Consider the following 70,089-nt stretch of genomic DNA (forward strand, 5'->3'; position numbering starts at 1 on the left):
CAGAGTTTGTCATGGGCTACCATATGATCAATCCTCTCAGATTTTTCCTTCTGGCTGCTCCAGAATATTGGAGGTTAGAGGGCTTAAATATTTTTTTATCATCACAATGGACTTTTTTCCTTCTTTTTTTTGTGAAAAATAACATATACACAAAAGCTATAAATTTCAAAGCACAGCACCACAATTAGTTGTAGAACATATTTCAGAGTTTGACATGGGTTACAATTTCACAATTTTAGGTTTTTACTTCTAGCTGCTCTAAAATACTGGAGACTAAAAGAGAAATCAATTTAATGATTCAGCATTCGTATTCATTTGTTAAATCCTATCTTCTCGATATAACTCCATCATCACCATTGATCTTTCCATTCCTCTCTTTAAGGGTGTTTGGGCTATGGCAAGTCTAAATTTTTGCTATTGGAAGGGTCTGTCACTAATATGGGGTAGGGAGATGGAACTATCTGATGTTCTGGAAAGGCTGGGCTAGGTTTTAGGACTTATCCGGACCAGGGACCCATCTGGAGGTTGTAGGTTTCTGGAAAGTTACTCTAGTGCATGGAACCCTTGTGGAATCTTATATTGCCCAGGTGTTCTTTAGGATTGGCTGGAATGGTCCCGGTTGAGGGTTGGTAGGTTACGATAGGTAGCAAGGTCTACCCGAAGCTTGCGTAAGAGCAACCTCCAGAGAAGCCTCTCGACTCGATTTGAACTCTCTCTGCCACTGATACTTTATTAATTACACTTCTTTTCCCCCTTTTGGTCAGGATGGAATTGTTGATCCCATGGTTCCAGGTCTAGATTAATCCTTGGAAGCTCTCTCTCACGTTGCCAGGGAGACTTTCACCCTTGGATATGACGTCCCACGTACAAGGGAGGGCAATGACTTCACTTGCAGAGTTGGGCTTAGAGAGACTGAGGCCACATCTGAGCAACAACAGAGGTCCTCCAGAAGTAACTCTTAGGTATGCCTATAGGTAGTCTAAGCTTCTCCACTACCTACATAAGCTTCACAAGAGTAAGACTCATGATCGAGGGCATGGCCTATTGATTTGGGTGTCCCTATAGTTTGACATAGTATCAGGGGATTCCCTGATGGTAAGGTTTAATAGTTTCATAGTCTTTCTCCCTCCCTCAGGGGACTTTGCCAATACTTTTTGATTATCTGCTTAACATACTCTAGGATGTTTCCAGGCATTACAATAATCTATACAGGATTAAAGGACCTCTTTTTTATTCTGCGCGCCCTGTGTTTCAGTTGTTCAAATGAGCTATACAGATAGGTTGAATTAAAGTATACACTACAGAAAATTTCAGTTCCAGACCAAATAAACCTTTCTTCCATTGGTCTCCAGGTATTGTTTTCTTTTTTTTCTTAGAAGAGTTATTTTTCTCACACTTTGGCCTCAGGATGAAAATTCAGGCTTCTTAATTTCCCCAAGGCTTTCCGTGATCTGTGCCTTGTCTTCTTTCCCAGCCTCACCTCTCATCACCTCCTTCACTCTATCTTGTGGTTGCCCAAACTTACCATGCTCCCTCTCACATTCTAGTCTTTGTAAGTATCATTCCCTTGGCCTGGAAGACTTTTCCTTGCCTTTCCCCATTTCTCTCTCCCGTTTTTTGACTGTCTTACTTATCCTTTGGTTTTTTCACCAGACACCACCCACATCCACTCCCAGCGAACAAGAAAGTTGCCCTTTTATATGCTGCCAAGACACCCTGTCCTTCCACCAAAAGGACATCACTTAACACTTAATGTCTCTGCGCTTCCCCATCTCTCCCATCAGAGTGACATTCCTTGAGAGGGGACTCTATCTTATTGGCCATTTTATTGTGAGTGCCCAGAATGTGTAAAATAAATTACTGAACTGATGAATGGATAGTGAAACATTGCTTGGGACCAAACTTGTATGCCTTGAATCTCTTCCTTTAAGAAAAGCTTTCCCAAAGAGGGAACTATTTTGTAGTACACAAAGACTCTTTTTTTAAAATATATTTTTATTGACAATCTTCACACACATACAGCCCATACATGTTGTCCAGTCAATGGCTCACACTGTCATCACATAGTTGTGTATTCATCACCATGATCATTTTTAGAACATTTCTATCACTCCAGAAAAAGAAAACAGAAAAAACTCATATATTCCATACACCTTACCCCTCCCTCTCATTGACTACTAGTAATTCCATCTACCCAATTTACTTTACCCCTTATCCCCCTATTATTTATTTATTTTTTAGCCATATTTTTAAACTCATCTGTCCACACCCTGTACAAAAGGCGCATCAGACACAGGTTTTCATAATCATACAGTCACATTGTAAAAGCTGTATCATTATACAATCATCTTCAAGAGTCAAGGCTACTGGAACACAGCTCAATAGTTTCAGTGCAGTACACAAAGACTCTTGACAGACCTACCCCGCTGGTCCTCTGGCTTGAATCTCAGGGTCAGCCTGGCTTAGCCTTGAGCTAGGATTCCTCCTACATAAGCATCTGGCAAGAATGGCTACAGCAGTGCTTCTTATACTTTAGTACCCAACGGAATCACCTTGGGATCCCACTGAAATGCAGATTATGATGTAACAGTTCTGAGTGGGGTGTGAGATGTGGGCTCTGCTGGTCAGGGGCCCATACCTGGAGTGGTCAGCCACTAAATTTCTTATGCGGTCTCTTTTTGTTTGTTTGTTTTTTGGCATGGGCAGGCACTGGGAATCGAACCCGGGTCTCTGGCATGGCAGGCGAGAACTCTGCCTGCTGAGCAACGTGGTCTGCCCTATGTGGTCTCCTTAAACTCCATTTCTAGGATTCTGGTTTACAAGAACTGAGTGACAAAAACAAGGAAGAAGTCTTTGTCGGAGAATTTTATATTTTGTAATACTTGATCTTAATAAGCACAGAGATTTTCTTTCTTACGCATGTGTGGACCCCGCTGCAGGTTGGTTTCCCCTAGACTAGATCCATCCCTCTTCTTCCTGGTCTGTCTAGTATAGAGGCTGCCAACGCTCTTCCCAGTCCTCCTTGCTGCTTGGCTCAAGCACACAACCCAGAGCTGGGGGTGAGATGCTGCTGAAATCTGACCTTAAATGCCTTAAATGCTAACGGGATAGCCTGAGTGGCTGAACTCACCGAAGCAGATCACAGGTATCAGGGCCAGGGTCACTGTGATTCTCTCGGCGTTTCTCTCATGTTTTTTACCCTGTGGTCACAGGAGAGCCGCTACAGCTCAGTATGATCAAGCTTCCCTTCAGATCACCAAATATCTCCTCAGTTTTATATTTCCTTGATCATAATCTTTTCTACACATATTAAACCTGGTTAAAAATGTCTTAAGCTTCAGACTCTTTTTAGGAGATAAAAGTAACCGCCTCTTTTTGCTTAAGCTGATCTTACTGGAGGTTTCTTGCAACAAAATACATGTATAATACCCTATACAATTTTTAAAAATTTAAACTTATTTTCTCATTAGTAAATTAATGCATACTGTTGATAGAAATCTTTAAAAATTTTGAAAAAAAAACAGAAACAAGGACGAAAAGTCAGAATCTATCTCACCACTGATGTACAATTCCCATTTTGACATATTTTCTTCCTGTGTTGTTTATGCAGTTGTGATAACACGATACTAAAAAACTTGTATCCTTCTACATTTACCATTAAAACATAAGCATTTCAGAAATTTGTTTTTGGAGTGATGAAAATGTCCTCAAATTGGTTGTGATAATAGTCGCACAGCTATGATGAATATACTGAACCGGTTGAATTGTACCCTTTAAATAGGTGAATTGTATGGTATGTGAATAAGGTCTCAACAAAGTTGTTATAAACATTTTTTAAATAAGCATTTTCTATGTTATGATAAACTCATTGACATTTTAAATTTCTGTATAATCATCCAAGTGACTGTACTACACCTTATAAAGCTATTCCCTTATTGTTAGATATTTGGTTTGGTATTACATTTTGGTACCCTAGAAATTGCTATAGTAAACTTTTTGGTATCTAAAACATTTCTGTATTTAAGATGCGCTCCTCCTGTGAGTAGAATTACTATACCAAATGGGTAAGATGGCATCAGCAGTTGGTGAACGCTTACTTTAAGTCAGGTATGGAGCACCCTGAATGCTTTAGATACATTATTTCTTTGAATTGTTCATCACCCTATTCTATCCCTACTTTTGGAAGTTGAAACTGAGGTCAGGAGGACAGCACCCTCACCCAAGGTCACAGACCCAATAAATGAAGAAGTCAGGTGACTCCCCAGCTCTGCCGGCCCAGAGCCCACGGCCATTACACTCCCTCAGCAGCCCTCGGTTTTTCTAAACCCGGCTAAATCTCAAAAGCAAAAATACTGCTTTGTTCTAAATTGTTTTCCTTTCATTCCTGAGGACGTTGGACATTGCTTTGAATTTACTAAACTAGACACGCTCCTCTTTTGTTAAATTACCTGTTGCATCCTTTCCTGTAGTTGCTTATACAATTTGAAGAGTGAATAAAATCTCATCTACTTCTTATCACCATAGCTAAAAAGTAAAATGCCAGGCACAGTTCTTCTTTTAGAAGTCTGCTTGGGTGCTGCAATGGTGGCTCGGTGGCAGAGTTCTCGCCTGCCATGCCAGCGACCTGGGTTCGAATCTCAGAGCCTGCCCATGCCAAAAAAACCCACCAAAAAACAAAAAACAGAAGTCTGTTCAAACTTGGAAGCTCCTTTAATGATGGCAGATGTGACCCGGGGATCTCTCAACCTCCAGGCTCTCTCTGACAGAGGGGCTGGCAAGGGCGGAGCCCGGGCAGGGATCTGTGAGAGGGCACAATGCAGGGCGCGGGGCCGGCGCTCCCCCTCTGAGCCGGCCTTCCGCGGTGCGTGGGGCTTGGAGCTGCACCCAGGCGCGCGCCCCTTACCTCGCCGGGTCTGCTCCACTCGTAAAACATCTACGCAAAGAGAGGCTTCTTTTCCACGGTTATGTAGACAAAAACCACAATGATGAAGATGCCAAGCACGGCAAAGGCCACGGAGAGCCCTTCTAGCCTCCGGCGCCGCAGAAGCCTGGCTAGCGGGCAGTAGTCGTCGTCTTCGGTGGAACTGTCTTCCTTGATCGTAATGGCGTTAGATGATCCTGCGGCACACCTGTGGAGACACCAGTGGCCCCGTGGACACCTGGGGCTGCGTCCGGCTAAACCTGGGCATCCCCTAAGAGTGAGCGGGCCCTGGCGCCCTAGTGGGCAACAAGGGTGGATTTAGAAGCAGCCCTCTCTATTCATGAAAAATGATGCGAATTTAAAGTAAGTGATATTGATAACATAGCGCGGGTGATATCCCACAGAGCATCCATTTGTCCTTTTCACCCAGCACCTGTCAACACTCTCTCTTTCAAGGCCTGCATAAGGCACGACTTCGGGGCTTTACGGAGGCCCCCAGCCCCGCCAGGGGCGGGGGTGGGGGTGGGGGTGGGGGGGGAAGCGTCAGCACAGAGGGAGCTAGTCCTGTCCTTTCTCTCCTTGCAGCACAAACACCATCTCAAACCCTGAGCTTCGGAGTGGGCGTGGAAACAGCTTTTTAAATCAGCTTATTTTGCATTTGAAAGAACAGGAGGGTACCTTGTGATATTTTTCAAAAAAAAAAACTATATTTGTACTAATCTTATCTTGCAAAACTTGCCAAAGTTTACTCTGAGGTTAAGGAACCAGAAAGCTTTGCTTCCTGACCAATAAAATGGCCTGTCTCAGCAATCAATTCAATAGGTTGAGCCCTTGATCTTGGGGCTCACCCCTATGAAACTTATTCCTGCAAAGGAGAAGCTAAGCCTACTGATAATTATGCCTAATAGTCACCCCCAGAGGACCTCTTTTGTTGCTCAGATGTGGCCTCTGTCTCTTTAAGCCAACACTGCAAGTGAACTCACTGCTCTCCCCTACCCCCTACATGGGACATGACTCCCAGGGGTATAAACCTCCCTGGCAATGTGGGACAGGACTCGGGATGCGCCAGGACCTGACATCATGGGATTAAGAAAGGCATCTTGACCAAAAGAGGGAAGAGAGAAATGAGACAAAAAGTTTCAGTGGCTGAGAGATTTCAAACAGAGTTGAGAGATTATCCTGGAGGTAATTCTTATGTTCATATAGATATCCCTTTCTACTTTATGCTGTAGTGGAGAGGCTGGAGGGAAGTACCTGAAACTGCTGTGCTATGTTCCAGTAGCCTTGATTCTTGAAGATGATTGTATTATGATATAGGTTTTACAATGTGACCGTGTGATTGTGAAAACCTTGCGTCTGATGCTCCCTTTATCCAGGGTATGGACAGATGAATAAAAAAATAAGGATAAAAAATGTATAAATAATAGGGGGGATAAGGAGTAAAAAAATATTGGGTAGATGGAAATACTAGTGGGCAATGAGAGGGAGGGTAAGGGGTATGACATGTATGAGTTTCTTTCCTTTTTCTTTTTCTTTCTTTTTCTGGAGTGATGCAAATGTTTTAGAAATGATCATGGCGATGAATACACAACTATGTGAGGATATTGTGAACCATTGATGTATACCATGTATGGACTGTATATGTGTAAAGATTTGTCAATAAAAATATATATTTTTAAAATGGCCTGTCTCGGACTTTATTTTAAATTACTGCTCCCCCCCCCCTTTTTTTTTGCCTCTTTCCCTATCTTCCAAGACAAATAGGGATACGTGTCTCCCAGTGACTACAAATCAGGAAACTTGGGTTCTGTTCTCAGACCAGGGTGACTTTTAGCAGCCCCTAACCTCTCTGGCCTGTTTCCTTATCTTTAAATGGGAACAGTGAACTAAGAGACCACATAAAGCCACTCCCAGCTTGGAAATGAGGAGATATCATGTATTGTTCTCCTTTCTCACCAGAGTCTTTTCAGAAATCTGAATAATTATTTTCCAGTTATTACATAATACAACAATTATCAGTCCATGTCATTTGCTAAGAAAACCATTACCTTATTTCCTCAGAAGTTTTAGAATCCAGGCAGGAGCTATCTAGGGCTTTGGGTCTTGCGGTGGGAGCCCCGGGTCTCTAATAAACAGAAAGAAAATGTCAAGAGGAATGTATTGTTTTCAATGTCTTGGCATTTTTTTATTCTAGGAAAAGTCACATAACCTGAGAACTGATAAAAATGTTTGGCACACCAGGTAGTCTAGCACTTCATAACAGAAACTTTAAGTTTTCCTTTGTTCAAGATTTAGCAAAAACATCCAAGTTCTGTGGAGTAATATTTTACTTTAGTGACTCACACAAGAACAATAGACGAGGGATTGGAGTCACAAGGTAAATACAGCATTTTCTTCTTAAAGATCAGCTCTATATTTTGCTCTCTCATTTGTACTTTTTATTGCTTGGAGGTTTTTTTTAATGATCATGCTTCATTCCTATACAAAGAATAAAGTTATTTAAGAAAGCAAGTTGACTCTGAACAAGGACTAGAAAACAATTTAGGAAAATGAAAATGGTGCTCTATAAAAGATAAGGAGTTGGAATAGCCATAGTATTTTTTCTTTTTCTCCAAAAATGCACTTCATGTTGTTACTTTCTCAATAAAGTAAAAAGGCATAGCTCTCTCTGTTTCTTCGCTGTGAAACAGGGTTGCTGTAAACATCAAGTGAGCTTATACAGGTAAGGTAACGCAAACACCTCCTGGTACATAATAGGCATTCAGTAAGTGTTGGCAATAACGATGGTGATGATGATGAATTTCAGATTGCTGTTTTTCTTCATCTGTCTGGTTTTCATTGAGAGCTCATTCATATTTCATATTTAAGATTAAAAAAAAAGATTCAAGTCTTATCTCAAATGCCTGCAATATCCAGGTAAAGGACCCAGTAAGGAATATAAAGAGATGAAGTCAACAGGTGATATTGTTAACCACCATTTATCTAGTGCCAGGCCCCATTCACCCAGTAACTCAATGAGGCCTCCTGGACCAGGCACCTAACACGGTAGGCACCATCATTGCTCCATTTTAGAAAGGAGGAGTCTGAGGCCCAGAGAGTTTAAGGTACTTGCCTAAGGTCACACAGTATTATCAATAGAACAATATGCTTGTAATATACTACAGTTTAGAAACCTGTCAGTTTCTAAAAATAGCACCCCTCCTGCAGGAATTCTTTCCTGATTGTTCTCCTCCACTCAGATCACCCCCGTTCTATAAATCTTCAGTCCTAACGTACACATTTTGGGTTGTACTTTATTGACTCATTCAACAGACATTTGTTGTACACTGCTGAGTGCCAGGCCCAATGCAGACTAGGAGGATTTCAAGAGGCACCACCACCCAATCCCTGACCTAAACAGCTTACCGCAGAGCAAGTATTTTCGCTGGCTTCTTTCCTCCCTAATCACACCATCTGCTGGCTCTCGTGCATCTGTCTTCTCTGTTCCTTTAATCAAGTCACACTATGTAATGTTTGGGGCCACTTATAACTTGGTGAGAGGGAGATGGGACTCAGCCTCAGACAGGAAAAGAACTGACCGACCACCAGCACAGCGTCAGAACCAGAAGGAAAGTCAAAAGGAGACATCCCAACAGCAGTGTCAAGAGACACTGTCAACAAGAGGGCAAAATGGGGCAGGAGAGGGGGCATGTGGGCCCCTGTGTGAGTCACAGGGTTACCAGGAGAGCCCAGGGCTCTCAAGTTCATTTCCGAGCACCAGGACCCTTCCTGTGGACCTTAAAAAAACGTGTTTTCAGGACACCCAAACAGGGCACTTAACTCAGTGAGTTGTGTCCTTGACCTCTAGGGTCTGTGGGTAGGTCCTGCGGTCTCAGCCCCACCTGGTAGGGCAGAGGGCATGGTCAGCCGTGCTGTCATTTCCTGCCTGCCCAGTACAGGCCACCGGCGTAGAAACAGGTATAGCATCCTCCCCCTGCCCCATCCTCTTAAAGCTGTTCCCAAGCAGGGTCTTCTGCATATAGTGGGAAGTCGTGCAAGGCACAAGAGTGCCACATAAGGGAGCGCCATCCCCTCCTAAACACTGTAGATCCATGTATCATTTATGCACCACTGCAATTTCCTGGAGGATGGAAATGAGGGCTCTCCAGGAGGAGGTGCTTTAAAAAAAATTCTAACAAAGATGCGTGGACTACTGGTCGTCTACTCACCAAGAGGTTATTTCAAACTACTTCCAAGAATACTGGAAAAATCTTTCATACGCAAATTATTTTTTAACCTTCTTATTATGGAAAATTTTAAGCACATACAAAAGTAGACAGCAGTATAATGAGCCTCCGTGTACCCAGCACATGCAAATTATTTTTAATTCCCTTAAACTTAAAAATAGATATATTAAATATAGCATTTGGGGTAGAAGTCTGTTGCAAAATCAAATTATAGGATTTTAAAGCTCTCAGGCAATAGAATTCTCCCTCCCTTTTTTTTTTTTTTTCTTTTTTCCTTCTTGCTATAAGGAGACTTAGGTCCTTTATTTCCTTTGCTGTCATTCCCATGCAGAGTTCTCCTACAACACACAAAAGATGGACCTTCTGGTTTTCAAAAAGGGAGTAATTATGGCCTATCAACTTGACTGTGCAGCCATCAATTTTAACAATCACGAAGAACTACGTAATAAGGAAATAGAGGTCTGAATTGACATTAAACACAGTGAACAGTCGAAAGTTGTATGTATATTACAGTGATGGCAACTGTGTAAACACATACCGTATATGCACACGAACAAAAACTACAGGGAAGTAGAAAAATAAAATCAGTTTTTGTATCGGTAGAATGTTTGTTTTTGATTTACTTTTCATCGTTTGAACTTTCCTTTGATGCACTTAAAATACAGCTTTCACTATCAACAACATTTATAGTGGAACTAAAAAAATATTGCTGTTTGTTAAACCAATGGTTTAGTGAGGGTACATGGCACCCAGGAGATAGATGATATCTTTGTTCCTTTCTTCCTAAGCACAAGGGCAAGGATCTGCAAAGATTCCTGTTTTGGCCGTTTTCACTGGTAGGAGACAGGAAATGTGTGGTCTCCTCAGCTTCTCTGCCCTCTTCGTTAAATCACTGGCATTCAAGTCAGGAGGTCCCACCAATCCACACTTCTAATATCTGAAGCACCACCCTGCTCATGGCTGTGTTCTCAAATATAGAGATACACCAAAACAATAAACCATGAGTCCCATTCAATAATAACACTAGCTAACAGTAGCATTTTTAGCAGAGGAATTTAGCACTTCTCTGTCTGCCAGGCAGCATTCTGAGCATTTTACATAGCAAACTCATTTGATCCTTGTAACCAACCTATGAGGAAGGTCCTTGAATTGTACCCATTTTACAGATGGGAAAACTGAGGCATAGAGCATTTAGGCAGCAGGCTCACAGTCACACAGCTGGCCAGTGGTGCGGCCAGGAGCTAAGCCAAGCAGCCTAGCCCCAGAGTCTCTGCTCATAACCACCATGCTGCCCTACAGAACACTAGTGCTGCCTTACTAGGAGGGAACTAGAAATTTCACGTTCTCGAAGTCAATGATATTATCTGGGCAGTCAAATGCTTCAATTTATTTAACCTTTCTGACAACTCCAGGAGGTATCCATTGTGGTCACTGTCCTATCGATGAGGATATTGAGGTTCAGAGAGCTAAACTGTTTGCCCTTGGGAACACAACTGGTGAACAGCATAGCTAGAATTTCAACTCAGATTTTCTGGCTCCAAAGCACCCCTGCCCCCCTGTTTTAAAAATTCTTATTAGGAGAACTTATCATTGAGAATTATTGTTGAAATCTATTTCCAAAAACTGTTTTCATTAATTAATAAATTATTAAACCACTACTGAATTTCCTGTGGAAATAAGATTAGTAGGCATTGGTTCTCTTCTGAAATATTTCAGGTGCACTGGCCTTTGATTAAGATTTTTCCTGGTGGATCATTTATGCTCATTCTGGCCGACCTAAGTTTATCATATTGAATCTGAAAGGGCACTGTATATGTGATACTATGTAATAGTATTTTATTATAGTTAACTGCAAAAAAAGGGGGCTAATAACAGAGCCAGGAAAAATAATAATAATTTTGCATCTCTTTAAATTGATACTCATCAAAAAATGTATTTGGGTGTCTAATAATTGTCTACCTTGATTAAAGCCATTATCAGTCGTCCATAAAGAAATGAAAGTCTGCATTTTCACAAGATGGATATTTTATAATATAGACCCAAACATAGCCAGAAATTTCACGGACTGCCACCTAACTTAAGGTATTTAGGAAGACGTGGTGAGTGCTAAGGTTCTCCAGCCTTCCTTCCACTTATTCTATCAAGACTTGCCAAAGTGAGAAGGAGTGTATGGGCTGAGGGTAGAATACTCTCTTCTTTGAAACATGTGTTTTCTAACTCATTAATGCAACACTTTTTAAAAAGCCTGTATGCAGAACCAGATACAAACTGGCAGAGATGACCTCTTATATGCAGAAAAAGAAGAAGAAACTTTTGATTTAGAGCTATTTAAAATTGAGTTAACCTTAAGTCCCTTTATTGAGTAAAAATGGTTATGTTAATAACATGTCTTACAATAATTTCAGACTTAATTGTTTTAACTCAATCTTGATCTAATAAAGCTTACATTTAAACATTGTGTTCTTTTAACCTAAGAAATGGTTTTGAATTAATTAAAAGACTTTTAAAATAAACTGCACTACATTAGTAAAAGAAATGTTAAAAACCTTATGGTCTTCTCCACTCCTGATTTCTAAAAAATCTTCCAGTTAACCAGGAATAAAATTGGAGTCTTCTTGACTTGATAAAAGGTATTTTCCAAAACTACAGTGAAAGTCCTACTCAGATTTTGCCAATTGTCCCTGTAATGTCCTTTATAGCATCCCCCTTTCCCTCTCTCCGTGTCAGGTTGGATCACTCATCGCATCGCTTGCCATTTGGGGAATGTTAAAAACATTCCCTTTAAAAGCAGGACCAGGACCACCACTATCACCTTTATTCAATTTTTCTACTAAAGAAAGTCTTAGCTAGTACAGTAAAACAAGAAAAATAAATTAAAAGTATCCGAATTGGACTGCAAAAGTAGGTACAGGAAAAATATTATAATTGCATAGAGTTCATTCTTATCGATTGATATATAAAAATCAAGTACATTTCTATACATCAGCAATATATAATTTTTTTTATTAATTAAAAAAATTAACTAACACAACATTTAGAAATCATTCCATTCTACATATGCAATCAGTAATTCTTAATATCATCACATAGATGTATGATCATCATTTCTTAGTACATATGCATCGATTTAGAAAAAGAAATAGCAAGACAACAGAAAAAGAAATAAAATGATAATATAGAGAAAAAATAAAAATAAAAATAAAAAATACAAAAATATATAAGAAAAAAAAAACAACTATAGCTCAGATGCAGCTTCATTCAGTGTTTTAACATAATTACATTACAATTAGGTAGTATTGTGCTGTCCATTTTTTTAGAAATCATACCATTCTACATATGCAATCAGTAATTCTTAACATCATCACATACATGCATGATCATCGTTTCTTAGTACATTTGCATCAGTTTAGAAGAACTAGAAATATAACCAAAAAAGATATAGAATGTTAATATAGAGAAAAAAAATAAAAGTAATAATAGTAAGAACAAAACAAAACAAAACAAAACAAAACAAAAACCTATAGCTCAGATGCAGCTTCATTCAGTGTTTTAACATGATTACTTTACAATTAGGTATTATTGTGCTGTCCATTTTTGAGTTTTTGTATCTAGTCCTATTGCACAGTCTGTATCCCATCAGCTCCAATTACCCACCATCTTACCCTGTTTCTAACTCCTGCTGAACTCTGTTACCAATGACATATTCCAAGTTTATTCTCGAGTGTAGATTCACATCATTGGGACCATACAGTATTTGTCTTTTAGTTTTTGGCTAGACTCACTCAGCATAATGTTCTCTAGGTCCATCCATGTTATTACATGCTTCATAAGTTTATCCTGTCTTAAAGCTGCATAATATTCCATTGTATGTATATACCACAGTTTGTTTAGCCACTCGTCTGTTGATGGACATTTTGGCTGTTTCCATCTCTTTGCAATTGTAAATAACGCTGCTATAAACATTGGTGTGCAAATGTCCGTTTGTGTCTTTGCCCTTAAGTCCTTTGAGTAGATACCTAGCAATGGTATTGCTGGGTCGTATGGCAATTCTATATTCAGCTTTTTGAGGAACCGCCAAACTGCCTTCCACAGTGGTTGCACCCTTTGACATTCCACCAACAGTGGATAAGTGTGCCTCTTTCACCGCATCCTCTCCAGCACTTGTCATTTTCTGTTTTGTTGATAATGGCCATTCTGGTGGGTGTGAGATGATATCTCATTGTGGTTTTGATTTGCATTTCTCTAATGGCCAGGGACATTGAGCATCTCTTCATGTGCCTTTTGGCCATTTGTATTTCCTCCTCTGAGAGGTGTCTATTCAAGTCTTTTTCCCATTTTGTAATTGGGTTGGCTGTCTTTTTGTTGTTGAGTTGAACAATCTCATTATAAATTCTGGATACTAGACCTTTATCTGATATGTCGTTTCCAAATATTGATTCCCATTGTGTAGGCTGTCTTTCTACTTTCTTGATGAAGTTCTTTGATGCACAAAAGTGTTTAATTTTGAGGAGCTCCCATTTATTTATTTCCTTCTTCAGTGCTCTTGCTTTAGGTTTAAGGTCCATAAAACTGCCTCCAATTGTAAGATCCATAAGATATCTCCCAACATTTTCCTCTAACTGTTTTATGGTCTTAGACCTAATGTTTAGATCTTTGATCCATTTTGAGTTAACTTTTGTATAGGGTGTGAGCTATGGGTCTTCTTTCATTCTTTTGCCTATGGATATCCAGTTCTCTAGGCACCATTTGTTGAAGAGACTGTTCTGTCCCAGGTGAGTTGGCTTGACTGCCTTATCAAATATCAAATGTCCATAGATGAGAGGGTCTATATCTGAGCACTCTATTCGATTCCATTGGTCGATATATCTATCTTTATGCCAATACCATGCCGTTTTGACCACTGTGGCTTCATATTATGCCTTAAAGTCAGGCAGTGCAAGACCTCCAGCTTCGTTTTTTTTCCTCAAGATGTTTTTAGCAATTCGGGGCACCCTGCCCTTCCAGATAAATTTGCTTATTGGTTTTTCTATTTCTGAAAAATAAGTTGTTGGGATTTTGATTGGTATTGCATTGAATCTGTAAATCAATTTAGGTAGGATTGACATGTTAACTATATTTAGTCTTCCAATCCATGAACACGGTATGCCCTTCCATCTATTTAGGTCTTCTGTGATTTCTTTTAACAGTTTTTTGTAGTTTTCTTTATATAGGTTTTTTGTCTCTTTAGTTAAATTTATTCCTAGGTATTTCATTCTTTTAGTTCCAATTGTAAATGGGATTCATTTCTTGATTTCCCCCTCAGCTTGTTCATTACTAGTGTATAGAAATGCTACAGATTTTTGAATGTTGATCTTGTAACCTGCTACTTTGCTGTACTCATTTATTAGCTCTAGTAGTTTTGTTGTGGATTTTTCCGGGTTTTCGACGTATAGTATCATATCGTCTGCAAACAGTGATAGTTTTACTTCTTCCTCTCCAATTTTGATGCCTTGTATTTCTTTTTCTTGTCTAATTGCTCTGGCTAGAACCTCCAACACAATGTTGAATAATAGTGGTGATAGTGGACATCCTTGTCTTGTTCCTGATCTTAGGGGGAAAGTTTTCAATTTTTCCCCATTGAGGATGATATTAGCTGTGGGTTTTTCATATATTCCCGCTTTCATTTTAAGGAAGTTCCCTTGTATTCCTATCTTTTGAAGTGTTTTCAACAGGAAAGGATGTTGAATCTTGTCAAATGCCTTCTCTGCATCAATTGAGATGATCATGTGATCATGCTTTGATTTGTGATATGGTGTATTACATTAATTGATTTTCTTATGTTGAACCATCCTTGCATACCTGGGATGAATCCTACTTGGTCATGATGTATAATTCTTTTAATGTGTTGTTGGATACGATTTGCTAGAATTTTATTGAGGATTTTTGCATCTATATTCATTAGAGAGATTGGCCTGTAGTTTTCTTTTTTTGTAATATCTTTGCCTGGTTTTGGTATGAGGGTGATGTTGGCTTCATAGAATGAATTAGGTAGTTTTCCCTCCGCTTCGATTTTTTTGAAGAGTTTGAGGAGAGTTGGTACTAATTCTTTCTGGAATGTTTGATAGAATTCAGATGTGAAGCCGTCTGGTCCTGGACTTTTCTTTTTAGGAAGCTTTTGAATGACTGATTCAATTTCTTTACTTGTGATTGGTTTGTTGAGGTCATCTATGTCTTCTTGAGTCAAAGTTGGTTGTTCATGTCTTTCCAGGAACCTGTCCATTTCCTCTAAATTGTTGTATTTATTAGCGTAAAGTTGTTCATAGTATCCTGTTATTACCTCCTTTATTTCTGTGAGGTCAGTAGTTATGTCTCCTCTTCCATTTCTGATCTTATTTATTTGTATCCTCTCTCTTCTTCTTTTTGTCAATCTTGCTAAGGGCCCATCAATCTTATTGATTTTCTCATAGAACCAACTTCTGGTCTTATTGATTTTCTCTATTGTTTTCATGTTTTCAATTTCATTTATTTCTGCTCTAATCTTTATTTCTTTCCTTTTGCTTGCTTTGGGATTAGTTTGCTGTTCTTTCTCCAGTTCTTCCAAATGGATAGTTAATTCCTGAATTTTTGCCTTTTCTTCTTTTCTGATATAGGCATTTAGGGCAATAAATTTCCCTCTTAGCACTGCCTTTGCTGCGTCCCATAAGTTTTGATATGTTGTGTTTTCATTTTCATTCGCCTCGAGGTATTTGCTCATTTCTCTAGCAATTTCTTCTTTGACCCAGTCATTGTTAGGGAGTGTGTTGTTGAGCCTCCACGTATTTGTGAATTTTCTGGCACTCCACCTATTATTGATTTCCAACTTCATTCCTTTATGATCCGAGAAAGTGTTGTGTATGATTTCAATCTTTTTAAATTTGTTAAGACTTGCTTTGCTCTGTGTCTGTTAAGTCTAGCTCATTTATAGTAATATTCAGATTCTCTATTTCTTTATTGATCCTCTGTCTAGATGTTCTGTCCATTGATGAGAGTGGTGAATTGAAGTCTCCAACTATTATGGTATATGAGTCTATTTCCCTTTTCAGTGTTTGCAGTGTATTCCTCACGTATTTTGGGGCATTCTGGTTTGGTGCGTAAATATTTATGATTGTTATGTCTTCTTGTTTAATTGTTCCTTTTATTAGTATATAGTGTCCTTCTTTGTCTCTTTTAACTGCTTTACATTTGAAGTCTAATTTGTTGGATATTAGTGTAGCCACTCCTGCTCTTTTCTGGTTGTTATTTGCATGAAATATCTTTTCCCAACCTTTCACTTTCAACCTATGTTTATCTTTGGGTCTAAGATGTGTTTCCTGTAGACAGCATATAGAAGGATCCTGTTTTTTAATCCATTCTGCCAATCTATGTCTTTTGATTGGGGAATTCAGTCCATTAACATTTAGTGTTATTACTGTTTGGATAATATTTTCCTCTAACATTTTGCCTTTTGTATTATATATATCATATCTGATTTTCCTTCTTTCTACACTCTTTTCCATATCTCTCTCTTCTGTCTTTTCGTATCTGACTCTAGTGCTCCCTTTAGTATTTCTTGCAGAGCTGGTCTCTTGGTCACAAATTCTCTCAGTGACTTTTTGTCTGAGAATGTTTTAATTTCTCCCTCATTTTTGAAGGATAATTTTGCTGGATATAGGAGTCTTGGTTGGCAGTTTTTCTCTTTTAGTAATTTAAATATATCATCCCACTGTCTTCTAGCTTCCATGGTTTCTGCTGAAACATCTACACATAGTCTTACTGGGTTTCCCTTGTATGTGATGGATTATTTTTCTCTTGCTGCTTTCAAGATCCTCTCTTTCTCTTTGACCTCTGACATTCTAACTAGTAAGTGTCTTGGAGAATGCCTATTTGGGTCTAATCTCTTTGGGGTGCGCTGCACTTCTTGGATCTGTAATTTTAGGTCTTTCATAAGAGTTGGGAAATGTTCAGTGATAATTTCTTCCATTAGTTTTTCTCCTCCTTTTCCCTTCTCTTCTCCTTCTGGGACACCCACAACACGTATATTTGTGCGGTTCATATTGTCCTTGAGTTCCCTGATACCCTGTTCAAATTTTTCCATTCTTTTCCCGATAGTTTTTGTTTCGTTTTGGAATTCAGATGTTCCATCCTCCAAATCACTAATTCTATCTTCTGTCTCTTTAAATCTATCATTGTAGGTATCCATTGTTTTTTCCATCTTTTCTACTTTATCCTTCACTTCCATAAGTTCTGTGATTTGTTTTTTCAGTTTTTCTATTTCTTCTTTATGTTCAGCCCATGTCTTCTTCATGTCCTCCCTCAATTTATCGATTTCATTTTTGAAGAGGTTTTCCATTTCTGTTCGTATATTCAGCATTAGTTGTCTCAGCTCTTGTATCTCATTTGAACTATTGGTTTGTTCCTTTGGCTGGGCCATATTTTCAATCTTCTGAGCGTGGACAGTTATCTTCTGCTGGCGTCTGGGCATTTAGTCAGATTTCCCTGGGTGTCAGACCCAACAAGGTTGTAAGATTTTTCTGTGAAATCTCTGGGTTCTGTTTTTCTTATCCTGCCCAGTAGGTGGCGGTCATGGCACACGTTTGTCTGCGGGTCCCACCAGTAAAAGGTGCTGTGGGTCCTTTAACTTTGGAAAACTCTTGCCGTCCGGAAGGTTCGCTAGCCGAAGTGGCTTGGAAGAGTGCCAGCCGGACCGGGGTCCGAACGCGGGGAGGGTCGCTGGCTGCCGCAGCCCGGGAAAGCGCCCGTCCGAATTTCCTAGTTGGCCCGGGGTGCCAAGCGTGGCGGGAGGGCGCCAGCCGCAGCGGCCTGCCCGGGAGAGTGCACGTTCCCGGGGAGTCACGGGTTTGGAAGGGGTCCCCCCGGTCGCCGTTCTCCGCGGCCTGGGGATTTCCGATCCAATTCTCTCACTTGGTCCGGGGGGCCGCGCGTGGTGTGGGCGCCAGCCACCGCGGTTTGAGGGGACCGCCTGTCCAATTCTCTCAGCTGGCCCGGGGAGGGGGAAGGGAGTGACTCCGGCCGCTTGCCGCCCCGCCCGGTGAAGCACGCGCCCCTCGGCGATCTCACCAGAGCGGGTTCTCTCAGCCAGCCAGCCGTTCCAGGATGGGGTACGCTGTCTTTTTTATCTCTGTCGTGGCTTTGGGAGCTGTTCTGTATCATTTCTACTTCCTTAGTAGCTGTCCTGGAGGAGAAACTAAGATCCGCGCGTCTTACTAAGCCGCCATCTTCTCCGGAAGTCCAGCAATATATAATTTAAAATATAATTCAAAAAAGATATTCCCAAGAGCAACAAAAATTAAAATGCTATGTAATAATAAATCTGACAAACAATGTGCATCACCGTTATTGAGAAAGCTATAAAATCTTACTGAAGGGTGTTAAAGAAGATCACACTAAATGTAAAGGGAATACCCAACAGAGTAAAGATTCAGCACTTTCCAAATTTATAGAGACAAAATTCCAATCAAAATTTTCTGCGGAACTTAATAAACTTATTCTAAAATCGATATGGAAGGAAAAGGTGATAAGTAAAATAAAACACCATTTTAGAACAACAACAAAGTGAGGATTTTGCTATGGCAATTAAGATGACATGTTATCAGCACAGGCCAAATAAGTCTGTCAATACATCAGAAAATACAGCCCATATATATATGGAAACTTGAGATATGACAAGAACTAACAATGCAGATAAGAAAAGAAAGGATGTAGTGTAAAAAAAAAAAAGCTATTGAGGACAAGATGTGGTAGGCATAATTCTCTCTATTTTTTCTGCAAAGTACGAAAAACCTTGGACATAATATATAAAACAAATATAAGAAGACTCTGAAAGGTGGAGAGAAGGCAGATAGGCTAGGGATCTGAAAAAAGCAGAGAATGACAAGGAAGAAAGAAAAATAGAAAAAGTAAAAATATGGATAAATACAATAGACTTTCTTCTTCTCTTGAACTTTTAAAATAATTTTTGAAGCTTAAATTATAACGTTGATGTGGTTCTCAATGTTTGCATAAAAAACATTTAAGCCAATTCTATTATAAATGGGGTTGTGTGAAGGTAAGAGTTCTACACCTCAATCAAACTCGTAAAATGTTGACATGAGTACCCTCTGGTAAGTTATGCATGTATAACGTAACACCTAGCTAGAGCAACTACTAAAAAAATCTATGGAAATACATACGTTCAAGAAGCACTACAGACAAGTCAAAATGGAATTCTACTTGAAATGACAAAATTATAGAGGTGGAGGACAGTGCGGTGGTTAGTGGCGGTGGGAGAGGGGAGTGAGTGTGGCTTAAAGGGGTAGGTAGCTCGAGAGAGAGCTTTGTGGTGATGGGACAGCTCTGCATCTTGCTTTCAGCGGTGACTGTGTGGACATTAACATGTGCCAAAATGGTGTAGAGCTATGCACATGCATTGTACCAATGTCGGTTTCCAGGTTTTGATGCTGTACCTGCAGTTCTGTAAGCTGTAACCTCTGGGGGCAACTGGGTTAAAGGTACAGGGGACCTTTCTGGGCTGTCTTTGCAACTTCTTGTGAATTTATAATTACCTCAAAATTAAAAGTTTTAAAAGATGGCATTGGGACAATTGGTTATCTACTTGAATCAACAAAATTAGATCCTTATCTCACCTGATAAAGAATCAATTCTAGGTAGATTAAAGACTTATATGTGTAAAGCAAAAGTATACCGTTTTTAGAAGAAAATATAAGATGGCATTTTCGTAAGCTCAGGAGAGGCATGGATTTCTTTTTTTTTTTTTAATTTTTTATTAATTAAAAAAAAAATTATAAGAAGCACAAACATTCCCAAAACATACACTCAGCAATTCACAATATCATCACATAGTTGCATATTCATCATCATGATCATTTCCCACACATTTGCATCAATTCAGAAAAAGACACAAAAAGACAACAGAAAAATCAAACAAAAACAGGAAAAAAAAATTTTACATACCATACCCCTTACCCCTCGCTTTCATTGATAGCTAGCATTTCAAACTAAATTTACTTTAACATTTGTTCCCCCTATTATTTATTTTTATTCCATATATTCTATTCATTTGTTGACAAGGTAGATAAAAGGAGCATCAGACACAAGGTTTTCACAATCACACAGTCACATTGTGAAAGCTATATCATTATACAATCATCTTCAGAAACATGGCTACTGGAACACAGCTCTACATTTTCAGGCAGTTCCCTCCAGCCTCTCCATTACATCTTGAATAACAAGATGATATCTACTTGATGCATAAGAATAACCTCCAGGATAACCTCTCAACTCTGTTTGGAATCTCTCAGCCATTGACACTTTGTCTCATTTCCCTCTTTCCCCTTTTGGTTGAGAAGGTTTTCTCAATCCTTGATGCTAAGTCTCAGCTCATTCTAGGGTTTTTCTCAATCCCTTGATGCTGAGTCTCCGCTCATTCCAAGATCTCTGTCCCATGTAGGCATGAATTTCTTGAAAAAGGTTTCCCAAATGGGAAAATATAAACAAAGATGAACAAATCCAGCCACATTAAAATAAAGAAATTGCTCATCAAAAGACAATTTGACGGGTGCACGGGTGGTTCAGTGGTAGAATGCTCACCTTCCATGATTCCCAGACCATGCACCACCTCCCCCCACAAAAAAAGACAGTTTGACAATGAATGAAAACTAGATGCAATGCATGACCCTGAGCTAGGTCCTGGCAAAGGGGGAAATGCTATAAAGGACATTATTGAGACAATTGGCAAAATTTGAACAATATTTGTAGAATAGATAATTGTATCTGTTTCTTGTCATTTTACTGTGATTGTATAAGTGAATATCCTTACATCTTTATTCTAAGGAAATATATACAGAAATTTTGGAGAAGTCTGCAGCTTGCCCTCAAATAGTCTAAGAAAAAAATGTTAAACAGATGACAGATAGAGGAAAAAAACATGTGACAAAAATATTAACAATTAGTGAATCTAGGTGAAGAGTATATAGGAATTATTTGATGGAAGTGTCCTATAAGTTTGAAATTATTTCAAAAATAAAAACTAAAAAAATGTTAATATATATTTATACCAGGAAGAGAGTGAAAAGATAAGCTGCCAAATACTAGAAGAAATGTGCTATACACATAAGCTGACAAAAGATTGGTACGCAAAATATCTGAAGAGTTTCCATAAATTAACAAGAAAAAGATAAATAACCTAATAGAAAAAAGGGAGCACAAGACATTAACAGGCATTTCACAGATGAGGAAAAACAAGCGGTGAATAAACATGTGAAAAGATGCTCAACCTTAGATGAGAAATACAAATGAAAGTCTTAAAATGAAGTTCTATCTTACACCCACCACAGTGACAGAAGTTAACTTTGGTGATACTAAATGCTGGAGAAGATTTAGGACAACAGAACTCATATATTGCTGGCTGGAGTGTAAAATGGTACAACCACTTTGTACAGCAATTCAGCATGATCTCTTGCACTAAAGAGGTGCAGCAATTCCACTCCTGAGTATATCCCACCAGGAAAAAGAAAAAATTACTCATGTACAAAAGGGATCACATACCAGGAAGTTGGCATTACTTGTATTAGAAAAACATGGAAATAATTCAAATGTCCAGCAAATAGGGAATGGGTCAGTATAGTTCTACCATAATTCTAGACAACAGTGAAAATGAATGAACTAGAGCCAAAAATACTGGATGAAGCCCACAATCAAGTGAAGCTGCAGAAGAATGCTCACACTATAATATTTAGATAAAATCCAAAATCATGCAAAACTAAAGTTCTCAGGTACTATAAAGAAAAACAAAAGAAGGTTAAGTAGAAAATTCAGGGTAATGGTTACTTTATGGGAAGGAAGGTAGTGGAATAAAATCAAGAAGGCTACACAGGGGACCTCAACTGAATTAGCAATGATTTCTTTTTTAATCTCTGTAGTGGGAATGTTTATCATATGCCGTTATACCTTTCCAGGTGCATGAGATATCTTGTAATAAGATGTTTTAAAGGTTTTTAAGTTTGGATTTTTTTCCTCTCCATTGGGACAAATTCCAGTTACCCATCTGGATATACGTAGCTCATTTCTATGTCAATTCCTGCACCATGGTTTTAAGGAGAGAATGGGGGAGCCACACACACACACATAAATGCCACGTACAGACAACTCAAAGCAAGCACTGTAAAGAAAACCTCAGCGTCCAGGGTAAATAAATATCTTGAAGTCTTTCTGAGACACCACGGAAAGGGACACTGGGGGGAGCTCTTTCATCACTCAGGTGCCTGGTTTTCTCCCTCCCCTTTGGCCTCTTTCCATAATGGAAACAGCAAGAGAATGGAAATTAGGAGACTGGAAATCCAGTTCCAATTTTTTTTCCAACTCTCTCTGTAGGGTCTTGGGCAAATCATGTCCCCTCTCTGCCTGTTTTCACATCCATAAGATTAGGGGATTGAACCTCACAGACGCCTCCAAGAAGTCATTCAGATAAACTTCCATGATTGATCATTACCCATAAGAAACGCCTGGACTCATGAACTGCGATGACTCGTGCCTCATGCTCAAGAAGCCCTCATCAGCCTTTTCACATACAAATCCCAAGGGGTGAAAAATAACTTACGGTGCTCCAGAGGCACATCCAGAAATTTCTCTCCTTAAAATAGGTACATACGTCTATATCCGTAAAACAAATTATAAATTAGCTAAAGTCAGAATTGTTAAGGAAGGGAAAGAAAAGCTGAGTTTTCTAAATAATTCATATTTTTCCTATAAAAAGAGACACCACTGCTCATAATTCAGTTTTACGAAAAAATAAAATTTACCTTTATCAACATCTTGGAATCATTGTAATCGGAGTTTGGCTTCCCCACCTCCTCCTGCTGTTCTTGTATTTCAAAAACCAGGTTCTATTACACACACACACAAAATCGACATGAAATCAGTAAGATAAAGACAATATTGATCATTTAGCCTATTTACTGCATATCCAACATGAAGTTGGTATCTCCCCAAGAAGTATGCTAAATTATATTCCTTGTAAAGATGGCATTTAGTTCCTACTAGCACACATCAAAGATAAGAAGAAAGGGCATTTTAAGTAATTATAGAATATGCCATTTACTCTTCACTTTCACCCAACTGGAATAAACAACTACTATTGTGAATAAGGATGCTTTTCATTTCAATTAATTATGAAAATATCACAGAAATATTTCATATCAGGTCCCTTAAAACTTTTATATGCTACTCACACCACTCTATTGTAGTCTTTTAATATATAGTCCCTTGTCATTTTGGGACCTTATGATTGCAGCATTCAGAGCAGGCTCATTGGTAGGCCTACAAGATATCTTATCAATGACGGTAGAGAATGAGAATGATAGTAAAATACATTGAAACAAATACAAGCATTGGAAACAGAAAGACACATAAAGGCTTTCCTTCCCCTTTCCTCCCCTACCCTCTTTTTCTCTTCCTTTCCCTTCCTTCCCTGGGACATAATTGGGCCCTGCATGCCAAGGAAGCTGGGAAGTTGGGACACGGCATGCAGAGGGGTAAGCATGCCTGGAGTGGTAGGGTTGTATGGAAATATTGGGGTGCCCAGTGCGCTAAAGAATTGGAGCAGTAGGGATAGAGGCAGCATGGAAGCTTTATTGTGCCTGAGCCCAAGAGGCAGGATAGTGAGGGGAGGGCCACACAGAGGCTCTGGCATGTCCAACAGTCAAGGAGGCAGTGATGAGGGGTACACAGAGGAACCAGATGAGGGAGGTGGCTGGTATAATTGGGAGATTGGTTATATTGAGAGAATAAGAAATTGAGCAAAACTATATAAGGGGTACTGGGAGCCAGGTTTCTCAATGTCAGAGAAGTGATTTGCAAACACGGAAAGTGGAAAGGTATGAAAGAACACTAAAATGTTGGATTAGAATTTGAGGTATCAGTATGAACTCATGTTGTTAAATTTCTATAGCCAGATATAAAAATAGTTACAGATGTGTGTGTACATGTACATAAATACACACATTTATTTGATAGCTCTGTCCACTGAGAAGCCCTGGAAGCAAACATTCCAGTAGTAACAAGCTCACTGAGGGCTTAGATCTTGGTTTCTAAATACCACGCTATAAAACAAGGATTCAGTGCTCCTGGGACAGGAAAAGCAAAAGGTAAATCTGAAATATCTTGTGCCAGAAATTAAGGAAATGCTTCAAGAATGATGAGGACTTGCCAAAAGAATACAGTATCCATCTCAAAAGGGTTCCCACTGGCCAAATTTGGGACAACATGAACATTAAAATAATGCTATCAATGGACTACAACCCACTGAGTTGAAAAGAATCCTTGGGTCCATACTAATATAAATGAATGAATGAAATAAGGAAGAAGGGAAAGTTATTCCTTACACCGAGAATGCCAACTAATCAATGTAGAAGGAATGATAGAAATTTCAGACATTATTTGGTCATCACCATAGTGGAAGTTGGTTCAGGCAGAGTCATCAGTGGGTGCCAAGGCTAACGGGTGAGGGTTGAGGTATGTTGTTGTCAGCTCATATTATTTCTCCACAAAATACTGTTCAATACAAAGGGAGAAATGATGATTTTATGGTAAGGAAATCTGACAGATGCCAAGGTGAACAGTGCCAGTGATAGGATGGGGAGAGATGCATGGCCTCTAAATCTAGTCAAAAGGAAAAGTAGGATGGATTCGATCTGAGGTTCACCCTACAGAATGAATGGCTTGTACTCTTTAAAGCTGTCAAGGAGTGAATGACAAGGAAAGACTGAGGAACTGTTGTTTGGGATGACAAAGGAGACTGAAGAAACCTCACAACTATGGACAACCTGTGTTCCTGGATTGGTCCTGTTCCGGAAAGGAGAAAGACGTTAGTGGGACAGTTGGCAAACTTTGCATGGAGTGTGAGTGTTGGATGGCAGAACTGGAGTGCTATATGGTAGTTGTAGAGGAGAGGGTTTTTTCGGGGTGGGCAGAATAACTGCTGGACAGCTAATGTGGCTTTATAGCTGCAGCTGGCTCTCAAATGATCTATAAACAGACCACGACAGAGTCCACGCACACAGAGCAAATGGGGTCACAGTTAACAATTAGGAAATCTGGGTGAAAGCAATATCGGAGTTTGGTACTATTCCTGCAACCTTTCTGTACATTTGAAACTTTCAAAATGAAAGGTTTTTTAAATGTTTAAAGAGATGGAGAAGATTTAAGTACAAAATTAAGAAAGGGAGTTCTGTAGTTAATAGTACAAATTTAAGAATGTTCTTTCAGGAGTTATAACAAATGTTTGATACTAAGAGTAACAATAGAGCGATATATGGGGAAAATACAAGTAATGTAGATAATGAATGATAGGATTAATTTAATAATCTTTCAACTGTAACAAAGATAACTACTGCTAAAAAAAATAGTACAGCTATAAAAAAAATGCTATCATCAATAGTAACAATTGTTCCACACCAATGCAAGACGGTGGGGGTGGGGGGGTACATGGGAAGCCTGTATTTCATGCCTGATTGTTTTGTAAATTCACAACTTCTCTAATAAAAAAAGGGAAAAAAAGAAGGGGAAGTCCTAAATACCAAGAGGGTGCACATGACATTATTTTTCAAAACTTGGTCTACTTCCTTCAATACACAGCACTTACAGAACACAATCTTTAATTATACACATATGTTTAATTATAAAAACATACCCATTGGCACACTGATAAATCACATTCTGTAGCTCTCAGAGTCAATACTAAAGATTCAGTTTCCATTATATTATTTTAAACTAAATATGTTGCTTTATATTGCAGATAATCAAATATCATGCTTTTTCTATAACAATAATATTAATTATAATAGTTTTTACTTGTTCTTAAATAACTTGTTATGTGCCATCATTGCTCTGATTTATATATTCTAACTCAAACCTCATAACTAAGATTAAAGCTATTATTATCTTTATTTATAAATGAGAAAACTAAGACATAGTGAGGTTAAGTGACTTGTCCAAGTTAATGGCAGAGCTGGTATTTGAACTTAGATCCATATTCTTGGTTTTAAGAGCTTGTTTTTAAGTTTTTCAGGACAAGACTGATGGCCCATTCTGCATCTATTTTCTTCCACAAGACGGCCTAGCACAATTTCCTGGACTCGATAAATAGTTTAACTTGCAGGCTGAAGACCCAGGCATGGAAGCTCTGATGCAACCCTTCACTGGATAGTCATCAATTCACTCTGACCCAAAGCATTGTCCCTGAAGAGAATACATTAAGGTGTGTCTAAGAGACAAAATACATAGAATAGGATAGGATGTCAGAGAAAGGGAGATCATCAACATCAATACAGGACAAAAGCTCTTTTCTGTTCAGCCAGCAAGGACTGAGCCACACCTTCTCAACCCCCCATGCCTGGCATTGAATAAAGTGCGGGGGTTTCAAAAACATGGGTTTTAACCCTCAAAATTTTATAATCTAGTGCAATAGCTCATTGGGCATAGGTGGGGGTGGAGGCTGATTGTAAAAGCAGATTCCTAGGCCCAATCCTAGAGAACACAGTTTGAGAAACTCCTAGGGTAATAGGTTTCATGGGACAGGTGGCAACACAAGAAGAGGGGGTTCCAGGCTGGGAGAACAGGATGAACTGAGATGCTGGCAGAGCATGCTGTATCTGGAAGAGAATAAGAGAATACCCTGAAGGAGCCAAGATTGTACAACCTGCCAAGGGCCAATGCTGCTGGGTATTGGACGCAGTTGCCCTAGAAAAAGGGGTGTGTACGCACCGATGCTTCTATCCTTGGGACCACCCAAGCCCAGGATGCCCCTATGCCTAGTTGCCCAGTTGAGTCCTCTTCTTTCAGCATCCCTCTGCTTAGTGCCCCCTTCATTCTCAAAAGCATCTATTTTAATGACAACTGTGGTCACCCTACTCAACCCACACGTCACGTAGATTGAAGTTATAGATTGCCTCTCTACTAACCCCAAATCCCATTTTCTCCTCCTTAGTAGAAGGGTGTTTGCAGTCTGAATTACACACATTGTCTTAACCCTTCAACACTGATGACTAACTTCATCAGTCGAAACATAAATTATGTGTATCTGATTTTAAAATTCCCAATTAAATAGAATGTTGATGTGGCATTCTGACTGTTCTTGATGACGAAATCAAGGTCTGCATATGTCATTTGATAAAATACACATGCAGTATTTCAAAATGCCCAGAAATTGACATAGCCAGAATCTCAAAGTGGTTTTTATTCCACTGGAAACCTGTTAAAATGAGAGGAAAATATGCTTTCATTGGCGTTTCAAAGAACTGCAAATACTACCTTTCTAGATACTTAGAGGACTATTAGCCACAGACCACTGATCTAAGTAATTAAAGTCTACAGTGTTAGACAAGTGTCTCAATAAACACACTTTCTACCTTCTTTTACATGGAAATTTAAATACTTATATACATTTACTTTCAGATTTAAAGTTGAACAGATGTCTTGAGGCTCTTCTGAGAATTAAAATGGTTTATATAAACCCTTCAGATCAAAACATTTTGTGCCATCACAAACTTTCTATTTAATTCTTTTGCCAACCCAAAATATCAATGTAGTTTTATTTCAGGTTTATGGAGAACAAAGATCGAAGGACATTGGTCCCACCTGATGCATTTTAAAGACTTGAGTTGCTTTTCCTACCGTAAATTTCTTTGCAAAGACTATACAAAAAAGTTTTCTGCAAAAGCGAGGTTTACTGAATGGAAAGGATTCCTTTAACGAGCCATTTGAAAAATTTTAAAAATCCTTTTAGAAAATCTGATGTTATCAGAATTACTTCATCAAATTTGAATTACGTTCAAATGGGAAACTAAAGATGCAGCACACTGCAGCAATGTTTACTTGGGGTTTTCTTTTCATTTATTTAAACTCAGCAACTTGATTAAATCATAGAAGATAATTGCAAACTAACCTCTTTCACTGGAGGTGTTTGGTAGATTTAATGAGGTGGGTTTTGGGCTCTAGCTGTGAGCAAGACCCTGTGACAGCTGCTGGAGGGGATGGAACACCATTTTAAAAGGATTGACCCGAGGGACCTCTGAGAGCTTCCTTCAAAGATCTCATGAGTTAAACAGGAAGAAAATTGGGATGGGAGTGGGAAGCATGAGAAGGATTCCAGGCACAGAGAACAGTAAAAGGCACAAGAGAAGAAAGTATGAGAGGTGCAGAGACAAGGTGAGGGTGTGCTGGGGTGGTTTGATGAGGGAGACAGTGGAGTCTCTGTAGTAAGTTTGCACCTTGTTTTATACACAGTCCGCGCTGAAATCCCTATGCAACATGATTAAATCTCTGCTGGCAGACCTGGACTGGAATTGGAAAAGGCTGGAAGTAGAGACCAGTGAGGCAGATTTTGGAATGGCTCAAAAAAGTAAAAAGAAATATGGGTGCAAAATAGGATGGTGGCTGTGGGAAGAAAGGGGAGAGAGATTTTTTTAAATCATAATTCATATCCATAAGATTTGGCAACTGATTATCTGTGAGTAGCTGAGGGGAGTGGGCATCCTAAGAAATGAGGCTTTGAGCCTGGACAGCAGTGAAATGGTCAAGTGAAACAGAGGTCACAAATGCAGGCTTGGGTGAGTGATGAAGGCCTTGGTCCTTGGTTCCCTGGGTTTAGGGGGAGAAAAATAAATGCATCTATAACATCTAAGAAATGTTTATAATCATAAATAATCATTTGTTTGATGGAAGGAAGGAAGCGAAAGAGAAGGAAAAGAAAGTAGCTTTCCGGAAGGCAGTAGGATACCCGGCCTATGCCTCAGGAGAAAGGTCCTGTGCTGAGGTTTATCTATGGAGCCATGACATAGAGGTGGCTGAGGGGCTGAACTCAGAGCAGGGAGAGAGGGGGACTGAAGACAACGACCTTGGACACAAGGTACTCATAGGGGCCAAGAGAAAGACAAAGAGAGAGAACAGAAGCAGGAGGGGTAGAGCTAAGAACCAAGGGAATACAGAGTTGCTGAAATCTAAGCAGGCAGGTGTCCCCCAGAAGAAGAGGGACAGACGTCCTAAGATAAAAGTCACTAGAGTTGGTGCAGCTAATTATATGCATGTTCTTTACTAAGAGCTTTACCTGCTTTTCACTCTCACACCCGCTGTAAGAGGAAAATTAAACCGCGCAGAGGAGGTTTGGCTCTGTAAGCGACTCCCTCCCAGGTCACACAACTAGTCAGGGGGAGGGCAGGGCCCCACCCCAAAACCTGCTACCCTCACACACAATATGGCCCCGGGGTGCCAGCCAGATCTCAGCGTCTGGAAGGAGAAGGGGATGAGAGCTCACATTTGTACCGTGGTCTGGGCCCAGAAGCGGGTTGAAGGCTATATGCTGATGTAGGAGAGAGGAATTGACAGCTGGAGGGGAAGGCAGGGCGGGGGACAGGCTATTTCAGGGAGGAGTGGGAGTGAGCCCATGACTCTGGGTCAGCTGCTAGGACATGGAAATAGCTTCCCAAGACAGAAACCGTATTAAAATGATCCTCTTTAAACTAAGGTTTTACCACAGAATATAGCAACTTGCTCTTTACTTCCTTAATATATGTGAAAAGCACTGCTTCCTAATTTGAACATATGTGTAAAGTAGTTGTGCATTAGGACTGTACATACTTTTTTAGGTGCCTTGTCATTTTCTGTTGAGAGTATGAGATTTCCTTTCAAAACGATAGTGGCATTAAGCTCTGAATGATGGGAAACAAAAGGAAAATAGGCTGTGAGAACATACGAGCTGGAAAAGGGAATAAACACTAATCACCAGGATGAATTCTCTCAGTCAGAGGGCAGAAGATTTTTGTGGACGGAAGAAAATTCACTTTGTCTTGTTGAGGGAAGAGAGCATTTCTCCGGAGCTGTGGTGGCCTTTGTGAAACACTGAAGCTCTCCGACGGGGGAGGCTGGCTCATTTGTACGCGCGGGCGAGAGACGCACCAGGTACCCAGCTGGCTGCTCATCTGGGCAGCTGTTTTCAGTTCACTGGCTTTCCCTTCGAGCCAGCTATAAGCCCTGCATATTTTTTATTTTTGGGGACCCTGTATATTCTTAAGCATCAAGATGGGGCAGGAAGTTTTTCTCCCTTTTGTACCCAAAAAGCACCCAGAGTAGAGTGGGGCCAGACCTCACTAAAAGGCTTTAACATCAGGGGACCTGTCAAGGGCAGAAAGGTTGTTTCTAATCAAACCTGTTTCAGCTGCTTGCGGAGAAGCATTTTGATAAACCTGGCTAGGGGAGGACTCATTCGCCGCAGCTCCTTCTGCAGAGCTTTGAAATAGAGAGGATTTGAAATGGTCTTTCCAAATCAAAAATATTTGGGAAATTTTAAAGGAGGTTAGATAATTAAGGCATGTCCACCTGGTGCCAAAACAATGAGTGTCCATGAAACAAATCTAATCCACTACTTGTGTGGTCTATTTAATGCTCAATCATAGGCCTGGAATCCCTACCCCACCCCCATCCTCCACTCCCCAGAGGGTATTTCTGTGGAATGCCCGAGATTGGGTCTGCACAGGACTCCTATTCATACCATTACAACCTTGCCCTCTCTCTCTATTCTAATGACTCTAAGGTCTAGGAGACTCCCCCAGCATGCACATTGGAATGTCTAATTCAGACCTGACCTGAAGTACTGGTTTTTTCACTTGCACCAATCACAAGCCACTGATAACACAGAATCGCATTACAAGGGAAGGGCTGAATCAGAACATCCACCTCTGACCTGGTTGCCCACGGCTGGCTGGCTTCAGGTGGACACGGTCTACCGTTTTTCTCCTAGCCCTCGCACAAACTTCACACCGAAAAAATATGAAAAAATCACAAAAAATGCCAAACATTTTCATATATAGGACTGTAACTCAACCCATTGCCATTTATCTATGGTGTCAAAATAGGTAGCTGGAAAGATTGTCCCCATCATCTCTTCTCCTTGGTGACATATTAAAAGGGCCTGCTTGGTAGGGGGATTCTAAGGGGATAAATGGAATTCCATGGGCTTCTCTCAAAAGCTCCTTCTAGGTCTGCTTCATAGAGCTGGGAGGGATGAACTTTACAGATCACTGACAATCTTCTTCATTTTATAGGTGAGAAATCTGAGGTCCAGAGGTTAAATATTATTACTAATCACTAAATCGTGCAGTTCAACCACAATTGGTCATTTGCATTTAGCAAGTTGTATGACATTGGCTCCATTAGAGCAAATAAGGGTAGATCTGTCTAAACACTGACTGTTGGGAGTCAGAGACTTCTTGACAGTCAATGAGCAAGAGGCTCCCCATTCGAGAGCCCCATCTTTCAATGGAGCATCTTTCAAAGAGTACCCACCGCTCACCCCCACCTCTGAGGAGGTGCATGCTGGGAGCACAACATCTTGGCCTGAGTTCAGGGCAGCTTAGCCCTGCAGCTTTGATCTACAGGCATGAGCAGTCATGAAAAATGGGTGCACAAGCCTTTCTCTCTGGCAAGAAAACTGGAATCTCCCAGCCTGCATTGCACTACGCCAGAGGGCTAGTCTAGTCCTGTGAGCGCCTCCTCCTGGCAGCAAACAGAACCAGGTCCAGGTCTGGGACAGGGCTCTGAATACATCCCACATCCAGGAAGTGTCTGGGCTAAGTGCTTGTCTTGGGCTAAGTGCTTGTCTTGAAGTGCTCCTGGGCTACCTGCTCTGGCTAAGGATCAGAGAGGTCCCTCCCAAAGCCTTCCTGCGCTTTCCAAATGAGGCAAGCAATGCCAGGTCCTTGGGGAAAGCTCTCACTCCTGTGCCACCTCCCATAGCAGGGATTAAGGAGATTTTTCACAGGGTTCCAGGCACACACAATGTTCGTTGAACTGTTAGTTTGAACTATAGGAAATTGCTATTTTGGCAGATCAAATGTGATCAAATATTGCCAGCTTAATGTGCCAACCCTGATAGAAATTGAGAAAAGTATAGAGTATATGGAGGGAAGAATACAATTTTGAGAGTCAAACCTAGGCCAAATCTCAGTTCTGTTGCTTTCATTCAACATACGTATTCTGAATTCCTGCTGTGTGCCTGGTACTATTCAAAGAGCTGGGCATACAGCAATGACAAAGGCAGATGAGCCCTGCCCTTCCTGGCACTTTCCAGTGGGCTAGGCATTAGTACTATATCGCTAAATCATGAAGTTCAACCACAATCAGTTATTTGCAGTTTGGCAGCTATAGGACACTGGCTCCACTAGCACAAACAAGAGTAGACTTGTCTAGGGTCATTTCCTAGCTATATGATGTCGGTCAAGTCACTCAGTCTCTCTGAACTTCGGCTAAGTATTGTTTTGAGGGTTAAATATGATAATGCACATGAAGCATGAGACACATTCAATAAATGGTAGCTACTGTTATTTTACTGTGATTTACAGAAAACTCATAAATATGCTGAACAAAAGAACTTGGGGGTGCATTGCGGAAATCTTCACTCTCAACCCAAGAGCCCTGAAGCTAGGAGTCATGACAGGAAAATGGGGCATCTGTAAGTGAAACCCCAGATCCCAGAGACCGCCACTCCCCACCCACTCCAGGGTCCGGAAGTGATCAGCTGCTGTCAGCTTCTGGGATGTCAGGAGGGCAGTCGGCACAGGAGGAATTCAGAGAGGTATGATCTGGTTCATCTTTCTCAAGGATGTGAAATCATTCAATCTGAACAAAACGATGCTCAATTTGTTGCATCACCCGAAGTAGAAGTGTGAGACCTCAGAAAGAGTCCTGAAGTTCACTTGTAGGAACTTGTCATTTTAGGAGTGAAACACAGATTTGGCTCTGGATGGTGGGAAGTCATACGAATTGACCAGCCTGTCCCCCACTTGCCATTCAACTGGTGGACTACCGATGTGGCGCTACAGAGGCCATCTGCAGGCCAGGGGTATTATATTCCAGGTCCTGTGTGCAAAAAGGCCATAGAAATATTTCACAGCCCTGCACACCATTTAAAGCGGCATAAATTGTGCTGGACAAGTTATCAATGAGTGCAAAGTTGCTCTCTGGCGGTACAGGTTATGTCAGTACCTTCACTCTCATCGCTGTCCTGAGGTACATCCAGATTCCTAGGTCCATTCGCCGCAGGTGGTGCACCGGGAGCTGAGACCAGCAACTGTACCAGCTTATTTTCATACACTTTCCTGGTAGATGCTGAAGAAGAATGAGGAGAACGGATTAAATTGCTCTATTTTTGCATATGATCTTGCAGGGGCATGATGTTTCACCACTCAGCTCTATTCGTATGCCTTCTGTTGCCAACTTTTAAAATGAGGTGGACCCCGCAACTACTCCACTCACTCCTATCCTCCCGGAGACAGTCAAGGTAAGGCCACTAGGCATTAACCACAAAGCCAAACTTGGAATACAACCCAAAACAAGAAAGCAGGGTTGTGCTCCTCCTGGAGCTTCTCACGGGAATATGGACAATACATATGTCAATAGATAGCATGGGCCACGGGCCAGGAATGAAATAAACAGGGCAACATAATCAAGAAGATCAAAAGTGACTGATTTTAATAGGTGCCCAGGAAAGGTCTGCTGAATGAACAAGTGTGCATGAAGGAAATGCTCAAAGAAAGGTTTATGGTGGCAAGAATGCAGTGAGAGCGTGGGCCACGGTGGCTCAGCAGGCAGAGTTCTCACCTGCCATGCCGGAGACTTGGGTTCGATTCCCGGTGCCTGCCCATGCCAAAAAAAAAAAAAAGAATGGAGTGAGAGTTTCCTGGAGCTTTTGCACATTTTTCAAATTTTCAGCAAAGATTATATATATAAAATCTTTATAATAAATAAATAAATAAAAACATACAAATTTTTCAAATTTTCAGCAAAGATTATATATATAATCTTTATAATAAATAAATAAATAAAAACATATAATCTTTATATAATAAATAAAAATATTTTTAGGTGAATAAATTAAGTGACTATGTGGTGAATAGTTTGGATCAGTTTAGGATTTCACAAACTGGGACATGCTTGAATTAATAACGATAATATTAATCTTTTTTTAAAAAAAAGTAACTGGTTTTTCACTGTTGAAAAAAACCAATCCCTTTTCCCTTGGCACCATAGAGTAGGATTTGGATCTATTTCTCTCCACTTCTTTCCCTGTGGTTTTCTGTTTCCTTTATTCTCCTATTTCTATTTTAATGGGTTTTATTGCATGTGTTCCTTCTCCTGTGAGTTATTTTAAATGTTTGGAGGCAGTTTATAAATACAAGATGAGTCTCTAATACTTGCTCCCTACGTACGCAGTATTGGGCCAGGTGAAAATCCAAGCTTCTGCAGTTCTTCCTGTAATTCCCGGTCACTGAGAGACCTTACGTCCACCATGGTCACAGAAGTTTGATCTCTTTCCTAACAGTGGAACCTTCGAAACAGTAATACATTCCATTTGTCAAGACAGCCTTACAAAGCAGGACTAAAACTTTACCAGTTCACAAGAGTGTTTCCAACCCAGTCCCCCAGTCTTGGAGCTGTACAGCCAATAGAACAAAAATGACATTCTAAAAAATAGGGGGAACAAACGTTACAATATATTAGGTAGAGGGAAAGACTAGCGGTCAATGAGAGGGAGGGGTAAGGGGCATGGTAAGTATGAGTTTTCTCTTTTTATTTCTTTTTCTGGAGAGATGCAAATGTTCTAAGAAATGATCATGGTGATGAATACACAGCTAGGTGATGATACCGTGAGCCATTGATTGTACACCAAGTATGGAACGTTCGTATATTGAGAGTGTTTGTGTTTGTATATTGTTTTGTCAATAAAAATATGTTTAAAAATAATAATTTTCTGCTATGAATCCCTGCCGGGGTTAGCTGCCTGTGTGCAAAGCCTTGGATTGGGGTTGCTTTTCCCCATGACTTTGGGGTTCAATTATTTCCAACATTTCTGCTCAAATAATGTGAGAAAATCTTCAGCACACATACAAAATGAACATATATTTCCATTACTGCTTGGAACTCTGAGGAAGACTCAAGCGCTGAGAAGATAAGAAGTTAATTAAATATGAAAGAGCTGAGAGAGATGTTTTAGGGAGTTAAATAAAAGTTATCTATCCCTGCCCTCCTTTTGATGAGAGCACAGAGAGTACAGAGCAATTCCATTATTGCAAACAGTAGTAGTTTTCACACTTGTAATTTAACTCTGAACGTTAACGAGATGGTGGTTTTTAATTAACCGCCAGCCGACTTTGTAATTGCTGAATTGGCATTTGAAAAAAGCCAGCTACTCATTCTCTGGCACATGAATTGATTTATATAGATTTATACACGTCTTGATATGGCTTTCCAAGTCTGCGCAGCCTCAAGTTCAATCAGTTTTATTCAGTTGATCCCTTTATTCCCCCAAACTGACCCCTCCACCTACTTAACAAAATCCTGAAAAAGACAGACCCATTTGTCAGACCTTCTAACAAACATTTTTAATTTAGGGATTTATTTATTGGATCTCATTTCTATCACGTTTCAAGGTTTTTTAATATTGCAGTGGAAACGACCACAAGATAATTACTTAGCATAGGAGGATCTAGACCAATTTTAAGTAATGACTTTGCCTTTATTGATGATCAATCAATGTCCAATTAGAGAGAACACTGAATGCAAGCAAAAGAAAGTCCGGAATTGTTATGTATAACAGGGTTGTTCAGGGACGCCTAAATTCTCCACTTTAAAGCTATGCTTCAATGAGACTCACGTTCTAGCACATAGTAGGTGCTTAGTAAATGTTGGTTTCCTTCCTTTCTAGGTGTTTGGGAAGCTGAATTAACACTTTTAGGCCATTAGGGAACAATCTAATGGTAAGAAGAGAAAGGGCGATGCACCTCAGTATTTTTTTTTTTTCCTCCTGGAAGCTAGCTTAGGCAGATCTGTGACATTTGTTCCAGGGAACAGCTGTCTGTTGTTTCACCAGCTTCCCAAAAATATCCTGTAAAAGAGCCCTCATCAATTTCAAGTGACACTAGACAATTGCCCAGAGGGAACACACATATGGAAGAAAAATATTCAAATAGAATCCAACTGAATGATGAATCCACTCACCCCTTCACATGGTTGTCTTGAGTCTGTGCTGTCGGGCTGCTTACTGAAGCTGGGCAAGTTTCACCCTAGGGTTTTCACTAGCAACCAGCCCCTTTTGCCTGTTAGCTATTATGCTATTCATAATACTGACAGTGTGACATCAGTAACCCCCATAGCAACAGATTGATGTAAAAGCCAGATGATTAATTTAACCTAAATTCAAACAGAAGAAGGCACTGGTAGACTTCATAGGCAGATTGCCATGATAAAATGTCAAAAGTTATCATTACATACAGGAAATAAGGAGCCTCTACCAAACCAAACAGTGCCAACTAACTGGGAAAAGAAAGGAGAAATTTAAAAAGAAAAAAAACTTAAGTGTCTGGGTCATCATCAAAAGACCCATAGTAGTTGATGGATAATTTGGCTGTATGCTCTGGATTTGGGGTAGGAAATGGAATAGAGAAGAGACCTACACTTACAGTTAGGACGGCTCATTTAAGAATGAGCAGGAGGACGGAGTGCGGATTAGTAATAATACATTGCATTAGTTTGATGTATTTGGCCTTTTCAAGGCACTTTCACATCATTTCACCCTTTGGATGAGACAGCTAGGACAGATATCATCTACATTGCAAAAGGCTAGTTCTTGCTGTTGTTACAATATTTTGTTTAAGGGGAACATCTATGAGATTATTAGCTTGAGTCAAGAAAGACTGGGGGAATTTTGAAAACAATTATGCAAAACAAAATGTAACCCTGGGAAAACACAAGGCCTTGATGAGATGCCAGGGATAGGAGGGGTCAAAATGAAAGGGGGTTAGGGGGATAGTGGAGCCAGTCTGCCGGGGGTTAATTCCAGCTGTCACTTATCAACTGGGGGACTTCGGGTTGGGTAAAGGACTCAACCTCACTATATTTGTTTCCTTTTCCTCACTTATAAGGGGGAGGATAGTAATATCTTCCTCGTAGGCCTGTCATGAGGATTTAAGGAGTTAAAGTGGACATCACGTGCTTAGGACAGCGCCTGGCATGTGGCAAGCACTATATATATGTTTGCCATTATCACAATGATTCATGAGCCCCACCCTCAGAAAGAACCCAAATCTAGTCTCTCCCTGGGGAGTCTCCACCTCATTTACACTTGCCAACGGGAGTCCATAATTTCAACACTTCCCAGTTTCTGGGAAAGAGCTGAGCATCTTTGGGTGCATGGCCAGGATTGCTCATTGAGCGACCCCGGGCTGATACCAGAGTCTCGGCACAGACATCAGTTTCCAACAAACACGTGATGCAAACATTTGCCAACATCCAAACATTGAATTTACCAGACAAAGACTTTGAAAATTGACACATTTGTTTCCATCAAAGCAAATAAATGATAGGCTTGGGTTATTGGGATGTGTAAGCATTTTGTTTATATTTCCCAGAATTGCTTTCAACAAAAAAGCAGCCAGCAGGTGGAACCGCTTCCATTTAAACAAGCTGTTGGGAAAACAGACATTTCTAAAATATTTTCTTGGTCAAATCTCTGGATTTTAAAATAAGCTAGGTTGACAAGGGATTAAATCAAAAGATCTCTAACAACCACCTCCGGTTGACCCCTCTTATTATGTGCAAACTATTCCGTCTGAAGTTATTCTGTTCAAGTTCCTGATTCTATTCTAAGCATTATTTCATTTAAGAATTCCTGTACTTTGCAGGATCCTGAAATAGTTGCTTCCATGTTTACAGCACCCTATTTCCTTCAGTTTTATCTGCGTAGTCCTGGGCATTAACTTGCTTTTGTTATTTCCCCCATGGCTGCAAAGATGTTTTATTCCGTTTCTTGAGGGAAGCAAGTTTTAATTGCCAATCGACTAGGTATTCAACATGATAAGGTATCTAAACCCTGAGAGCTTCCTTCTTTCATTAAAATGTAGATCCAATTTCTCTTCCCTTAATGCCACATGCTGTTATTAAACCAAAATAACGGAAATAGTAAAAGCCAGATGTCACTTCAGTCTCAGGTTTGACAAGGGGCACAATTTCCTCTCGGCAAGTTTAATCTGCAGTTATTTACTAATCCCATCCTTTGGAAGAATGCACAATTTAAATGTAAATGCAATTTACATAGGGGAGCAGATAGGAGAGTTGCAGTTTCAATTGCCAATAACCATTTGCAAAGGGGGAAATCAACTAAAGCAAAGATCAGCAGCTGTCAGGCTGAAGTCTGCACCACTTGTCATTCTCAGACAACTTCCCTCCAGAGCCACCTGCCTGAGTCTCAACTACACAGACAAAAGGAAATGGCGAACTGTGGCGTTTTCCCAGATATTTCAAACTGAATTTGGTATTGACTTGGGGGTGAGAGGAGAAGAGTTTGGGTTTCAGTGAGGTAATCTGGTTGGCGTCATTGTTGAAGTCATTAACTGGCCAATTTATCTCAAAACATATTTATGGGGGTGCAAAGGTAGTTCAGTGGTAGAACTCTCGCCTCCCATGCAGGAGACCCAGGTTCGATTCCCAGTCCATGCACTCCCCCCCCCTCCAAAAAAAAATTCAGCAAATGGTGCTGTAATAACAGGATACTCACATGGAAAAAAGAATGAAATGTGACCCCCACCACACAGCATACAAAAAACAAGAACAAAAAAACAAAACATATTATCTTCCGGGACAGGCACCACCCTTGGTCTAAAGGAAGAAGTGGAGGAGAATACAAAGATGCCAAAGCTATAGTCCTCCTTTTAAGGAGCTCACTGTCTCCTTAAGGAGAAAAATAAACAAACGATTACAAGAAAATAAGATAAGGACCTGCTAACAAAATGCTGCAGGAACCTAGAATCAGGAACCCCTAAGGGCTGAATGACGTAAAGGATTGCAATAATTGCCCTAGCCGCTAGAGAGCTCAGCCTCCACCTCTGGGCACATCTGGAAGTTTTATGCATGGACCTGGAGTGACTATGTCAGAATGAACTTTCTGTGTGTGACACTGCGTGGAGGACTGTGTGCTTATGTGTTTGATGCCATTTCAGTGTGGTGCTGTGTGGAGGGTGGGTTGGTAGGACAGTCTGAGGGCTAGTTGGGAGGCTTTATACAATCCAGAAAAGAGATGCTTCGGGCGTGGGCCAGGCCAGTCGGGAGGAGCGCTGGAAAGGAGGACACGCGATTCAGAGGGGTTCAGGGGGCAGGCCGGACGGGACAGGCTGTCCGCCTGGGTGTTTCCGCTCTGTCTCGCTTGCGTAGACATCACCTGAGCATACATCTTTTGTCTCAGCGACGAGGCCACTTATATAAAGAACCAGATGGAGTTTGGTCTACACAACTCTGCCACTTAAAAAATTATTCTGCTGCACGTGTTGAGTCAACCCTTGATTATCCACACTACTTGAAGGCTGCAGCAAAGCAGATAATCCATAACTCTCTGCTATTTGGCTTTGGAATTAATTATGCCTTTTAGAGCAAATTTGCCTTCCTAATTAATCTTTCCTAGTATTAAAATTAACTAATATTCTCTGAGCCCACGCCGGCTGAGCAGCGAAAGGGAAAGCAGGAGAGGGGAGGGCAGGGAAGCTGCTCAGGCTTGGGTTGAGCAGAAAGAAACCAACTCCATGTTAAAATTCCCTGTAGATAGATAGTCTCAGAGCTCAACCACCAAGGAGATGAGCTAGCTCTAGCTCACTGAGAGGTACAATTAAAGACTCAAATTCTTCGGGAGTGCAGTTACCGTGTACCTACTACCACTGGGCACCCTGCTAGGGCTGAAGATGAGAAAATGAATGAAGAAGGGGCTGTGCTCCCAAGGAGCTGCCTGTTTAATGGCTAAGGTGAAGGGGAATCGGATCGTTCATCCCCGGCTCTGGCAGAAGCATCTTCCCTTCCAGAGAATAAGACCTGAGTAAGGTTAATGCAGAAAAAGCCCAAATGGGTATGAAATAAAGAGGGGAAAATTGCTTAACTGCCATTTTATAAACACGATAGCAAATATGCTTTTAATAAAATGGATATATATTTTTTCTTCTTTCAGTAATACAAATTAGAAAACTCTTTGTATGCAAAGCAAGATGTGACAGCCTCTAGAGATTTTCCAACTGTGATACACCAACCCCAGGGTTTCCTCAGAGGCAGCGAGAGCGCCCACAAGGCGTGCGTGGGGACCCACAAGGCGCGTGTGGGGTACAGGGCAGCCCACTGCAGGGTAACCAGGACAACTCCTGATTGTATTATACACGGTGTTGGTCACCCGTAAAGACTGGGTTTAAAAGAAGAATTTCACTGCTACAATAAGTTAGGGAACCATCCACCTACTCTGCTTTCTGAGCTGCTTCTTAAAACCAAAATGGCCATAGTCTCTAGTCCTACCATGAAAACAAATCATACCTTTGACATTCACAAATTATGATCTCGAGGGCTCTCTTCCTGGAATCCTGTAAATCCTGCATATGGAGATTTATTGTGTGTAAATCACATGCAAGAAATTTTGCATTACCAGTGAGAGAAAGACATCTAAGACATGGTTTTTGTCTTGGGAGGGATTACATTCTAGACAGAGAAACAAAGCAAACACACATGGGAAAAGGTAAGAAGTCAAAGTTCATAATCAAATACCAATGGAGTCACACAAGATTATCACCACTAGTTGGAATGGGAGCAGGGATCAGGGAAGGCTTCCTGGAGGAGGTGAAACTCAGAGTGAGTCTACAGAGGAAGGAAGCAGGGGGACAGACATTCTAGGCAGGGGGCACATCAGGGGTAGGAATGGGGACTAGACCAGGCTGACTTCAGCAGAGGATTCACTCTGAATTTGCAGAGAGCCCCTGGAGTTCTGGTTAAGATGTTTGGACCTTCAGGTTTCTCTGTCTCCAAGATCCTCCCGGTTTGGAGCCCTCTGCTGCTAAAGATGGGCACCACTGGAGCCTCTGAAGGAGGGCACTCAGTGATGGCAGCAGGGCTGACGGTTCAGGGCAGGTGCCTGGAGAGGGGTGGAGGGTAAAGATGTTGGACAGTGGGGGAGAGGCCGTGGGTCCTTAGTGCTAGTCTCAGTAAGAAATGATAAAGAACAGTGGAAGAGAGAAGGCAGGGAGGCTTTGGAATATCAGAGTCTCCAACCAGGAGCTCAGAGCCCACCAGAGGATCATGACCAGCTGACTGCAGAGTGATTAAGAGCACAGGTTCTGGGGCCAGGCTGCCTCGGTTTACATGCTGGACCTGCCACTTACTAGCTCTACTATTCTGGGCCCTGGATTTTACCTCTATAAAAGGGAAATATAGTGATAATAGCAGATTCCTCACTGATTTATTGAGAACTAAGTTAATGCATCTAAAGCACTAAAAACACTGTTTTTAATGTGTTCACTGTAAGTACTCAAAACTGTGAGCTGAGAGTAAAGGTCCCTGTATTAGTTTGTAAGCTACTAAAATGCAATATATGCCAGAAACAGAATCGTTTTTAAAAAGGGAACTTATAGCAGTGCAACGGTGGCTCAGTGGCAGAATTCTTGCCTGCCATGCTGGAGACCCGGGTTCAATTTCCAGTGCCTGTCCATGCAAAAGAAAAAAAAGTGGGGGAGGGGGGAATTTATTAAATTGCAAGTTTACAGTTCTAAGGCCATGAAAATGTCCAAATTAAGGCATCAAGGGAAAGATACCTTAACCCCAAAGAAAGGGCCGATGAAGTTCAGGGTTCCTTTCTCAGCTGGGAGGGCACATGGCCACATCGGCTAGGTTTCTCTCCTCATTTCATAAGGCTTCCCTGCGGGCGTTTTCCTTCTCCTCCATCTCCAACGGTCTCTGGCTGCGTGGGCTCTGTCAGTTCTTTTGTCTTTTTCCAAAATTGTTCCCTTAAAGGGTTCCAGTAAGCAATCCCAACTTGAATAGGTGGAGACATATCTCCATGGAAACCATCTCATCAAAATTTACCCCCCATAATTGGGTGGGTCATATCTCCATGGAAACAATAAAAAAGATTTCACCCAGCAATATTGAAAGAGGATGAAAGAACATGCCTTTTCTGGAGCTCACAACAGATTCAAACCAGCACAGTCCCCCTCCCCCATGGCCTGGCCATAGCAATAGACCCTATCCCAGGAATCTGGGCAGGGAGGGAGACATAGCTGGTGCCAGGGCATCTTCTTCACCTCAGTCAGTATCAGTGCAGCTCCCCCCGTGAACTCAGGGAATCTGAAAGTTGCTTCTCATGGGGATCTGCTTTTTCTTTAACCAACATTTGAGAGTAAGAGAACACACTAGAGGGGTGGGCTTACATTGCAATCAGAGGGGAATGGGGTACAGCACAAGGAAGAAGTCACCAAGGAGCAACAAAATTTAATATGGGGCCAGACAAGTTAAGATGGAGAGCCATTGAGGGACATCCATTCCTGGTCCTTAAAACCCTGGAGAGTTGAATCCCAATGGTTTAAAAGGAGACTCCATACCAGGTCTGAAGATAGCCAGAGACAGACAATAAAAGGGGAAGCAGAAAGAAGAAAGAAAATGTCAGAGCACAGAATGGAGCCAAGGATGAGGTTAAGAGACCTGGGAATCCTAAAGGCCCATACACTCACTCTATTTACAGGAAGGTCCCCAATTTGACCCAGCTTTATGATAGCCACACAAAATATTTAGTCAATTTCGTACTCATAAAATGAAAACAAAACAACTGTTTCAGAGCACTACAGCTGTCTCTGGTACTAAGAAGAAGTGTGGGTGTTTCCTGGAGATCCTCTGGTGCACAGCCCTGGCGGGAGCACGGAAAGCGATGGAGAGACTGGCAGAGGCCGGACAGCGAAGGGTGTTGAAAGCATGAGAAGGAGCTTAGGCTTTCTCCTTAGGGCACTGGGAGCCAAATTTTTAAAATTAATTTTTATTATAAAAACTTTCAACAAGTAAGTGACAAGCAAGTAAAGCAAAAATAGGAAGGTACACATAGCCCTCATCCTGCTCCGTGATGACGTTTGTGTTGGTAAAAGATCCTCTAGCTGCTATGGAGAGTCCTGGGGCAGGGGTATCATTCAGTTGCAGCAGACTATTCATTCATTTAGTCAGTCATTCATTCACTCAACAAATATTCCCTGAGTGCCCAGTGTGCGTCTGGCAGTAGGTGCTGTAGATTTGAGAGTGAGCAAAAGCAGACGAGTTCCCTGCCCCACCTGAAATTTATGTTCCAAGAGAAAGAGGCAGACAAACAAGCAAATTAAGTGAACAAGAGAATTGTAGGGTGTGATGACAAGACATAGTGACGTGATAGAAAAGGCCGAGGGAGGGGGTTAATTTAGATTGGGTGATCAGGGAAGGTCACACTTTTTTTTCCAGAACATGGGGAAAGCCTGGATGGCTGGAGGGGCACCCGAGAGCGTGGTAAGAGGGGAGCCTGAAGAGACCAGGTGAGAGGATATGACAGCTCGGACTGAGGTCGTGCAGCGGGGATGGAGCTAATGTGATGTGGAGAGCGGGCTTCGGGGTGTCGGGAATGACTCTCAGATCTCCAGCTCAAATATCCAGTGGACAAAGGTACCCTTCGCTGAGGCAAGACAAAGGGGGAGTGGAGCAAGTCCAGATCCCAAGATGGTTCCCTCACAGCCTTTTGAAATGAGAGGCTGGCTAGGCGAAGCCAGTTCAACCACCCAGCTCCAGTGAAGGAACTAGCAACCCATACAGCTTCCTGATCAGACATTCGCTGCAGGCAATTCCAGGTGATCCCAGCCACCGTCTCAGCCCCAGCGCTCCACAGCCGGCACCAACCCAGCCCCACATCCAATCAACTAGGCAGTTTGGAAGGACACTTTTGGGTCCAGCTTAACTTGCTTGGAGGAGCGAAGGGGATGCTTCCACTATCTACCACAGCCTTGGGGGAGGGTGGCGGGCAGCCACAGCTACAGCAGAGCAGATTCAGAGGAATGCAGTTTCTGGAGTGTTTATTTCAAAGACTGATCTTATGCTAGTTGCGATCCTCTGAAGCCGTGCTATCATTAGGGGGCCGGCTCCTCTCAATGCCCATTGTCCTAGGTGGATATGAGGGTGGAGATTTAAAGGGAGAAGGATTTTGTGGGAGACATTAGGCATCTCTGGGCTCGAGGGAAGTCGGGAATTAGGACATTTTTATACTCTCATTCCGTGACTTTTGTATGATGGACATATTTTATTAGAAAGGACATGACAGGAGGAGATGAAGACATCCCCAAACGCAATCTAGGTAGGAAGAATACAGCGGCTAGGGCAGGTGTCTGTTTCTGGAAAGGAAAGGACGCCTCCACTCTCCTTAGCCGCTACTTAGCTATTACCTGTCCTTGCTACATCTTGCCCTAGAAGGGCATTTTTCTCAGCTGTCTATTTTGGTGAGGGGGGCGGCGGACAGGAATTTGGGGTCATTGTCTGGGAATGAATCCTGAACAGCAGGAGGCTGCTGCCCTCACTCGCATCACCATCATCTGTCACCCGGCGAGAGCGGCCGGCAGCGGGGCTGCAGCCTGCCTAATGAAGACGGAGAGGTGGCTCCGGCTGTGCACAGGTGCTGCTTCCCCATTAACGGAGGTGACATTCCGAAACACTGCTCATTACAGAGCAGACATTGGACCAGGATAGGACACATATTGATGGCAGCAGGGCCAGCCAGCGTCTGTCTCAAATCCCACTGCCCCTGAGAGAGCGAGTGAAAACAAGAAAGGAGCGTTGTGAGTGTCAAACCTGCAGGCCCGGCACCTTGCAGAGAAAAATGAATTCTTGCCACCCCTGACACTGAAGGCCAAGTCATTCTCTCTTCTGCTTGCAACTGAGGGCTCCCTTAGCTTCAGATCCATCCAAACATTAACCAGCTTCCAAAGGCTTCCCCAGTTCCTTCTCTCCTTGGAAGGACTGAGGGTGGGGAGGGCTGTTTGTGTGTGTGTGTGTGTGTGTGTGTGTGTGTGTGTGTGTGTGTGTGTGTGTGTGTGCAGGAGGGGTTGGGGGTGACGGTGGGGGTTACTGTGCTCAGAATCAGACTGCCATCTGCAGCCCACAAATTCTTGCTTTAGACCTCAGAATGGACCCAAGCTATAGCTAGGAGGTAGGGAAGTAGACTATGGGACACGGGGTTATCAGGGATGGGGAAGTTGGACATCTAAAGCCGTGGCATCTTTCCCGAGGATCCTGAGGACAGGACACAGCTCTGTTTCGGCTGGGATGGAATGTGAGTTTCCCCTGAGATAGAAGCCGTCCAACCCCCCTTCCTAAGAGTGGCAGATCCGGCCATCTCCAGCAGTTTCCACAGCTCTCAAAGCCAAGTACAAAGCGGCCCAAGGAAAAGCCCGTCTTCCAAGCACACACGTGTGTGCGTGCGCACTCACAAAACACACACACACACACACACACCTACACACGCAGAGCCCCAAGTTCAACCCCCTCCGGCAAGGGCCCCCACGCAGCCGGCGAGCCGCTCCCTTCTCAGCGGGGCGCCCCAGCTACGGCTCCGCTTGATTTGGAACCCGCAGCAGACGGAACTCGACTTAAAAATAACTATTTTGACAGTTCAGATGTAAATATGTGAGTGACGAGTGGAGCTGGCTTTCCTTCACACTTCCCTGCACCCCTCGCTGCCTACCCCAGCCCGACTCTGCTGAGGCTGAGATGATGGGAGAGCGCCATCTGCAGGAAGCGCCCCAGAACGTACCAGAAGGAAGTGACTCGTCCTCGAGCGCTCAGCCAGTTTGGGAGGCCCGGGGAAGGGGGGCGGTCAGAAGTTGGAGAAATCCCAGGTCAGTTTCTCCGTATCACGCAACATTGTATTAGCGAAAAGGATATTCACGATTTCTTCTCCATTACCCAAGAAAAGAGTTTTCTAGGACACAGGTGAACTAATTTAACAATTCCTGACATCTCCATACCCCTGTCTTCAATTTTATTTGACCTGTGTTTACTGCTTACCTACTCTGAATGCAACCTTATGCTAGATGCAGTGGAATATTTGAAATATGTAAAATGTACACTTGCCCTTTGTAATATTTTTAGCTGACTCCCAATTCTTCCTGAATACCTGCTTTGTGCCAGGCACTGAGCTAAGTAAGTACTTCAGCACAGGCTGTTGTGTTTGATCCTCACACAAATTCACGGGGTGAGTATTATTATCTGCGTTTTACATCTGAGAAAACAGAGGACTGAAGAGATTAAATGACTTCCAAAGGCCATTTACAGCTAGCAAAGAGAATTGAGATTGGAACCCTAGTTTTGTGCTTTTTCTTCCATAGCCAGTTGAATGGAAGAGAAGCAGGGGCAGATTTCCACCGTTCTACAAGTAGGGAAAACAAGGTCCAGATAGACAAAGTCACATGCCTATCTGGCCACCAACGAGCCAGGGACAGAGGAAGGACAAAGTCCAGCAGCTCTAGAACTGCCAGCCTGGGACTCTCCTCCTGAACTTCTGGTCCCAGGCAGTATCATGGGACATGATGGGGCATCATATGATATCTTCAAGGTTTCCTGATTTTCTGTTTGGAAGGTGAGGGAAAGATGGCAGAAGAGGAGTCTGAGAAAGGAAGAGGAAGGGAAAGGAAGGCCGAGGGCTGGAGCATGAACAGCAAACATACATGGCCTGGCCAGGCAAGCTGTGAGATATTGTCAGAGCTATCAGAGCCCTTTGTTTACCTCCTTTTCTGCCACCTGGGGCAGGGCAGGGTGGTGGGGTGAGGTGTGCCCCTTCTCCCTCAACTCTGTGCTCTCCTGCTCTCTTCCCTCCTAACAAAGCCTGCTCAGGAGGGAATCTGATGTTCTCATTGATGCTATGGTGCAAATGCCTCATAAACAGCTGGCCCAGTGTTAGCCTCCTTCCTGGATTACCAACCCCAGGGATTAAGGTTTAAAGTCAAAGAAAAGAAGCGCTAATGGTGGAATTTCAGGTGGCTGGACTACTGGAGAGGATTGACATTTGGGAGCAATAAAGCCCACTTGTGACAGAAGAGGATGCCTATAGCACCTGCTGTTCAGGTGTTGCTGTCTCATATATCCTTGGATAGAAGCCTGTAGATGTTGGCAAAGAGAGTGAGGGGTCCCTGGCTCTGTGCTCTGATATACTTTCCTTCCTATCCTTCAAGGCTCAGCTCAGATTTCACCTCCTCATAAAAGCCCGACTTGATCCCTTCCCACTCTCCAAACAATTGTGCTCTCTCAGGGCCCTGAAACCCCAAAGCACTTTGCTTGTGCTCTGCCTGGGGCATCTTGCATTCTTTTAGCCCTTTCATGTTGTTTTTTATTAGACTGTGAGGGTCCTCAAGGGCCAGGCCTGTGTCTGATTTACCTGTGTTTCTCCTACAGCTCCTACCACAAGGCTCAAGGTTGAGTTGCAAGCAGTGCAGCCCACACATTTCTCCACCCAAGTGGGGAAGAGGTGGGGCACAGACAGCGGAGGGGTTAGGGGGCACGCATCCCAGCCAAGTCTTACGTTTGTCACAGACTGAAAAGCTTGGGGCACATGTCTGCCCCTGTATTAGTTTCCTAGGGTTGCCGCAACAAATTATCACAGACTGGGTGGCTTAAAACTACAGAAATTTATTTCTTAAGTTGTGGAGGCTAGACGTCGGAAATCAAGGTGTCAGTAGAGCCATCCGTGCTTCCTCCAAAGAGTCTTAAGGGAGAATCCTTTTTTGCCTCTTCCAGCTTTTGGTATCTCCAGGCATTCCTTGGTTTGAGGCTGCAAGACTCCAATCTCTGCCTCCATCTTCACATGACCTCTCCTGGGCATCTCAAATCTCACCCCTGCCTTTCTGTTTCAAGGACTCCTGCCCCTGGATTTAGGACCAACCCTAGCTCTAGGATTAGCTCATCTTGAGTCCCTTAACTACATCTGCAAAGACCCCTTTTCCAAATAACCTCACATTCACACATTCTAGAAGTTAAGAAATAGGCATATCTGGTATCCTGCTTTGGGGGCTGGCATGGGGTTGGGGGGGAGTCACTATTCAACCCTGGCAGCCCCAAATCTTTCAGCATGCATTTATCAGTGCACGAGAGCAGTGATTAAACCAGACTTGCCCGTGTGATGATTTAACCTCGTCCTGCCCCAAACTACTCCACACCTTTGGGATTAGGCTGGCTTTGGGGTTAGGCTGATGGATCTGGTTCTCTGCTCCCTCTTGGGGCCCCGTGTTTCAGTAACAATTTGGACTCTCAGTCTCTCCAACCAAGGAGGAATTATGATATAATAGCTCTTGTTCTTAATGTTATGCCATCTTATAGCATCTTTTATTTCCTGTAAGCGTGAAAATTCCCATTTGTTCTTTCAATAATTCTGAGAAGCCCAACTAAAGATTTTCATTCTTTCTGTAAAAAATAAAGGCACATTGGGTGGGCCACGGTGGCTCAGCAGGCAAGAATGCTCGCCTGCCATGCCAGAGGACCCGGGTTCGATTCCCGGTGCCTGCCCATGTAAAAAATAAATAAATAAATAAAATAAAATAAATAAAGGCACATTTAAGTATGCATGATCATATGGTAGTCTTAGGTTACCTCCCTTGTGCCCCACCCACCCCAAGCCAGCTTTATCCCTCTCTATCTCTGAGATGTGAGGAGGCCTGAGGCCTGGCTCTGCTCCATTTACAAGTAGCACAAGTGAGGCTCACAGACCTCAGGAGCACGCTGTGTCCTTGGAAGCCTCCTCCTAAGCCCCACCATCTCATTTCATGTTAGTGCTCCTGAGCCTTCTTCTCCCCTCTCTCTCCTCTCCCCAGCAGAGTTGGTGGAAACAAATGTTCAGCTCCTCCTGCAGCAGTGTATCACCATGCAAAATAAACATGGATGCCCCATCTACCTGACAGCATAATTCATTTACTGCAAAGGGATATAATAAACTCTGTTTATTACAGCAATTAACAGAGCAGCGTTTGCCAGCATGCTTTTCAGTGGCAACCAGAAAAGTGCTTACTCCAGGTGCATAGAATCAGGAAACCATGCAACTTGAGCCAAAATGAAACCAATTAGAGGCTTAGTAAATGGGTCCTGGCCACCCCAGGAAAAATGAACCATCTACCAGTCAGTTCAGCCGAGGTAGAACCTCCACGCAGGAGTCCAACACTACATAGATTCCTACTTCACTGGATTAAGATCTGGACCTGTTGTCTCCAGGGTTATGGTCATAAGGACGTGGAAGAAATTGTCTGTCCCCACCATGACGCCAGCCACCCAGCTGCTGGGTTCGAATCTCACTGATTGACATCAGAGCAGATATGGGGGGGATGTTAGCACCATTGACTCTCAGGGTCCCCCTGCCACTCGGGTGGAGGTGGAGGTATAGGGAGAGGACCAGAGACCAGGCCAGGGGTAGCGACAGGAAAAACAGCTCTAGGACATTGTTTCACTAAACCCTGCCTCCAAGAGCATCCTCAAGATTCAAGACCCCAAACCCCCAGAGAGAATCACGGATATGTGGTGGGGAGGAGAGTCTGCCTTCCAGCCTGGATAATATACGCCATTTGGGCAGGAGGGCTGGCCAAAGCCATGAATCCCATTTGCCCCAATTTTTAGTAGAGAAGCAGAGGAAAGGGAAGTATTTGTTTAAATCCCCCAAAGACTGATTGCTAGTTAACTAAATTTATTCTCTATCCCCTTTAAGAGGCCAAGAGTGAGCTTGTACTACCAGGTCATTCTTCAGAATCAGGTCTGGTTTTCCAAGAAGGGCAGCAGCCCCAGAATCATGGGTGAGCGGAAAAAAAATCATCCCAGGTGGCAGCTCTTCCTTCTTCTCTGGAGCAGCCTCCCAGAGAGACCAATGGGAGTTATCATCTCTTAGAAAGCATGAAACTGAGTGCGCAAGCCAGCTTAGGAAACCGAAGGCGCAAAAGCACAGGTGCAAACTCCTGTCCAACAGCTCCCCTGGTTGGGGGGTGACTGGGACATTCCCCTTCCCTCCATCACTCTTCTCCCTTCTCAGGTCTCTGGGAGAAAGTGCCGCATTGGAGGATGAGGGCAGAAGCCAGCCTGGCCTCTCTGGAACAGAGAAAGTCAAAGCTTTGAGCATCATGAACACTGGGATAAAAATAGCAGGGTTGCCATGGCAACGGAGGCTGGAAGAGTCCTGAGGATCTTGTCTGGGTCCTGCCATCTCCCCCTCCTGCCTCCCTCCCACCCCTTGGATGGAACACAGGAATGAGCTGCAGGAGGAAGGGAGGCTGCCAGGGAAGGGAAGGGAAAGAGGCCAATAGCCCACAAGAAAAACCCTTGGACTCCGGATCCTAAGGGTTCTGCCACAGCCTGGGCTGCCTCTGCTTCAGGGCTCCTGGCCCTTGGAATTTCTTCCTCAGTATAATAAGTTCCTGGAGGGGTGCCTCAGGTATCACCACCCCCAATCCTCCTGATGGATGGTCCTGATCTCCTGGGGTCCTCTTGTAACAGCCAAGGTTTTCGTTTCCTCTTCGCGGTAGGTGGTTCTGAATGCGGAGGGATTTAGAGAAGGGTTGGTCCCCAGGCAGGACTGACCATGACATCCCTGATGCCGTGGACACTGACTCTCCAATGGCCAAGTCAGACCCCTGGTCCCATATTTAGTAACATGGACTTCGAGGGCTGAGTCTGTACTGGGGACAGGGTGAGGGTGGTGACAGCTATCTCTTGCTCTTGCTTTTGTGATGGAGGAAGAGTTTTCGTTCCTTGGGAACAGATTCTGGTTCTTGTTTCTTGTGGTATCAGCTCCTTCACCTGCTGGGCATAGCAGTCACCTTCAAGATCAACACCAGCCTTTCCAGAGCAACCTCCAGAGGCCATCACATGCGGCAGTCCAGAGAGTTTCTTCTCCAGGTGAAGGCCAGCCACACGGCTGTGAACTGTGTCTGTGTCCAAAAGTCCATGTCATATCTGGGATGATCTGATACAATGTGCCTTTGCAATGCATATCTTCCTGTGAGGTAATGAGGAGATGGGGCTACTTGCCACCTTTTGCAAAACAGGCTGAGAGAGAGGAAGCCATGGACGAGGACAGCTGTGGCAGAGTACTAGGAAACTGAGGGCTGCAGCTTTCCATCCAAAGACCCATTCATCAGCCCATCCCACCTGACCAGCACATCCAAAACCACTGGGCCGAGTGTACATTCAGTCTGTAGACAGGGAAAATTCCTGTCTGAGGCACTTCCCCTTGCAGAAGGCAAGGAATGAGGTGGGGTTGCTGGATCAGCTTGGGGATGGGCTCCTCAGCAGGCGTGCAAAGGGAAACCCATGTGTTACATGCCTGAGGCAGGGGACCAGGCCTGGAGATCCCTTCTAGAATCTCTTGAGCATCTGCAAGAGTGGTGGGATTAGGTGTGTGTGCAAGAAAGAGAGGGCACAAGGTTGGGACCTGTGATGACCTACACAAGAGCCTTCCTTCCTTCCCTTGGGCCTGGCTGTAGGAGGGAGGAGGAGCAACTGCAGGGAGGGAGGGGCCCTACTGGGGGAGGACTCCAGCAGAAGCTCTGGGTATCTTGGCCTTCCCACTCACTCCTTCCATCATTTCTTAGATCTACCACATCACTGCTACCTCCCCACTCCCATCACTACCACCCCCACCCCCAAACACATATGCACTTGTTACCTGCAGAGAGCACACCAGCTGGGGCAAAGGAAACTCTCCACTCCTCTGGTCCACAGTCCTGTGCCCCACTGAGGCCTCACTTCCCAGCCTCCCAGAGCCATGAACTCAAAGGGCCTTAGAGGACATTAGTGCAAACCCCTCTTTATAGTTGAGGGTCCTGAGTCCCAGAAACAAGGCATGACACCCTACCATCACGCACTCATTAGTATCCAAGCAGGGCAAGCAGGACTGGAACCCAGGAGACCTGATTCCCAGCTCATTGCTCTTTGCATCCCACTGAGCTACTGTGTGCATATTTCAACTAAATTATTGCTCTGTTTTGTACAAAAATAATCTTACTATATATTTATATTGATCCATTTGCTACATTCAGAAAACCCTTCCCTGGGAGGAGAGAAGGAAATGACATTCAATAAGACTTCGACCTGAGACAAGAAGACCCTCATGTCCCGTGGGCAAGGGTCCTGGGCAACAAATAACTCAAGTACCCTTCACACTCAACTTCTGATCGACTGTCTACAGAACAAGAGGGGAAATGGGCATGGAAGGTTCTCCCTTTTATAGATGGGGAACCGAGGCCCCGAGAGGGAAAGGCACTCACTGTTTCGTTAGCAGGAGGACCATGCCGCACAGGGAGGATGAGAGGCCTGCTCAGAATCATCCACCCACGTGCCTCCCCAGGAGCTCAGGGCCCCCACCCAAAGGGGAAGTCTCTGGGAGAGAGTTCTAGTTCCCCTGCAGGAACCAGAAACAGGAAGGGCACGATTATCCAACCGGACTTTGGGCAGGTGTGAGACCCAGGGCAGGACAGGAAATGTGACAGTGAGTCCAGCCCAGAGAAACAGGACAAAAAGAGGCCGGGAGGAGAAGACCCGCTCCAAGGCCTGGGGCACATGGCCTGGGGCTTACTGGGGCTGCTTCTGCACTGTTGTTGCTGTTTTGGGTAGAAGTCCCATGCCTTGACTCAAGGGCATAGAGGTGGGAACAGGTCTCCAGACTGAGCCCCGCCCCCCAGGCTGAGAGTCCCATTTTCCTAAGGAAACTAAGGGCCCACAGACAGTGGCATGTCGGGCTGCAGGCTGCTCTGCCTCCTGCGCTGGCCTCTCAGCTGCAGGGTTGGCTCCAGCCGTAGCCCTGGTTGAGGAAGGGGCCAAGGGCTCAGAGGCCAAGGGCAGTGGTCTGCAGCCACCAGCTAGGCCTCCACTCACAAAGGCCCTGAACTTGGGCCCCCTCCAGGCGCCCATAACAGCGGCTCAAGATATCCAGGGTCCCTCCGGAGCCAAGGGAGTCCTCCTGGGGAAAGAAGCCCTGGGAACAGGCTCTCTGCCAAAGCCCTGCCGCTGAAATCCCTTTTCCCCTGAAAGCGCCGCTTTCCCCCTTGAGGCACCAAGGGGGGAAAGCTCTTGCTCCCCCACCCCACCCCACCTCTGGCCCCTCCCCGGTATGTTCTTCATCCTCCTGACCTGTCCCCTGGCGTGAACCCCTGTGGTCAGAACTGAACACCCAACACCCCTGAGTCTCCGGGGATACAATTTCATCCTCCACCACGGCGCCTCCTGCCCGCGAGTCCAGCTCAGCAGCAAGCTACCTCCTGAGGGCCTTTCTGCCACCTCTTTGCCGTCCCCAAGGCCTCCTCTCCTCTCCAGGAGGCTGAAGAGCAGGGATTTTTCTTCTGTCCTCTAGGATCTGTCCCTTGTGACCCTACTTTATTGCTGAATCTTGCAGTTTCCTTGAGGGAAGGGCTTCTGTTTATAATTCTTTGGATATAAAAGGAAAGAATAGACGGTAGGGGCTAGGTCTGGGGCTAGGCAGCAGGGGCAGGGGAGAGGGTTGGGGAGGGGGGTGGGAGGAGAGAAAGCTTATGTTGTGCTCCAGCCTCACAGGGGCGGCCTGGGTCCGAGCACACCTGTCCAAGCCCGGGCAATGCTCCGAGCGTGGGGTGTGGTCCGGCCAGGCCGAGGCTGCCAGGGCTCCTCCCCAGGGATGCGGGAACCCCTGCCCTCCCTAACGGCCCAGAGAGACCCAAGTTCCCAGGAAAGGAAAGCACAGATCCTCCTTCTGTCCTGGAGCCCTGACCTCCTCTACCCAGGTCACCTGCTTACCTGTCAGAAGAGTAACTCTGTCCTTGGATGCTAGAGGGTATTGGCCTTTGTTCCTAAACTAAACCGTCCCTGTGATGGACAGGGCGAGCTTGCTGAAGGAGGGAGTCGGCCTAAATCGTCCCTGCCTCCGGTTTCCTGTGTGGCCCTCTAGCACCTGAGAGGTTCAGGCACAATGACAAAAGGCTAAGTGTATCAGAATGGGAGAGGAAGGAAAGAAGGAAGGAGGAAAGGAGGAAGGGACAGGTGAAGAGAATGCTTTCCCTTTTGCTTCCTACCTCTGGAAATGGGATGGGCGTGGGGCAGAGGCTGACCCTGGAGGGTTGATGGGTGTGGACAGAGACTAGAGATTAAGAAAAAGGCAAGGAGAGCCCTAGAGGTTCCTCGACCCCAAGAGTTTCCCACAAGGCACCACATCCAGGCATTTCCCCACCTAGGGCTTCTGGGGGGAAGGAAAAGGCAGGTGGGTGAAGCTAGGAGATCAAAAACTAACGGCAGGCGACAGTTTTGTCCAGGAAAGGGGTCACTCCATCTGGCCCCTGAAAGACAGTCCCTTAGGAAGGGAGTCAGGGCCTGGGGAACAGGCATCCCCACACCTGTGCTGCTGCTGCCAAGGAAGCCAGGCATCACAGAAAGGGCGGGTGAGGGAGCAGGGCTGGAGGAAAGACTGCCGGCCGGGGGCTGGGGGTGGGGAGAGCAGAGTAGAGGGAGACAGAGTGGCCTTGTGCTCTGAGTCTGGGGCCAGGGACGGCCTGGCCGGCCTCTCGGGGCGGTTCTCCATCAGGCACTCCCAACCCGCCATCCTACGCCCAGCGGGCTGACCCCTCAGGGTCCCGCTCCTCCAGGCCATTCCGGGGAAGGGCTAATCTCCCAGGCCCACACTCCAGCAGGCCCTGTGCTGCGGGAGGCTCCTGCCTCAGGCCCTGGGGTTCCTTCCCCGGTCTGGCTCATCTCACCCCTCCACCCTGGCCTGCCCGGGGCCTCTCCAGGGTCAGAGCTGGTCAGAGAATCTCCCAGGCAAGAGCGGCCAGTTCTCCATTTGGCACAGCTCTCCTGGCCCGAGGCAGCGCATTCCTCCTGGGAGGGTTAACCTGAGAAGCTCCCTGGGCCCCTCAGGGCAGGAGAGAAGTTTGACTCCTGCGGCCTCCCTGGGGCTTCTCCCTCCGTGGAAGGCAAATGGCAGGGACTGGGCTTCCCTGGTGGAGCAGAGGCCTCTGGGCAGGGCGGTCTTGGGCCTGGAAGCTGCGCCTGGGCGTGTGGAGGGTGAGGCCCACAGGATGCTGATCCCAGGGGTGAGAGTCAGGCCGAGCTGGGCAGAGCACCAGCTAAACTGAGACTTAAGATGCACACAGGCCTTCCTGCTCCAAGCGCTCAACCGGAAATGGTGCCAATAGGCCAGGAAACTGCTGGGGCCGAAGGGGCCCTGGTTCTGCTCACACGGCCGTTTCCCGCTCTCTGCGAACTTCCTCTTTCTTCTTCTTCATCTTGCAGAAGCCGTGGAGGCCGCAGAAGCAGGCGAAAGTGAACTGGGGCATGCCCTAGGCCAGGCTGGGGGGCGGTCACCAGAGAGTATCTGCAGGGAGAGGCGGGGCAGAAAAAGGGGGCAGGAGGGAGGCAGGAAGAGAGAAGGCAAGCTGGGGTTAACGTTCCCGGAATCTAAGGGGTCTAGCAGAGTCAGGGTCGCGCCCTGAGGCTGCCCGGACTGCTCTGCTCGCACCGGCAAGGGGGCACTCATGCCACCAACAGCTCTTTTGAAACCTCGACTTTCCTGGATCCGCTGGGAGCTGCGGTCAGTTCTTCAAATTGGAGCCTGGGGGAGTCCAGGGTAGGGAGGAAAGCGCCCCGGCCGCCACCTCCTTTCTTCCCCTCCCACCCTCCTCAGCCTCACCTCATCACTGCACACCTGTGGCTGGAGAACAGGAAACAAAGCTGGCTCAAAATAAGCTCTGGCTCATGCCACCTTACACGGATTAGAGGTGGGGGTGGGGATTTCCACTTGCTCCTTTAGGCAGCAAAACCCAGCCAAGGACCCAAACCTGAGACTTTGGGGAAGCCCCTCATCCAGCGCAGCCTCGACCTCCACACCTGGCACTGAGTCACGGGTGCTTTCCTTCCGCAATCACCTCAATCTGTCCGAGTCCTTGAGGGAATTTCATCTTTGCTCAGATCAACACAAATCCCCGTCCTCATCATGTAGAGAACAAGCAGCAAAGAGAGTTCTTTTCAGCCAACAGGCATTTATTGAGCCCCTATGCTGGGCAAAGAAGCTGGGGGTCAGGCAAGGGTTAAAAGTAGAATTTTCTTCCCTGGCACAAAAGCAACACAGCCTAAGGTCGAGGCTGAAGTGGATCAGCCCCAGCTGGGTACATCGTCCCCCACCTCTGCCTGGCCTGATGCTCGGCACAGGAAGTGGGGACCGGTCTGTTAATTGTGGCAGGCCAGCGGCAGATGGGAGAGGACTTCAGATTAGCTCTCAGTTTCCAAGAGTATCCCTTTCTCCAAATATTTCATTTAGGTCTCCCTAGCCTTGACCACCTGCAGGCTCCTCCAGCTCATTCTCGGCCCTCCCTCTTCCCCTAGACCTGCCATGGAAGGAGCAGGGCTGCATTTAGGCAGCTGAGGCAGAGTAGCTGGGAACACAAAGGTTCTCTGTGCTGGTGGTCAGGAGGCCTGAACCCTCGGCCTGGGTTGAGTCACTTAGCTCTCTCTCAGGGAAGAACGCTGGGGACAAGTGTTCGCAGTGAAGCTCCAATGCTGTGGGAAGGGAGGGAAGTATCAGGGCTGTGTCGGAGGAATTTGGAATAAGAAAGTACGAAGCACGTCCCTTCTCCAGCCTCTCTTGCAATAGAGATTGCATAATCCCAACACAGCACATCTGCAAAGCGGTTGTAGGTTTTTTGAACAACATGGCATGACCCAGGTGGTGGCTCCCGGGACAGGTTCTCACGACTGGCCAACACTGACCCTTCAGACAAAATTTCTTCCTGTTTTTCCAGGCAAAGTCAGGGCCTGGTGGGGAGGCCCTCACAATCACAGTGCCCAGGGTGGAGCCGCATCCCCTCCCTCACCCTCCGTGTCCTGGTAATGAAGCTAATGGCTGAAATTCAAAGGAGCAATGCATCTCCAATGGCCAGCTGGGTGGGCAGGAGGCCCAGCTTCAGTCAGCAAAGGTAGATAGGCTGGTTATTTAATAACCCTCTTTCCAGCACCATTCACACACCCACTCTCCTGGAGTATATATAGAGAGCACAGAGCAGTCTCCAGGATATATATAGACAGAGCCGAGACACAACTACTATGTTTCTAGATCTATCTACTGCAGCTATCTCTGGATCCCTCCCATAGCAAACCTAGAGAGAGACAAGGATCCAAACTGGGGGTTAGGTGGCCTGGCTTCTATTCTTGGGTCTGATGCTGGCATCCTGTGTTACCCTGGGTAAGTGGTTGTACCTCTCTGGGCCTTCATTTCAATGTATCAGGAGGCTAATCAAGACTTAACACTTACATCCTAGACCTAAGGGGCTGAAAGGATGCTTGAAATCTTACTGTGATCAGGAAAAAGGGAAGGAGAGCAGGTAAATTCCTTCATAATCAATCATTGTAATGCATTCATTTCTCTTGCTGGGGGACTGTATGTCAAGGGTACTATTAACAAAGCATTCCCACAATTACAGGAAAAATACATGGGGAGAAATCTGCAGGCACAACAAAGCTGATCTGGGGAAGGAACTCACAACTAAAGCCAGGCAAGTAGCTTTGATCACACACACACACACACACACACACACACACACTCTCCCACCTCCACCCCAGGTCTAGATGCAGCTCGGAGTCTCTTTGGTCCCAGGATGCACAAATCCTCTTCTCCCTGCAACCTGCACTCCCTACCTCACACTTCCCCTACAATACCTGTTGTTTCTTAAACACAGCAAAATGTACTCCCTTAAGTGACTGGTCCTCCCTGGGGCTCTGTCATCTTTGGGGAAGATGAGGAAATCCTGACATTTTCATTGAGCCCAACACTGTAAGGAAGGGAGGGGATGGGGACAGAGGAGGAGCCAGAACCTACACATCAGAGGAAAGAAGGGGGAATGAAGCCTCTGGGGAGATAGGTTGGGGGGCTGCAACCTGCCTCCAGAGAGCCAGTGTCCCAAGGCTGGCTGCCTCAGTGGGATTCCTGGGTTTCTGAGAAATCTCGGAGCTCAGGCACAGTTGTCCTTGTTTCTAACGACAGAAAGTATAATAAAGAGGGGCCAAATTTTCGGCTCAGCGCTTTGATCCAAAGTGCCCTGGCTGTCTGCCCACTTCTCTACCAGGGTCTGGTTGAGTCCTGACTGCGAGATGCACTAGTAGCAGAGTTTCCCACACCCCGAGTAAGACCCCTGAACTCACCCCCACCAAGGGGTCACCCAAGCTCTGGAAGCGGCCTGGGCACTGTCCACGACATGCTGGCCCCTGAGGAAGTGGGAATCCCATCCCATTTCAGCATCTCTGCCTGCTATGGGCCCTGCTGCTTCCTCAGAAAATCCCTCAGCCCCACCAAGAGGTACCTGAGGAGCCCCTTTGCCAGAACTGTCGGCTCTGTTCCTCTCTGCTTTACTGTGGACTCTTTCCCCAGCATTTAGCCCTTCAGACTGGACAAAGAGTACTCCTGAGCCAGCTGGGGGCTCTGGAGAAGTCAGGTCCTATTGAACCTCCTCTTGCTTGTCTCTCCTTTAGGGGAAGGGGATCTGAATGTTTGAGATTGACGGAATCCAGAAATCACACTGAAGCAAGCCCAGAGCCTCGGTCCACACCCCTCATCTGTGTTCAGAATGGAAACTTCCTCTCCTGCCCTGCACCTCTCTCCCCCAATCTCTGTTCTTTCATGGCCATAGTCCAGTTGCGGGTAAGGAATGAAAAAAAAAAGACAGCTCCCAGATACCCAGAATAGGAAGGAAGGGGAGGCGGACACTGGACAAGCTTCCAGCCATCCCAGAGTTGGCTGCATCTGAACGCAAGCTGTTGACCCTGGTTTCTTTCCCGTCCTCCTCTCTGGCCTTTCCCCAGCTCAGGTCAAAGATGGTATGGGATGTAGGGGCATAAATGAGTCTCTGTCCAGCCAACTTTGTGGGAGCCAAGAAGAGACGTCAATCTACAGAGCATCATCTCAAACCACCAAAGGGCCCACCCGCTTCCCCTTTCCTTGGCCTTCACCCCCACGTCGCCTCCCCATGCCAGATACCCTCCAGGATCCTTCGATGCCAGCATCGCCAGCAAAAATGGGGCAGTGGGTCAAAGACCACTTGCACATGTGGGGGAACCAAGAGGAAGAGGGGGCTCAGAGCGGGTTAGGAGCCAAGCTAAGGAGACCGCCAGGACTCTGGTTTTACAGACCAGGTTCCTGGGCGTCTCAAATTTGGGAATGTCCTCCTTTAAAGCGGGGAGGTGGTAGGGAAGATATTTACAAGTGCTGGGCCGTGGAGGGAATTCTCTGACAAACCAGGAAGGGATATTTTCCTTTCCCCTCTCCCCACCCCCCATCCCCATCATCTGCCAAGGCAGAGTAGCTTCCAGCGGGGCACCCCCCACCTCCACCTCCATCAGGTAAAGGGCAAAAGAGAAGGGACCCAGTGTGAAGGGTGCGCCCTCAGTGCCTCCTGAACGAGGCTGAGCCCTCCGCCCCCCTCCCCAGCTTCCCTTAGCACCGCGCCTCAGTAATTAAAATATGAATTCACCTTCCCTCCCCGAGCCATTCATCACTGCGAAGGGAAGCAGCTGCGGTTTAGGAGACCGGATTTGGGGGATTAGCTCGGGCGATGGAGCAGACACACCAGGAGAAAGAATTTAAAAGGGGGTGCATTGGGTTTTCTCTCTCCACCTCCTCCCTCCCCCTCTCCCTCCTGCCGCCACGGAGCCTTGTACCCCACCCCCACCCCCAAAGCCTAGCCTCTGTAGGTTTCTGGGAACTGTAGTCTACAAGGCCATGCCGATAAACAGACAGGGCAGGGGTGGGTGGTGGCACAAACTACAGATCCCAGGACTTCTTCCCGGAGTTGGCAGAGGCAAAGCTGGGCACAGGCTTCCAGTCTGGGAGAAGCCCGCGTTCTCCTTGGAGATTTAACTCCTTCTTGGCCTGCTTGAGACTGAGCTCCAGCCTCTGACTTACTGTGCTGTCTGCAAACATGAGCCAAGGGCCTCTGCCTCCAAAGGCCAGCCTCCCACTTGCTTCTTGCATGGCTACCTATGGAGAAAGAGGGAAGGTCTCCACCCTCTGCAGTAACAAGGGCAGCCAGCCGTTTACCAGTGGCTCCGAGGTATTCGGGGGGCCATGGAAATGGGACGGGACAGAACAACAGTCTCCATATGTCCTTATGCCCTGCACCCAGGGTTTTCTGGGCCCACTCTAAGAGGCCTCTTTGCAAAAGCATGACTGGGGTCATCAGCTAGGAACCCAGTGACCCAGACTCAGTATCAGAAGGGTCCCCAGAGGTCAAAGTTCAGTACAGTCTCCTTTGAAAAATGGGGACAGAGATTTTTTAAATAGACTGCATTTAGAAAAGAGTAGGGCTTAGCAGTCAGACTCCTATTTCAACTAAAAATGGGATGATGCGAGAGAGATTCACCTGAATTTCAGCGTTGTTAAACATGGGCCCACACTCCCAAGGGAGGCCTCAGGCTAGGTACTCTGAGGATTGTGGGAAAAAAAAGTTAGGCTTCTCTGAATATTTTAGGTTTCAGCTGTCTGCAGGCAGGAACAGGACAGATAGAGCTTTCTGATCCGAATTCCCAGAGGAAAGAGGGCAGGAGGCCAGCCTGCCTATTCAATTCAGTTCAACAATTATGTGAATTCCATAATTAAGTGTCTTCTCCAGGCTTGCCCCACTGGCAGTAGCAGAGACGAAAAATAGAGAAGGCGCTCGCTCCAGCTTCCTAAGCCCAGAAATACCCTGATCCCAACCAAAGGGGGACTGACTCAGGATGCTGAGTTATGTGCCCACTCCACACCCCTGCTCAAGGCAGCTTACCTCCTTTCCCCCGGCCCTCCCCTGGTGCTCCCAGTTCACCATTCACTCAACAAGCATTTACTGAACAATCTCTGCTCAGTGGTTTCCTTGCTAGAGCTTTACAGATCTCAGGAAAGGTTCATCTGTCCCCTTCTTCTCAGACCCCGCCCAGTGCAAGGGCTTCCCCAGAAAACTGCACAAGAGGATTCCCAGGAAGGACCCAGTTGCAGGGGCAGGAGGAGGGCAGCACCCCAACCTGACTTTCCAATAGGAAATCTGCAACTAGGGGATGACAGGGATGTCCTGGGAGCAGAGTAGGGAAAAGGATGGACTAATTCTGAACCAGGGGCCGCTGAACAACAAGGGGCCTGGGGGTGGGGGTGGGGGGATGGTAGCCACCTCTGATGTCTGGGGACAGTGAGAAACCAAGTCAAATCCTCATCCCTGTTCCTTCTACCATCCAAGCTGGGGGCCTGGAGAAGCGGCCTGGATCAGCCCCAGCGAAAACCCAGCTCTTGGCTTCTCCTGTTGTTTTGATTTTTTTTTCCTCTGCTGCCACTGGAAAAGCAAAACCAGCGGTGCATAAATGGTGATTGGACTTGGGCCACGGGGGCTAACTCATGGACATGCATCCAACAGAGACCCTGTCAGAAGAGCCCCTCCTGGGAAAACAGCACCTCCGGTTTTCCGAGTACATTCTCAAGCACCGGCTCATTTGGCTCAAACAACATGCAGCATGATGTGATAAGAGCACGGGTTCAAATCCCAGCTTGGCTCCTTACTAGCCGTACTGAACTTGGGCCAGTTTCCTGGCTCCTCCCGGCCTCAGGTTTCTCATAAAATGGGATAATGTTAGTACCTGCTTCAGAGGGTTGTTTCAAGGATTAAATGAGTTAACAAAAGGTAAAATAGTTACATGTCTAGGACAGAGTAAGTATCAGCAAATGTTTGCAAGGGACATTAAGGGCTCTGAGACATTAGAGTAACTTGCCTTCGAATTCTCGATCCCAGATAGAGCGCTCTCCACAATGCTTCAGTGGTCTGTCTTAGACAGACTGGAGGCTGGGAGGGGAAAGGAGGCTAGGGTGCTTTCTCTGCTGCTGCAGCCAGACTGCTCGCTTTACTTCCATCTGTTGGAGTCTTCCACCATGGTTGGGATGAGGTCATGCGGTTTGACTGAGGGTGAGGGGTGGATGTGGGAGTGGAGATGGGCAGGGGAGCCAGGCAAGCCGTGGGACAGGCAGGAGGGGAGCAGGGAGGGCAGGTGCCATTCACAGACCCAGAAGGAAGGAGGCAAACTCCTGGGGAGGGGAGGCGAACAGGAGCAGCTAAGGACCAGGGCGCCAACTTGCAGCAGGCGGGAAGCTGCTACCTTCCTAGTTCCACTCTGGTGAGCCTCCCCTCCCCTGAAGGCTGGCCTGGGTGTTCCCATTTCAGCCATTCAGGAGTCGGAGATCAATCTTACACAGAAAAAGGCACAGGATTCTGAGCTCATCAGGAAAAAAGGAGAGAAGGGAAGGAAGCAAGGTGGAGAAGCAGACGCTGTCCTGGAGATACTGGGCAAAGCCCAAGTCTGATGGTCCGTCACTGCTGACTTCAGCTCCCAGATCCCTGGGCACGACCCAGGCCTCCGTAACTTGGCAAGGGGGAAGGAACCAACTCAGAGACCTCAGCACACCCCGAATTTCTCCTTCCTCCGAGGAAATCTCCCTCTGTAATCAGCAGCCCAGCCTTTATTTCAGAGTGAGGGACCAGTCCAGAAAAGGGAAGTGAGTTGGATAAGGTCACACAGCCAAGGCCCAGACGCGGATCCCCCGCCTGTCCCGCCCCAAGCAGAGCCCCGCTGGTGCCCCCTTTTGTAGCTGGCTCCGCGCCTGGTCCTGTGTGTGTGTGTGGGTGGGGGGTTGCAGGTGCTGCAGGAGAAGGAGCAGCCCCTCACCGTAGCCCATGGCTTTTAGCCCTACATGAGTTTGGAACAGCAATCACATAGGAATGAAAAGCCATAGGCCGCAGCAGAGCTGAGGGGATCCAGCGGCAGGAATCCCTAAAGGAAGCGGAGCTCCCGACCCATGCACCCCACCCCACCAAAAGAGGAAGGAGGAACCTGGAAACACCCGGGAAGCCTTCACGCCCCTTCCATCAACCTACCCCCTAGCCACCCCCCTACAAGGCTCCCTCTCCCTCAGGTGCTGGGCCCCCCAGCTTATATTCTCTCCCCAGCGGCCACCACCTGCCCTGGCCCCTGGAGCACCGGAGCCACCCGGAATGAGTTTCCAGTTCTCGCCCTATAAAGGCCCCACACAACGGTCCTCACCCCAGCTGTGGGGAGGGGCGGTTTCCTGGCCATAAAGGACCTCCTCAAATTCCTCTAATTAGCTTCCAGCCCCCGGCCCAGTGTCCTTAGCTACCCCCTCCCCTAGAGAGCAAGACAGGAGCTTTTCGCTGCGCCCAGGCCGGCCCCCACCTTAGGCTCCCTTCACAAAGCTTAACCCTTTCTAGTCCAGCCACGTGAAGCAGCGAGGGGAAAGGCGGGTCTGGGGTAAGGAAGAGCAGAGACCAGGGCCTGCGTTTTCTTTATTGAGCAGCCCCAGGGTTGGGAGCTGGCGCACACTTCCCAGGCTTGCCGGCAGGGTCAGGAGCTGTCCCCGTCCTTGTGTGGTTTCGAGGGCAGCGGGCTCTTGCCTCCAGGCCTGGATGGAGGCGGGCAAAGGGCAGAAGCTTGAAATCCCCTGTCAGCTCAGGGCATTAGCTTGGGAGCCACCCCTTAGGCGTGCTCAGGGAGGGTCTTTCTCCCCCTCGCACGGGCAGAGGCATCTCCACAACTGGGCTGGGAGGCTGAGTCAAGAGGACCCTAGGTCTCAGACCCTGGAAAAGGGGTGTTCTAAACTTGAGTCCTGCGTCATCCTCCTCTCCCGATGGCTCACCTGTGGGCTTCCGAGGCACAGGCCTCCAAGTGCTCCTGCTTACCCAGGCACAGGGAGCTCCCAAGCACGGCCTTGACCTCTCCTGGGACTCCCAACACCGTGGCGCGGCCTCAGGTGCAGATGGCGCCCTGTCTCTGCCAGGGGGTAGCTGCTGCCCACACCTCCACCCTACCCCTGTCCCGGGGCGGTCTCACTGGCTCTCTGCAGACCCTGGCTGAAGCAGCCCTCCTCTAACAAGGCTTCCGGAACACAACTACCATTACCACCACCACAATAACAGCACATGTACACATTCACACGCTCACACACACACCAACCTTAAGGGCCAAACTGGACACCCTCCAACTTTCCATCTAAGCCTTAGCTCTTCGGCCCCGGCCCCAGCAGCGGTCAGAATCCTAGACTCCAGGGCCTGTCACAGCTGCGGGACACGGGCCAGGAGCTGGGGTCCAAGGAGCTGCTCACCTGGTGAGGCCTCGCCACAGCCACTTCCTGCCTTCCAGGCAGCCACCCAACTCTCGCACTTTCCCCCAGGAGCTCCGCACCCCAGTGACGGGGGGGGGGGGGGGGGGGGGGGGGGCGCCTCCTCCCTCTTCCTGCCCTTGGCCCTGGCCCAGGCCAGGTCTGAGCTGTGCCCAGATCGACGTGACTTACTTGAAGGCACCGGCCCACCCCTCCCCCAGCCCCGTGGCCAGCAGGCGTGGGGGCGGGCCGCGCAGGGGGGCGGGCAGGTACGCCTTCAACCCTGACTTGGGCCTGGGTAACAAAAGGTCTCATTGAGCCTCTGGCTGTCTGGTCGGTGAAGCACAAACCCCTTGTATCTACTGGCTTTTGATCTCACTCCCTCTGAACCAGCCATGTATTACTCACGTCCCCCCTGCCAGGCTATTGGTGTGGAGGGGCTGTTTCGTCCCCTCCCTCCCTCTCCACCTCCTTTCTCTCCTTCCTTCTCCTCCCACTCCCCTCCAGCTTTTTTATGGTTTAATTGTTGGCAGGAGACCTGAGATGGCTCCCTGGAGGCCCCCTCTCTGGCCCGACCCCCCTTCCCAATCTCCCCAGCCGTGTCCCCCTCCACATCCTCTGCCCCCCCCACCCAACTCCATGCCCCGGGAGGACAAGGTCATCACTTGTCTGTCCTTCTATCTCCTTCCTCAGACCAGCTCAAGTCTGGCCCTTCCACCCACCCTCACCAGTCCCCTGCCCTTCCCTCTGATTCCTTTCCCTAACTAAGAACCTTGCAAAAGCTATTCCCATCCTGGAGCACATGGACAGTTCTGCTGGTGGCCTGCCTGCCAAACCCAGTCCACTCGTCAAGCCCCAGGCGTGCTCCAGAACGGGCCAGAAGGTGTGGACAGGAAGCACACGTCAGGGGCTTGCAATGCCCTGGCTGGACGTTGCCTGGAATGTGGAAGAAGGAAAGGCAAGTCAGCTTGGCTTCACCTCCTCTTCCAAGAAAAACTTTCCTTCCTCCAATCCCAGGAATACTATTCTCGGCACCTGAGGCAATCTAAGAACCCTAAGGATTCACCCTCCCCAAGCTAGGGCCATCCCCACTGTCTCTATCTCTCTGGAGCCACCCCCCAAGGTCTTCTTCAGTTCTGCTGATGGTGAGAGCTGGGGCCCAGGCACCTTTAGGAGCCTGAGGGACACCTGTATATAAAGACCACCCCACAGGCTCCTCTTTCTGGCTTCACAAGCCCTGTCTCCTACTACCTCTTTGCACCTTGCCTGCTCTAGGGACAGAGACAGTTACCTCTGAGGTCTGAACCTCTTCCCAGAAATGCCAACAGATGCCAATTCCAGAGAGCCCTGCCCATCCCCCAACCTGACCCCTCACCCCCACTGACGCCTTACCACCAGTGTCCTCCTCTTCCCCTCCCTGAGTCTCCACCCCTCCCTGGCCTCCAGGTATTCCATTTAGCTGAGCTCAGGATTTGGGAAACTTCTCCTGCCCCGACAGAGGCCCCATTCTGTCTGCTGCTGGCGCTCATTGTCCCTCATGACTCCACACATTCTTGGGCCTCTAATGAGAAGCCAAGGCCACCACCCGCGCTGCCTGCCCTGCTCCTGCTGTCAGCACAGCCTGGGCCCTGGCTCCGGAGGCAGGAGCTGGAAGAGGGTGGGCCGGGAAGGCCAAAGGAGCTGGGAGACAAAGCAGAGGGGAGGAGACAGAGCGGAGGTGGCAAGAGAAGTTGTGGAAGAAGAGGAAAGGAAGTGATAGCAGATAGAGATGTAAGGGGAGTTGGATAGGAGGGAAGGCAAGGGAAGAAGGGGAAAAGGAACTCGGCTTTAATGAAAACTACATGTCATGCAGGTGCAGGGCCCGTATTAATTATAATCACTCAGTGATACGACTATTGCTATTCCCATCCGGCAGGTAAGAAAACAGGCTTGTAGGGGCTGAGGTGCTCAGGTGAACACATTTGCTTTTAGAGAAGAAGGCAGGAGAAATCTGAGAGAAAGAAAAGAATGAGCCTGAAAAAAAAGGAGAATGCTGAGAGGAAAAGCATACGGCAGAACAGGAGGAAGCAAAGATAAGGTGAAAATGGGAAGGAAGAAGAAAGTGCTGGAGAGAGCAAACCCAAAAGGGAGAACCCATCTCCTGAGCCGGAGCAGACAGTCCCAGGACCCTACGGATGTTCCCTCTCCTCTCCGGATGTTCCTGGAGAGTTGTTACTGACCTTTAATCCTCAGCACGAGCCCTAGAACCCAAAGCCAACCTGGGAACTGAAGCCTTGTTCCACCAGGTCCGAGGCTGCCGGCCTCTCATTTTTAGGGAATCCCCAGATCCACCATTCCCTCTCAAGGTACAAAGTCTACATCCAGACACCGAGGTCAGAGATGCCTCCAGCAGAGGAGAAGCCAGATGGAGAAGCACTCCTTGACTGGGAGAGGAGTGGGGATGGAGCTAATGAGCCATTAGCCCTCAGCAGAGAAGGCCGCAGAGAGAAGGGGCAGACAGGCCACAGCCCAGGAAAGGACTAAATAAGAACCAGAATTGCCCAGCAGTAGTATGAGCTCAGGAGGCAGTGAGCCCCCTGTCACCAGAGGTAATCAAACACAGAGAACACAACTACCTCTCAGACTCACTGCCCGGCACATAGTAGGTGCTCAGTAAATGGTATGCTAGTGTAGAAGGGATTTTTTGCAGGAAGGAAGTTAGGTAGATCAAACCTAAGGTCTCATCAACTGTAAGAGTTCATGAGTTTGCACTGGAGCTGATTCCTTCTCTCAGAACTTTTCATGGACTTAAGTATGTTTTCCTGGCGCTGGGGGTCTAGCAGCCATGTCTCTTTGCTCCTGGTGGCAGGGAACTTGAACACTGGAAAGGTACCAGACAGGAGACACTGTATCTCACCACCTCACATGCACCAGCCCAGAGGAGACTAAACTGGAAGCACACTAAGTCATTCTAAGGATATTGGTTGAATGATATAGGTATACATTTGTTGAATGAACGAATAAATGGCTGATGAGGGGGGTAGGGGATATGGGAATGAGGGCAAGAGATATAGTTTCTCCCTTAGGGCTCCCTCATGCCTAAACTCTCAGGGAGGAGGGGCCCTAAGCAGGGCAGGTGGTGGGGTGGGGTGGGGAGGGCAGTCTGGCAACCTGACTCTTCCAACATGGGGGGTGGGGGGGTTGCTGAAACTTCAAAGAGGCTCTGCCCCAAACAGCCCTCCAGATCTGGGATGGATCTGGGGGTGTGGGGGAGTCCCTGGCCCAGCACTGACTCAGAATAGACTAGTTCCAGATGGACATGACAGGCTCCTAGACACATTGTCCTCTGGTCCTGACCCAGACCAGCCGCGTGCCTGCTACTGAGAACAGGATGACCTCCCTTTTTCTAGGCCATGAGGTAGTCTTCCCCAAGGCTCAAGTACCCACTGCTCCAACTCTATTCAAAAACATGAACAGCTCAGGTTCCCTCTTAGTTGCTGGCTTGGGAGACCCCCTGGGTGGGGAACTGGGGGTGGGCTGGGGAGGTGTGCTCTGATGAACAGGAAAGCAGAGAGGACACGTCTGAATTGTTTTTCCCAAGAGTTTTCCCCCGTCCTGCCAGGAGCCTCAGTTCTAAGCTTTCCCAGGCAAACAGAGGGAGTGCCCAGTCTAGCAGATGTCTCTTCTCTTAGAGAGAAGGGGAGACCTAGTGAGACCCTCAGGCAGTCAAGGCAGAGAGACACAGGGGAAGGGGAGACAGCAATGTCAGAAGCCGAGAGGGGGGGTCTCTACAACTTTGGCACTGCCAGCCCCTGCAACTGATTTCTCCTAGGCTCCAAGGCTGGACTGTGGAAGGGGAAAGGACATAGCGAGGTGCTTATGTCACCATCACCAGAATCCAGCCACCCCAAGCACAGGGCCCAGGCCACAGTTTTGTCTCTCAGAGCATCCAAGCTGTTAAAGAAAAATATAATAACGGGTCATTGGCAAACTCACATGCATTTCAGCCTGAGCAATTCATGAACATCAAAATGCTCCAGTGTTCTGCCCAGACCCTATTCTTCCCCCACTCCTTTCCTCCCATGCCCCGACCCCCACCCAGAGAAGGTGATGGTGGCCCAGTCTAGAGAATTATGTAGCCAGGATCTCCCAAGCCTCTGGGCAGCACCTCACAGGGAGAAGGAGGCAATTGGGAATAAATGGTTGGGGGAAGATCTGAAAAAGCAGCCACTCATTCAGCAAATATGCACTGCATACATACAGCAAGCACTGTGCTAGGCACCTGGAGACAGTACTCAATATGGCTGGACCAGCAGGCATACAGCCCATTGGAGAGGCCGGCTCATTCGGAAATGACTGCAATTCAGAGCAGTCATGCCACCTGCTCCCACCCTCTCCCGTCCCCTCAGCCTCACCTGCCTGTTTAGGGGTTAAACTGCACTGGGTCCTCCCTATTTGAGGGACTCTCCTTCCTCTTATGTCTTTGGGAGAACAGCCTGTTCTGAGCCCTCCCAGATAGTCTCTTCTTTGTGTGTGTGTGTGTGTGTGTGTGTGTGTGTGTGTGTGTACATGGAGGGGTAGTGACGGGGAAGGGGACACTGAGCCTTGGAGGGAGCCCGATATCACTTGGAGGAATTGTTATCTAGGGTATTGTGAGTGTGTGTGTGTGTGTGTGTGTGTGTAAGAGAGAGCTCTTCTTTCTCCTGACTCTGGGAGACAGACCTGGATGGAGTAAGGGGACTGGAACTGAGTGACTAAGAGATAGAAGCTAATCCCTGTCTCAGGGGGATATAAGCAGGGTTTTCAGGCCACCAAAACTACCCCATGGAGTGGGCTTCTCAGAGGACAATCCCTTCTCCCCAATCCCAAGCTCTCCCAGCCCAGCCTCAAAAGAGCCAAATTTCCCTCCGAAATTAGCCCTTCTTCAGGTTTGTCAGACTGAGTTGTCCCTGGCAGATGTAGGTTCATTGAACAATCACCAGAAAAGAGAAAGCAGACCTAAAGAAGAATGTATTAATGAGGGGCGACAGGGAGGGGGCAGGATACTAGTGCTTCCAAAAGGAGGCTGTGGAATCTTGATCAAGAAGGCAGGGTGTCACCTGCATCCCAGGCACCCTCTCCTGACAGGCCTGGTTGAGGCAGGGGTTGGTGGCCAGACCACATTCCCTAGGGGCACCCTGTCTTGAATCCCTTTCTCAGGAAAGGGAGCAGCCATCCTCTCCCTAAGCTGCCTCCTATGTCCAGCACTCCCTCACCCCCCCCCCCCACCGGGACCCCCTCCTCCTTGGTGGGCTCCAAATCTCTGAGGTACGAAAGGGCCCCAGGGTTGAGACGGGGAGGTGGGATGTGGGCTAAGAGCCAAGAGGTACAGCCAAACCCACACCCCATAGAGACAGTGACTAGGAAGGCACTCTGGGGGGAGGGGGGAGGAGCTGGTGTCCCTATTAAGCCTGGGGCCATTTTTGCGGCTGCATACCCTGGGGTTGCTGATTTTGCCCAAGGAAATGGCTTCTCCCAGCTACCTAAGCTGGAGTCTCCTGACGACCTCTGCCCTAGGAGTACCAGACACCTCTGTTTTTCACTTCTTAGTGGCAAACAAATGCACAGGTGTCACAAAGTCCTGGTCCCTACCCCATTTCCAGCCCCTTACCCATCCCACCCCACACCATGGGGCAAAGGCAAGGCAGAGGAGGGAGGCAACAGAAAGCCGGTTTCTTGCAGCGGGAGAGGGGGATCCGGCTACCTTCTGAGCCAGGGCTCTAGCTCCCTCTCATACCACTCCCCCCTGAATCCCACCAGCTATAAAAACCTTTAAAAAGAACAAAGGCGTGAGGGTGAGTTTCGGGGCTATTCTTTGGCCGACCTGGGGCGACGTTTGACGCAACCCCGGGGCCGGTCAGCGCTGGCTTTCAGGTGAGCACCTGAATCCGCCTCCCAGAGACCGCGCG

General features: G+C 45.9%; 2 protein-coding genes across 3 annotated transcripts; both read right to left on the reverse strand.

Annotated features, from left to right (window-relative positions):
* Nucleotides 1-4,691: 4,691 nt before the first annotated feature.
* LEMD1 (LEM domain containing 1) lies at nt 4,692-36,315 on the reverse strand. 2 transcript variants are annotated; one of them, XM_077157555.1, is made up of 7 exons: nt 36,208-36,315; nt 34,419-34,537; nt 33,811-33,846; nt 33,196-33,318; nt 29,794-29,864; nt 6,970-7,046; nt 4,692-5,129 (listed from the first exon to the last, which is right to left on the reverse strand). In XM_077157555.1, exons 2-7 carry the CDS (start codon nt 34,498-34,500, stop codon nt 4,934-4,936), a joined length of 585 nt encoding a protein of 194 aa, XP_077013670.1. In that variant the 5' UTR covers nt 34,501-34,537; nt 36,208-36,315; the 3' UTR covers nt 4,692-4,933. The 2 variants fall into 2 exon arrangements, with proteins under 2 accessions (XP_077013670.1, XP_077013671.1); XM_077157556.1 differs by lacking the exon at nt 33,811-33,846.
* Nucleotides 36,316-55,223: 18,908 nt separating this feature from the next.
* Nucleotides 55,224-55,325, reverse strand: BLACAT1 (BLACAT1 overlapping LEMD1 locus). Its single transcript, XM_077155783.1, has one exon. The coding sequence runs from the start codon at nt 55,323-55,325 to the stop codon at nt 55,224-55,226; it is 102 nt and encodes a 33-aa protein (XP_077011898.1).
* Between the last annotated feature and the right edge of the window lie 14,764 nt (nt 55,326-70,089).

This window comes from Tamandua tetradactyla, chromosome 4, assembly GCF_023851605.1.
Source record: "Tamandua tetradactyla isolate mTamTet1 chromosome 4, mTamTet1.pri, whole genome shotgun sequence".
NCBI classification, from domain to species: Eukaryota; Metazoa; Chordata; class Mammalia; order Pilosa; family Myrmecophagidae; genus Tamandua; species Tamandua tetradactyla.

Bases quoted from the DNA above. Each gene is read 5' to 3' on its own strand.
- BLACAT1 (XM_077155783.1), bottom strand. From the start codon at position 55,325: ATGCCCCAGTTCACTTTCGCCTGCTTCTGCGGCCTCCACGGCTTCTGC.
- LEMD1 (XM_077157555.1), bottom strand. From the start codon at position 34,500: ATGGTGGACGTAAGGTCTCTCAGTGACCGGGAATTACAGGAAGAACTG. The intron at 33,319-33,810 runs GTGAGAACTCTG...ATTCTTCTTCAG, and splicing joins CCAAGTCTCCGGCATGGCAG to CATCTACCAGGAAAGTGTAT. The intron at 5,130-6,969 runs GTAATGGTTTTC...GTGTCTCCACAG, and splicing joins AAAACTTCTGAGGAAATAAG to GTGTGCCGCAGGATCATCTA.